We start from the raw sequence: 71,568 nt of genomic DNA, 5'->3' as shown, positions 1-71,568 counted from the left end.
ACCTGTCAACTGTCAGTTTAGCATCTTTGTTTTCTACCTGTCAACTGTCAGTTTAGCATCTTTGTTTTCTAACTGTCAACTGTCAGTTTAGCATCTTTGTTTTCTACCTGTCAACTGTCAGTTTAGCATCTTTGTTTTCTAACTGTCAACTGTCAGTTTAGCATCTTTGTTTTCTACCTGTCAACTGTCAGTTTAGCATCTTTGTTTTCTACCTGTCAACTGTCAGTTTAGCATCTCTGTTTTCTACCTGTCAACTGTCAGTTTAGCATCTTTGTTTTCCACCTGTCAACTGTCAGTTTAGCATCTCTGTTTTCTACCTGTCAACTGTCAGTTTAGCATCTTTGTTTTCCACCTGTCAACTGTCAGTTTAGCATCTTTGTTTTCCACCTGTCAACTGTCAGTTTAGCATCTCTGTTTTCTACCTGTCAACTGTCAGTTTAGCATCTCTGTTTTCTACCTGTCAACTGTCAGTTTAGCATCTTTGTTTTCCACCTGTCAACTGTCAGTTTAGCATCTCTGTTTTCTACCTGTCAACTGTCAGTTTAGCATCTCTGTTTTCTAACTGTCAACTGTCAGTTTAGCATCTTTGTTTTCCACCTGTCAACTGTCAGTTTAGCATCTTTGTTTTCTAACTGTCAACTGTCAGTTTAGCATCTTTGTTTTCTACCTGTCAACTGTCAGTTTAGCATCTTTGTTTTCTACCTGTCAACTGTCAGTTTAGCATCTTTGTTTTCCACCTGTCAGTTTAGCATCTTTGTTTTCCACCTGTCAACTGTCAGTTTAGCATCTCTGTTTTCTACCTGTCAACTGTCAGTTTAGCATCTCTGTTTTCTACCTGTCAACTGTCAGTTTAGCATCTTTGTTTTCTACCTGTCAACTGTCAGTTTAGCATCTTTGTTTTCCACCTGTCAACTGTCAGTTTAGCATCTTTGTTTTCCACCTGTCAACTGTCAGTTTAGCATCTTTGTTTTCTACCTGTCAACTGTCAGTTTAGCATCTTTGTTTTCTAACTGTCAACTGTCAGTTTAGCATCTTTGTTTTCTACCTGTCAACTGTCAGTTTAGCATCTTTGTTTTCTACCTGTCAACTGTCAGTTTAGCATCTTTGTTTTCCACCTGTCAACTGTCAGTTTAGCATCTTTGTTTTCCACCTGTCAACTGTCAGTTTAGCATCTCTGTTTTCTACCTGTCAACTGTCAGTTTAGCATCTCTGTTTTCTACCTGTCAACTGTCAGTTTAGCATCTTTGTTTTCTACCTGTCAACTGTCAGTTTAGCATCTTTGTTTTCTACCTGTCAACTGTCAGTTTAGCATCTTTGCTTTCTACTTGTCAACTGTCAGTTTAGCATCTCTGTTTTCTACCTGTCAACTGTCAGTTTAGCATCTTTGTTTTCTACCTGTCAACTGTCAGTTTAGCATCTTTGTTTTCTACCTGTCAACTGTCAGTTTAGCATCTTTGTTTTCTACCGGTCAACTGTCAGTTTAGCATCTTTGTTTTCTACCTGTCAACTGTCAGTTTAGCATCTTTGTTTTCTACCTGTCAACTGTCAGTTTAGCATCTCTGTTTTCTACCTGTCAACTGTCAGTTTAGCATTTTTGTTTTCTACCTGTCAACAGTCAGTTTAGCATTTTTGTTTTCTACCTGTCAACTGTCAGTTTAGCATCTTTGTTTTCTACCTGTCAACTGTCAGTTTAGCATCTCTGTTTTCTACCTGTCAACTGTCAGTTTAGCATCTTTGTTTTCTACCTGTCAACTGTCAGTTTAGCATCTTTGTTTTCTACCTGTCAACTGTCAGTTTAGCATCTTTGTTTTCTACCTGTCAACTGTCAGTTTAGCATCTTTGTTTTCTAACTGTCAACTGTCAGTTTAGCATCTTTGTTTTCTACCTGTCAACTGTCAGTTTAGCATCTTTGTTTTCTAACTGTCAACTGTCAGTTTAGCATCTTTGTTTTCTACCTGTCAACTGTCAGTTTAGCATCTTTGTTTTCTACCTGTCAACTGTCAGTTTAGCATCTCTGTTTTCTACCTGTCAACTGTCAGTTTAGCATCTTTGTTTTCCACCTGTCAACTGTCAGTTTAGCATCTCTGTTTTCTACCTGTCAACTGTCAGTTTAGCATCTTTGTTTTCCACCTGTCAACTGTCAGTTTAGCATCTTTGTTTTCCACCTGTCAACTGTCAGTTTAGCATCTCTGTTTTCTACCTGTCAACTGTCAGTTTAGCATCTCTGTTTTCTACCTGTCAACTGTCAGTTTAGCATCTTTGTTTTCCACCTGTCAACTGTCAGTTTAGCATCTCTGTTTTCTACCTGTCAACTGTCAGTTTAGCATCTCTGTTTTCTAACTGTCAACTGTCAGTTTAGCATCTTTGTTTTCCACCTGTCAACTGTCAGTTTAGCATCTTTGTTTTCTAACTGTCAACTGTCAGTTTAGCATCTTTGTTTTCTACCTGTCAACTGTCAGTTTAGCATCTTTGTTTTCTACCTGTCAACTGTCAGTTTAGCATCTTTGTTTTCCACCTGTCAGTTTAGCATCTTTGTTTTCCACCTGTCAACTGTCAGTTTAGCATCTCTGTTTTCTACCTGTCAACTGTCAGTTTAGCATCTCTGTTTTCTACCTGTCAACTGTCAGTTTAGCATCTTTGTTTTCTACCTGTCAACTGTCAGTTTAGCATCTTTGTTTTCTACCTGTCAACTGTCAGTTTAGCATCTCTGTTTTCTACCTGTCAACTGTCAGTTTAGCATTTTTGTTTTCTACCTGTCAACAGTCAGTTTAGCATTTTTGTTTTCTACCTGTCAACTGTCAGTTTAGCATCTTTGTTTTCTACCTGTCAACTGTCAGTTTAGCATCTCTGTTTTCTACCTGTCAACTGTCAGTTTAGCATCTTTGTTTTCTACCTGTCAACTGTCAGTTTAGCATCTTTGTTTTCTACCTGTCAACTGTCAGTTTAGGATCTCTGTTTTCTACCTGTCAACTGTCAGTTTAGGATCTCTGTTTTCTACCTGTCAACTGTCAGTTTAGCATCTTTGTTTTCTACCTGTCAACTGTCAGTTTAGCATCTTTGTTTTCTACCTGTCAACTGTCAGTTTAGCATCTTTGTTTTCTACCTGTCAACTGTCAGTTTAGCATCTTTGTTTTCCACCTGTCAACTGTCAGTTTAGCATCTTTGTTTTCTACCTGTCAATTGTCAGTTTAACATCTTTGTTTTCCACCTGTCAACTGTCAGTTTAGCATCTTTGTTTTCCACCTGTCAACTGTCAGTTTAGCATCTCTGTTTTCTACCTGTCAACTGTCAGTTTAGCATCTCTGTTTTCTACCTGTCAACTGTCAGTTTAGCATCTTTGTTTTCTACCTGTCAACTGTCAGTTTAGCATCTTTGTTTTCTACCTGTCAACTGTCAGTTTAGCATCTTTGTTTTCTACCTGTCAACTGTCAGTTTAGCATTTTTGTTTTCTACCTGTCAACTGTCAGTTTAGCATCTTTGTTTTCCACCTGTCAACTGTCAGTTTAGCATCTTTGTTTTCTAACTGTCAACTGTCAGTTTAGCATCTTTGTTTTCTACCTGTCAACTGTCAGTTTAGCATCTTTGTTTTCTACCTGTCAACTGTCAGTTTAGCATCTTTGTTTTCCACCTGTCAACTGTCAGTTTAGCATCTTTGTTTTCTACCTGTCAACTGTCAGTTTAGCATCTTTGTTTTCCACCTGTCAACTGTCAGTTTAGCATCTTTGTTTTCCACCTGTCAACTGTCAGTTTAGCATCTTTGTTTTCTACCTGTCAACTGTCAGTTTAGCATCTCTGTTTTCTACCTGTCAACTGTCAGTTTAGCATCTTTGTTTTCTACCTGTCAACTGTCAGTTTAGCATCTTTGTTTTCTACCTGTCAACTGTCAGTTTAGCATCTTTGCTTTCTACCTGTCAACTGTCAGTTTAGCATCTCTGTTTTCAACCTGTCAACTGTCAGTTTAGCATCTCTGTTTTCTACCTGTCAACTGTCAGTTTAGCATCTTTTTTTTCTACCTACTCCTCTCTCTGAGCTGCCACCTTACCGTGGTAGAGGAGTTTGCGTGTCCCAATGATCCTATGAGCTATGTTGTCCGGGGGCATAGCCCCCTGGTAGGGTCTCCCAAGACAAACTGGTCCTAGGTGAGGGATCAGACAAAGAGCAGCTCGAAGACCTCCATGACGAATACAAATAAAGGACCCAGATTTCCCTCGCCCGGACGCGGGTCACCGGGGCCCCCCTCTGGAGCCAGGCCCGGAGGTGGGGCACGATGGCGAGCGCCTGGTGGCCGGGCCTGACCCCATGGGGCCCGGCCGGGCACAGCCCGAAGAGGCAACGTGGGTCCCCCCTCCAATGGGCTCACCACCCATAGCAGGGGCCATAGAGGTCGGGTGCAGTGTGAGCTGGGCGGAAGCCGACGGCAGGGCACTTGGCGGTCCGATCCTCGGCTACAGAAGCTAGCTCTTGGGACGTGGAACGTCACCTCGCTGGGGGGGAAGGAGCCTGAGCTAGTGCGCGAGGTTGAGAAGTTCCGGCTAGATATAGTCGGACTCACTTCGACGCACAGCAAGGGCTCTGGAACCAGTTCTCTCGAGAGGGGCTGGACTCTCTTCCACTCTGGCGTTGCCGGCAATGAGAGGCGACGGGCTGGGGTGGCAATTCTTGTTGCCCCCCGGCTCAGAGCCTGCACGTTGGAGTTCAACCCGGTGGACGAGAGGGTAGCTTCCCCCCGCCTTCGGGTGGGGGGTCGGGTCCTGACTGTGGTTTGCGCTTACGCGCCAAACCGCAGCTCAGAGTACCCACCCTTTTTGGATTCGCTCGAGGGAGTACTTGAGAGTGCTCCCCCGGGTGATTCCCTCGTTCTACTGGGGGACTTCAATGCTCATGTTGGCAGCGACAGTGAAACCTGGAGAGGCGTGATTGGGAAGAATGGCCGCCCGGATCTGAACCCGAGTGGTGTTTTGTTATTGGACTTTTGTGCCCGTCACAGATTGTCCATAATGAACACCATGTTCGAACATAAGGGTGTCCATATGTGCACTTGGCACCAGGACACCCTAGGCCGCAGTTCCATGATCGACTTTGTAGTTGTGTCATCGGATTTGCGGCCTCATGTTTTGGACACTCGGGTGAAGAGAGGGGCGGAGCTTTCAACCGATCACCACCTGGTGGTGAGTTGGCTGCGATGGTGGGGGAGGATGCCGGACAGACCTGGCAGGCCCAAATGCATTGTGAGGGTTTGCTGGGAACGTCTGGCAGAATCTCCTGTCAGAGAGAGTTTCAATTCCCACCTCCGGAAGAACTTTGAACATGTCACGAGGGAGGTGCTGGACATTGAGTCCGAGTGGACCATGTTCCGCGCCTCTATTGTCGAGGCAGCTGATTGGAGCTGTGGCGGTAATCCTAGAACCCGTTGGTGGACACCGGCGGTGAGGGATGCCGTCAAGCTGAAGAAGGAGTCCTATCGGGTTCTTTTGGCTCATAGGACTCCTGAGGCAGCGGACAGGTACCGACAGGCCAAGCGGTGTGCGGCTTCAGCGGTTGCGGAGGCAAAAACTCGGACATGGGAGGAGTTCAGGGAAGCCATGGAAAACGACTTCCGGACGGCTTCGAAGCGATTCTGGACCACCATCTGCCGCTTCAGGAAGGGGAAGCAGTGCACTATCAACACCGTGTATGGTGAGGATGGTGTTCTGCTGACCTCGACTGCGGATGTTGTGGATCGGTGGAGGGAATACTTCGAAGACCTCCTCAATCCCACCAACACGTCTTCCTATGAGGAAGCAGTGCCTGGGGAATCTGTGGTGGGCTCTTCTATTTTTGGGGCTGAGGTTGTTGAGGTAGTTAAAAAGCTCCTCGGTGGCAAGGCCCCGGGGGTGGATGAGATCCGCCCGGAGTTCCTTAGGGCTCTGGATGCTGTGGGGCTGTCTTGGTTGACAAGACTCTGCAGCATCGCGTGGACATCGGGGGCGGTACCTCTGGATTGGCAGACCGGGGTGGTGGTTCCTCTCTTTAAGAAGGGGAACCGGAGGGTGTGCTCTAACTATCGTGGGATCACACTCCTCAGCCTTCCCGGTAAGGTCTATTCAGGTGTACTGGAGAGGAGGCTACGCCGGATAGTCGAACCTCGGATTCAGGAGGAACAGTGTGGTTTTCGTCCTGGTCGTGGAACTGTGGACCAGCTCTATACTCTCGGCAGGGTCCTTGAGGGTGCATGGGAGTTTGCCCAACCAGTCTACATGTGTTTTGTGGACTTGGAGAAGGCATTCGACCGTGTCCCTCGGGAAGTCCTGTGGGGAGTGCTCAGAGAGTATGGGGTATCGGACTGTCTGATTTTGGCGGTCCGCTCCCTGTATGATCAGTGTCAGAGCTTGGTCCGCATTGCCGGCAGTAAGTCGGACACGTTTCCAGTGAGGGTTGGACTCCGCCAAGGCTGCCCTTTGTCACCGATTCTGTTCATAACTTTTATGGACAGAATTTCCAGGCGCAGTCAAGGCGTTGAGGGGATCTGGTTTGGTGGCTGCAGGATTAGGTCTCTGCTTTTTGCAGATGATGTGGTCCTGATGGCTTCATCTGGCCAGGATCTTCAGCTCTCGCTGGATCGGTTCGCAGCCGAGTGTGAAGCGACTGGGATGAGAATCAGCACCTCCAAGTCCGAGTCCATGGTTCTCGCCCGGAAAAGGGTGGAATGCCATCTTCGGGTTGGGGAGGAGACCCTGCCCCAAGTGGAGGAGTTCAAGTACCTCGGAGTCTTGTTCACGAGTGAGGGAAGAGTGGATCGTGAGATCGACAGGCGGATCGGTGCGGAATCTTCAGTAATGCGGACGCTGTATCGATCCGTTGTGCATCTTTGTTTTCTACCGGTCAACTGTCAGTTTAGCATCTTTGTTTTCTACCTATCAACTGTCAGTTTAGCATCTCTGTTTTCTACCTGTCAACTGTCAGTTTAGCATCTTTGTTTTCTACCTGTCAACTGTCAGTTTGGCATCTTTGTTTTCTACCTGTCAACTGTCAGTTTAGCATATTTGTTTTCTATCTGTCAACTGTCAGTTTAGCATCTTTGTTTTCTACCTGTCAACTGTCAGTTTAGCATCTTTGTTTTCTACCTGTCAACTGTCAGTTTGGCATCTTTGTTTTCTACCTGTCAACTGTCAGTTTAGCATCTTTGTTTTCTACCTGTCAACTGTCAGTTTAGCATCTTTGTTTTCTACCTGTCAACTGTCAGTTTAGCATCTTTGTTTTCTACCTGTCAACTGTCAGTTTAGCATCTTTGTTTTCTACCTGTCAACTGACAGTCTAGGCTGCTCGCCGGCTCCTCATCACTTCAAGATGGCGGCCCAATTTCTGGGGTCACAGCAGCCAATGCTGCGTCTACTTATAACATGTCTATGACACTGCCCCCCCAGCGTATAACCGCTAGTATTCTTCTTCGTTGGTGGCAGTGACGTGTGAGTGCGACACTGCCCCCCAGCGTGTAGCAGGGCTATACTAGTCTTTGTAGAAAAAGGCAACAAAGGCAAGATAAAGCGTGCAGAATAAGAATGGACATAAACAGACAGTACCTGTACACCAGTGGTGTCCAAACTTTTACACTGAAAAATCACAACATGCGGGGGTCATTTTGATATTTTTAATTTCCTATACCTTTACAGTATACAGATAGTTTTTCAACCTTTAAGGTTCCCTTCAGGTTAGATCCTAGGTGTCAGTCATAATTCAGGTTTGATCCTAGGTGTCAGTCGTAATTCAGGTTTGATCCTAGGTGTCAGTCGTAAAAATATTAAAAATAAGTCATGTATATTTTTGTTCCCAACGCTTACATATCAAGAATCAACTTCAAGACTATCTGTCCAGTGTCCATATAAACTTCCAGACAATCTGTCCAGTGTCCATATAAAGGAAGGGGAAACGTCTGTTCTATGCCATTTTTTTTTTTTAGGAAAACCCTGTTTTTAATGGCAAAAACACTAAATATGCAACATTTTCCCTAAGAAAATATTTTAAAGTGGAATATTTGATGTGAAGTAATTGGAGCCTTGAATAAGGCAATCATTCATAACAACATAGATCTCCACCAGGACACTCAGACATGAGACAGATGTGGATCTCCACCAGGTCACACAGACATGACACACACACACACATACAGGTAAAAGCCAGTAAATTAGAATATTTTGAAAAACTTGATTTATTTCAGTAATTGCATTCAAAAGGTGTAACTTGTACATTATATTTATTCATTGCACACAGACTGATGCATTCAAATGTTTATTTCATTTAATTTTGATGATTTGAAGTGGCAACAAATGAAAATCCAAAATTCCGTGTGTCACAAAATTAGAATATTGTGTAAGGCTAATACAAAAAAGGGATTTTTAGAAATGTTGGCCAACTGAAAAGTATGAAAATGAAAAATATGAGCATGTACAAAACTCAATACTTGGTTGGAGCTCCTTTTGCCTCAATTACTGCGTTAATGCGGCGTGGCATGAAGTCGATGAGTTTCTGGCACTGCTCAGGTGTTATGAGAGCCCAGGTTGCTCTGATAGTGGCCTTAAACTCTTCTGCGTTTTTGGGTCTGGCATTCTGCATCTTCCTTTTCACAATACCCCACAGATTTTCTATGGGGCTAAGGTCAGGGGAGTTGGCGGCCAATTTAGAACAGAAATACCATGGTCCGTAAACCAGGCACGGGTAGATTTTGCGCTGTGTGCAGGCGCCAAGTCCTGTTGGAACTTGAAATCTCCATCTCCATAGAGCAGGTCAGCAGCAGGAAGCATGAAGTGCTCTAAAACTTGCTGGTAGACGGCTGCGTTGACCCTGGATCTCAGGAAACAGAGTGGACCGACACCAGCAGATGACATGGCACCCCAAACCATCACTGATGGTGGAAACTTTACACTAGACTTCAGGCAACGTGGATCCTGTGCCTCTCCTGTCTTCCTCCAGACTCTGGGACCTCGATTTCCAAAGGAAATTCAAAATTTGCATGGTTGGGTGATGGTTTGGGGTGCCATGTCATCTGCTGGTGTCGGTCCACTCTGTTTCCTGAGATCCAGGGTCAACGCAGCCGTCTACCAGCAAGTTTTAGAGCACTTCATGCTTCCTGCTGCTGACCTGCTCTATGGAGATGGAGATTTCAAGTTCCAACAGGACTTGGCGCCTGCACACAGCGCAAAATCTACCCGTGCATGGTTTACGGACCATGGTATTTCTGTTCTAAATTGGCCCGCCAACTCCCCTGACCTTAGCCCCATAGAAAATCTGTGGGGTATTGTGAAAAGGAAGATGCAGAATGCCAGACCCAAAAACGCAGAAGAGTTGAAGGCCACTATCAGAGCAACCTGGGCTCTCATAACACCTGAGCAGTGCCAGAAACTCATCGACTCCATGCCACGCCGCATTAACGCAGTAATTGAGGCAAAAGGAGCTCCAACCAAGTATTGAGTATTGTACATGCTCATATTTTTCATTTTCATACTTTTCAGTTGGCCAACATTTCTAAAAATCCCTTTTTTGTATTAGCCTTAAGTAATATTCTAATTTTGTGACACACGGAATTTTGGATTTTCATTTGTTGCCACTTCAAATCATCAAAATTAAATGAAATAAACATTTGAATGCATCAGTCTGTGTGCAATGAATAAATATAATGTACAAGTTACACCGTTTGAATGCAATTACTGAAATAAATCAAGTTTTTCAAAATATTCTAATTTACTGGCTTTTACCTGTATATATATATATATATATATATATATATATATATATATATTAGAGATGCGCGGTTTGCGGGCACAACCGCGGAGTCCGCGGATTATCCGCGGATCGGGCGGATGAAATTTTAAAAAATTAGATTTTATCCGCGGGTCGGGTCGGGTCGGGCGGTTGAAATAAAAACAATTAGATTTTAAATAGATTCAGGCGGGTGGCAGTTAAACCAATTCGGAAATATATATACATAGTTAAATGTTGTTACCCACATACGAAAAACGAGCAGGCACCTGCTGCATATGCCACAACAGAAGAAAAAAAAAAGAAAGAGATGGACACTTTTAGGAGCGGAGAAGGCCCCTGACGCCTCGCCGGGGTCCGGGACCGAGGCCCCTTCCCCCGAGAGGGCCCCACCGGGAGCCGTAGCTGAGGCGATCCGCGAGAAGGGCCCGACGCACGTCCAGGGTCACCACCGCGCCCACCGCACCGACACCCCGCCTCGTCCGCCTTCGCCGCGGCCGGCGTCACGCGCAGCAGGTAAGCAGCTTACCTGCCCGCCACCCCCGTGGCCGTGGGCGCGTAACAGGGGTCACTCCGCACGCAGTGCGCTCACGAAAGGGGTGGGGCTCACCCTGGTTGATATAGACAGCAGCTAGGACGGTGGCCATGGACGTCGGAACCCGCTAAGGAGTGTGTAAGAACCCACCTGCCGAATCAACTAGCCCTGAAAATGGATGGCGCTGGAGCGTTGGGCCCATACCCGGCCGTCGCCGGCAGCGAGACGCGCTTGGAGGTGCGCTCAGCGCGGCTCCCATGATTGCGCACTGGTGTGAGTCTGGGTCGTGACAGCGTGGCACGCGAATGTCTGTGCTGCATTGGATCAGTCTCCTTTCTTTAACAGGCAAAAGCTTTATAACCTCACTAATGCCTTGCATCGTCTATATTAGATATATAACAACGGGCGGGTGCGGGCGGATGGCGGGCGGATGCGGTTCTGATCAAATGTTAGATCGGGTGGATTGCGGATGGTTGACGACTTTCTGATGCGGTTTGCGGATGAAATAATTGCCTATCTGCGCATCTCTAATATATATATATATATATATATATATATATATATATACACACTTATACATATATTATTTGCATTGCATTTCAGCGATATAATGGCAGTTACTCATTTACGCTCATCAAAGCTCTGAGAATTAGGCTCATGATTTTCTGGCATCATCTGGTGGTTAATAGGTTCAACTACACTACAACAATATTTTCTTCTATTTCAATCAGTACGAATGTGATGCATTAGTTTGTATGTACAAATGTTAGTAATATAGCAGGATTGTGGAATAGCTAGCAGTTATAATCTGGCCCAAAGACTTGTTACGAGAAAGTGTGTATAGTTAGTGTGTATCAAATGCTGCAAAAATAGTTGTTAAGAGAAAGTGTATATAGTTAGTGTGTATCCAATGCTGCAAAACGAGTTGTTATGAGAAAGTGTGAATAGTTTGTGTGTATCCAATGCTGCAAAAAGAGTTGTTAAGAGAAAGTGTGTATAGTTAGTGTGTATCCAATGCTGCAAAAAGAGTTGTTAAGAGAAAGTGTATATTGTTTGTGTGTATCCAATGCTGCAAAAAGAGTTGTTAGGAGAAAGTGTGTATAGTTAGTGTGTATCCAATGCTGCAAAAAGAGTTGTTAAGAGAAAGTGTGTATAGTTAGTGTGTATCCAATGCTGCAAAAAGAGTTGTTAAGAGAAAGTGTGTATAGTTAGTGTGTATCCAATGCTGCAAAAAGAGTTGGTAAGAGAAAGTGTGTATAGTTAGTGTGTAACCAATGCTGCAAAAATAGTTAAGAGAAAGTGTGTATAGTTAGTGTGTATCCAATGCTGCAAAAAGAGTTGTTAAGAGAAAGTGTGTATAGTTAGTGTGTATCCAATGCTGCAAAAAGAGTTAAGAGAAAGTGTATATAGTTAGTGTGTATCCAATGCTGCAAAAAGAGTTGTTATGAGAAAGTGTGAATAGTTTGTGTGTATCCAATGCTGCAAAAAGAGTTGTTAAGAGAAAGTATGTATAGTTAGTGTGTAACCAATGCTGCAAAAATAGTTGTTAAGAGAAAGTGTATATTGTTTGTGTGTATCCAATGCTGCAAAAATAGTTGTTAAGAGAAAGTGTATATTGTTTGTGTGTATCCAATGCTGCAAAAAGAGTTGTTAAGAGAAAGTGTGTATAGTTAGTGTGTATCCAATGCTGCAATCAAAAACACAATGCAACTTCATAGAAAAATAAAAACTCTGACTCTGACAAACCTTCAGACCTTCAAACTGAACAATATCACATTTTAATTCCCACACAAGTGTTAATAAAATCCAGGCTAAATGACTGCTACACAAACATCATTGAAACAATGTTGACTTTATTCTCAGCGTCTGTAAACGGAACATCCTTCTAAGCATTTCCCCATAAAACTCTGCGTGCTACCACCATTTATTAGTCAATTTGCTCTATTGTTTTCACAGTTATGTTATCTGGCAATAAGTTATTTGTATATTTTGAGAGGAAAACAACTAAATAAATACCTGTACACCAAAACCCAGTTTCTTTTTAGAAATATATATGAACAAAGAAGTGAACCTACTTTTCCCCTCCTTGATGGCTTGAAAAACGAATGATATTTACATGTTAAAAGCCAACCATCTGAAAGACCCTGCATGATGTCTTTTCTAGACAACATGTATAAATGGTACATCCTTGTCCTTCCTCAGCAGACTTTGCTTGTTAATCCAGTGGCATTGTGCTCCATTTATACTTGGATCTATGGCATTGTAGTCCTTTTATACTTGGATCTATGGCATTGTGCTCCTTTTATACTTGGATCAATGTTTCCAGGGTGGTCCAACTGAAGCCATCAGCATTTCTACAAGTCAAATATGAAGTTTCATGCAGAGCCAAATGTGATAGGGAAGGTGTCAGCGTCTTTTAGATGAAGGCAACTTGCTATCATTGTCCTTGTTGTTGCTGAATGAAAGTAATAGCTTGATGTGGGAAAGGTCTACCCTTATAGACAGCCAGGAGGACCTACCTTTAGACCAGGTTGTGTACTCATAAATGTGGGAAAGGTCTACCCTTATAGACAGCCAGGAGGACCTACCATTAGACCAGGTTGTGTACTCATGAAGAGGTGAGGTCTGCTTGCAACACAAGCTTTCACTTAGTAGGGTCCCAGCTGGGCAGCCTCTCCAGGATGGCCTTATGATCAACACCCACACTGGCCACCAGCCCCCCTGTGGTGAGCGCTGTCTCCCTGTAGTCAATGTCTTCTCCCTTCAGAGATGTCATGTGTCCCCCTACAACCAGGGTGACATCTACACATTAGAATGACGTGTGTGTTCACAGTGTGTGGCAGAGAAATACAGCAAACGAGTGCATGAGACATGAATACATGAAAAAAGTCACCATAACATTGAATTAGTGGGAGCCCCTGCTCTTTTTTCCCTTTGCAAAAAAACTCTCTTTTGTTTTTGACTCATTTTTGCTAGTAGTAGGCTTTTTTTTTCTTTAGTGTGTGATGTGTTGTTGGTGATACATCACATTCAAGGACAAGAGCTAGAAATACTTCCTATTAGCTATAAAACATTTCTATTTCCATTGTAAAAGTCCTGTATTCATATGTTGTGCAATACATCATACATAGCTTTAGCTTGTTTTGCTGCAATGTTCCATGTGTAAATACTACATAACTACTCGTGTAATAGGACTATGTGCAATAATATACTCATGTAAATAAATACATGTGTGATTGCTAACTACGGTACTTGTGTAATAGGACTATGTGCAATAATATACTCATGTGTAAATACATGTGTGATTGCTAACTACTTGTGTAATAGGACTATGTGCAATAATATACTCATGTATAAATAAATACATGTGTAAATACTACATAACTACTTGTGTAATAGGACTATGTGCAATAATATACTCATGTGTAAATACATGTGTGATTGCTAACTACTTGTGTAATAGGACTATGTGCAATAATATACTCATGTGTCTTTTCTTCCTTCCCGCACAAATATTATATGCAACAATTGAGCACTTATGGTCACTTTGGTCCTGATCTTAGCTCACCAACCTGCTGCAGACTGCAGATGGAACCTACCGTTATATACAAACCCCGTTTCTACATGAGTTGGGAAATTGTGTTAGATGTAAATATAAACAGAATTCAATGATTTGCAAATCATTTTCAAGCCATATTCAGTTGAATATGCTACAAAGACAACATATTTGATGTTCAAACTGATCAACTTTTTTTTTTTTTGCAAATAATCATTAACTTTAGAATTTGATGCCAGCAACACGTGACAAAGAAGTTGGGAAAGGTGGCAATAAATACTGATAAAGTTATTTGGAACATCCCACAGGTGTGCAAACTAATTGGGAACAGGTGGGTGCCATGATTGGGTACAAAAGCAGCTTCCATGAAATGCTCAGTCATTCACAAACAAGGATGGGGCGAGGGTCACAACTTTGTCAACAAATGTGTGAGCAAATTGTTGAACAGTTTAAGAAAAACTTTTCTCAACTAGCTATTGCAAGGAATTTAGGGATTTCACCATCTACGCTCCGTAATATCATCAAAGGGTTCAGAGAGTCTGGAGAAATCACTGCACGTAAGCAGCTAAGCCCGTGACCTTCCATCCCTCAGGCTGTACTGCATCAACAAGCGACAAGTGTGTAAAGGATATCACCACAGGGGCTCAGGAACACTTCAGAAACCCACTGTCAGTAACTACAGTTGGTCGCTACATCTGTAAGTGCAAGTTAAAACTCTCCTATGCAAGACGAAAACCGTTTTTATCAACAACACCCAGAAACGCTGTCGGCTTCGCTGGGCCTGAGCTCATCTAAGATGGACTGATACAAAGTGGAAAAGTGTTCTGTGGTCTGACGAGTCCACATTTCAAATTGTTTTTGGAAACTGTGGACGTCGTGTCCTCCGGACCAAAGAGGAAAAGAACCATCCGGATTGTTATAGGCGCAAAGTGTAAAAGGCAGCATGTGTGATGGTATGGGAGTGTATTAGTGCCCAAGACATGGGTAACTTACACATCTGTGAAGGCACCATTAATGCTGAAAGGTACATACAGGTTTTGGAGCAACATATGTTGCCATCCAAGCAATGTTACCATGGACGCCCCTGCTTATTTCAGCAAGACAATGCCAATCCACGTGTTACATCAACGTGGCTTCATAGTAAAATAGTGCGGGTGTACTAGACTGGCCTGCCTGTAGTCTAGACCTGTCTCCCATTGAAAATGTGTGGTGCATTATGAAGCCTAAAATAGCACAACGGAGACCCCCAGACTGTTGAACAACTTAAGCTGTACATCAAGCAAGAATGGGAAAGAATTCCACCTGAGAAGGTTAAAAAATGTGTCTCCTCAGTTCCCAAACGTTTACTGAGTGTTGTTAAAAGGAAAGGCCATGTAACACAGTGGTGAACATGCACTTTACCAACTACTTTGGCACATGTTGCAGCCATGAAATTCTAAGTTAATTATTATTTGCAAAAAAAAATAAAGTTTATGAGTTTGAACATGAAATATCTTGTCTTTGTAGCATATTCAATTGAATATGGGTTGAAAAGGATTTGCAAATCATTGTATTCCGTTTATATTTACATCTAAAACAATTTCCCAACTCATATGGAAACGGGGTTTGTATTTATTCACGTGCATTGTCACAAAGATGTCACAAATGGTGACTTCCTATCAGGAGTTTTATGAACAAGCTGGTTCATAGGTGGGACTGTGGAGTAAATTATAAATGATTGATGTCTCTGTGCACCACTGCTTTAAAAGTCATACTATTTGAATTGAAGCCAAATATTCATCTAAAGCCTTTTAACCTCGGGGCCCACTCAAATATTAACACTGAATTAGTCATCCTACTCTTGATTTGAATCATATTCAAGAACCTACCGGTACATACAAAATAAACCTGGTCAAAAGATATGAAAGCATGTGTTAATCTTAAAGATAATTAGGTCAGGCTGATTACAAAAATAAATACTAATCAAATATACTGCAAATGAATGGAATACATTTACATACAATTATGCAGTGCTAAAGTAAATACATTTTAACTAAATGAATAATACATAATAATAATGTAAATAAATAAACTGTAAATAAAATTCCAGTGCAAATGAAAATACAGCTTCACCATTTTGAGTCATATTTTTTGCGCTTAAGAAACGTCATTGTAACTTTAGCTTCATACTTCTTCAGTTTGTTTGATGTCAGTGGTGGAAACGTGCATTACAACTGTACATTGTTTGATATCAGTGGTGGAAAAGTGCATTACAACTAGGGATGTCCGATAATGTTTTTTTGCCGATATCCGATATTCCGATATTGTCCAACTCTTTAATTACCGATACCGTTATACAGTTTGTACAGTGAGTGTATATGTACAGTATGTGTATGTTTGTACATTGAATGTGCGTGTGGGTGTACGAACTTTAAGTATGTAAATATGTACTGTATTTGTGTATGTATGTGGGAGCGTAGGTACCTATGTATGTATGTGAGCATATGTGAATTTGTATGTACAATATATTCGACTCCCAGAGTGCAAGGGAGCCAGAGCACGGCCCCATCACCCCCGAGAGCCCAACCCACAAACAGTAGGTGTGGTGCCCAGGGAACCAGGGACCACCGCCCCCACGCAGCCAAGCCGGCCAGCGGCAGGAGCCCCAGAGCCCGGCCCACCGCACCGCCCACAAGGGCCAGCAGCAGGCCGCAGACAGACGCACCCGGCAGAGGACAAGGCACGAGAAAAGCAGGGGACAGCCAGACCCCAAGCCAGCGAGAGACCACACCCCACACGGGCAGAAAGGCGAGACGCCCCGCCCGAGGGACCCAGAGACTCCCCGCAACTGGACGGGAAGACCGCCCCCGCCCCACCGGCAACCGGGCCCCCACGAGCCCACCCCTTACCCCCGGAGAGCGCGGCGAGGCTAGCCCCCGGCCACCCCCCGGCCACCCCACCCAAATCGTCCGCCGCAGGACCACCCGGCACAGGGCCACGGGAACCACCCACCCACCTGCAGGGACCCCAACGATGGAGATGGAACAACCAGCAGCCGCCCCGCCAAGCTCCCCCCCCCCCCCCGAGGGAGGGGAAAAATTCAAAAAGAATATTTATAAAATATATTAAAAAATAAATAAATTTAAAAAAAATGTAAAAAAATAATTAAAAGAAGATCACAGACATGCTGACACACAAGGTCACTACCCCAGCAACTGGCCTACTCACAGCACCTCGGAATACCTTGCAGCACCAAGCTACCACAATAGACGCAGGGACTAGACCCAGCAGGCCCCAACCAAGACGGGCACCTGGAAGGGATGGACGGTGGGACCCGGGAGCTCCAGACACGCAGTCCGGATGCAGTAGCCTGAGGCGCTGACCCCCGCCTTACAGGCAGGCCCAGAGCGTACCCCCAGAAATATACATACCGGTACATACACACATACATGTACACATACACACACATACCCATATATACATATACATACACATATGTACACATACACATTTATATACATACATACATATACACACACATATACATACATATACACAGTTCGTTAGCCCCGACAACCACCACGCGCGCTCGCTGCCACCAGTCACAACATCAGCCACCCCCCTGCACCAGACCCAGCAGCCACGGGTGCCCATACCACAAACAAACGGCAGCAGAAACAGCAGCCGCCATACCCCCAGACAGCCAGCACCACCCAATCAAATCAAAGCGATCAAAAAAACTGCAACCGGCAACCACACGCCAACAGGATCACGGAGACCAGGTGTTATGGTAGTTGAATTAACCATGGCAGTCAATGACTAATTAGAGATGTTATGGTAGTTGAATTACCCATGGCAGTCAATGACTAATTAGACGTGTTATGGTAGTTGAATTACCCGTGGCAGTCAATGACTAATTAGAGGTGTTATGGTAGTTGAATTACCCATGGCAGTCAATGACTAATTAGACATGTTATGGTAGTTGAATTACCCATGGCAGTCAATGACTAATTAGACATGTTATGGTAGTTGAATTACCCATGGCAGTCAATGACTAATTAGAGGTGTTATGGTAGTTGAATTACCCATGGCAGTCAAAGACTAATTAGACATGTTATGGTAGTTGAATTACCCATGGCAGTCAGAAGTGCTGCACCAGCACAGATGTCCCACTTCTTAATGAAAGTGATGTGGACGTAGACGTCGGCCTGGTCTACATCGCCCTTGTCACCTGAAGGCATCTGCAAGAGTGACAGCACCTTGTACCCTGAAAGGAGAGGAAAGATGTTGGACATATTCTGTTGATATGACACCATTAAATAGATGATATGACACCATTAAATAGATGATATGACACCATTAAATAGATGGCAAACTACAATTTCAATGTCTCTCTTCTCCAACTTCCCTCCTCATATTTATATTCCTCATTCAGAAAATGGTTTTAACATAACTATGTCACTGCTCCTTTAATATGTCCTAAATAATATGCACACCTAACTAGGATGAACAACAATATATGATTAACATAACATATATAACATAACATATATAATTAACATAACTTTGTCACTGCTCCTTTAATATGTCATAAATAATATGCAAAACTAATTAGGATGAACAACAATATATGATTAACATTATTTATCTACTTGTTCATTTACTGTTAATATATCTTTACTTTCTATCTACACTTCTGTTCAAATGTAATAATCACTTATTCTTCTCTACTTTGATACTTGACATTAGTTTTGGCTGATACTACACATTTGAATATAGTAGTTACAGGATCATACATTGGTCATAATTCAAGTTCTCCTGTGTCCAAGGAAATGTGTCTTGAGTTGATAAACAATAAAAAATGGCACAAGATAATAAAAAAATATGGATGTAATCATTGTAGTATCAACTATTTATGGCTCTTGTACTTGGTATTGTTAGAGCCGTTGCCTGTATGTAGACCCACCCATGCACTTTGTGTATGTAGACCCACCCATGCACTTTGTGTATGTAGATCCACCAATAGCCTTTGTTTACATTGAGGAGTGCTAGCTTGCTGTTAGCTATTGTATCCTTCTACGCTGTGTAGTGAAGCATGTTTAGCTATTCCTCGTCCTGCAGTGATAATGATACCTGTAAGAAACATACTTTAATTGTCGCCATGGAGGTGAGGATTAGTGATTTAGAAGTAGCTAAAGCTATGGATGTTAGTTGCTAGCTAGATATTCATGTTTAAAGTACCTCTTGTAGAGCGGCGATTCAGTGTTTATAGCTTCAACCTAAATCAGTTGTTTTGAAGGCAAAATGCGTCCATTCTGCATCTTATGTCTACACACTGTGTCTGCTTGTAAGTACTCTGTACGTGTGCGTTGCCGAACACGCGCCTCTGCTCGTATTACCAGCAATGTCACAATGGCGCGCTGTAATGTGCGTAAAAAATAAAAAATGCCGGTATTTTTCAGAGGCAGTATAGTACCGGTTTTAATTCCATAGTACCACAGTACTTGGTTAGTACTGGTAGACTGTGCTACCCTAGTTAGGAGTTATCAACTGGATAAATACTGAGCAAAGAGGTACTGTATAATCAAAATAAACAAAAATACACAAAAGTGCAATTAAATTAGCCCATTATGTTATTGATGTGATTTGATTGTGGCAGCAAGAAGATGCTAGTTTATTTACTACTACAAACTAACTCACCTGCTTCTACAATTATTGTGCCATTTATTTACTATTACAAACTAACTCACCTGCTCCTCCTGCTTCTACAATTGTTGTGCCATTTCCAAAAGCATTCTGAATGTAGCTCTTCACCTTCCCCGAGTGGGAACGGGACACGATGACTTTGGGAGAGCTAACACTGTAGGCCGAGCGAGGACTCATATTGGATCCATGATGCACCAGCGCCCAGGCTGTCACACACATCAACATCACATCATATAATACACCAATATAAACAACAGCATCACATATTTAAACAGTAATATAAACAAAAACATCTCATATTTAAACAGTAATATAAACAAGAACATCACATATTTAAACAGTAATATAAACAACATCACATATTTAAACAGTAATATAAACAACATCACATATTTAAACAGTAATATAAACAACATCACATCATATAATACAGTAATATGAACCACTGACATCAACACCACATATTTAAACAGTAATATAAACATCACATATTTAAACAGTAATATAAACAACATCACATATTCAAACAGTAATATAAACAACATCACATCATATAATACAGTAATATAAACAACCACTGACATCAACATCACATAATATAATACAGTAATATAAACCACTGACATCAACATCACATATTCAAACAGTAATATAAACAACAACATCACATAATATAATACAGTAATATAAACAACAACCACTGACATCAACATCATATATTTAAACAGTAATACAAACAACAACATCAACAGCTTCTTTTTTAGAGCTGGTCTCTGGCAACAGTGACTTAAAGGGTGGAAGAAGTTTCTAGTGACCTTATATTATTTGGTCTTTGAACATGGACTGTGTGGATGACATTATTTCAACAGTGTGTGTGTGGGACTTACCTGTGAAGCCGGTGAAGGGCTGGTGTATGACCCCAATTACAGGTTTACCATCCACAGCCACACACACCATAGTGGTCACGTACTTCACCAGGTTCTCTGGGGGGTGATGTCAGCATTTAGAAAGAACATCTCATTTCACAATCAAACATCCACCTGTATATTCCTGCGTGGCGTCCAAAGGGTCAATCCACACTGTCACACTCTCTGCAGGAACCTTCCCGCCTCCTTCTATCTTTTCCACAATGTCGGCTGGGATGTCCCGGCTCCAGACTGCGATCTGGTCCACCATGTTGTCATGCTCCTCACTGTTCACCTGGTGGACAACAGGAGTACTACAGTTCATAGAAACATCACCTAAGCAAAACAACAATGTTCCAGCTCCTATGAAATGAAGTATACTTTCAAATAAAAAGTATCAAATGTTGAATGAGTCCTCCTATTTTACATGACTTCCAGTCTTTATTATTCCTTTAAATAGGACTGGGCGATAAAACAATATCAATACATATCGCAATAGACACGTAATTGATATCAATTTAAAAAATGCATTTGATAAAACGCTCAATAAAGTTTTTTTCTTTCTTCCTGGGAAGAAAGCGGAAGTGGCTCTCTGGTTACCTAGCAACGCAGGAAGTGACACGCTAACAGCCAAACAGCCAATCAGGTAACAGTATCAACTATCATGTTTGGTTGATTCTTTGTTTGGAGTGAGAAGAGAAAGTCAAAATGAAGAAATTGTGGATAAAAGAGGAAAAGTCACCTGAACAGGATGACACTTTTTTTTTAAAGGACCGTAGTCAGACCAATATGGTCTGTAAATGATGCTAGTCCCCAACAAGACCACTAATACCACACCATCTTAGCTCACCATTTAGAGCACAGCTGTAACTTCCTGCCACTAAACCTGCAGAAAATACTTCTTGTCAGTTTTACATTTGTATTATTTATTATTAGCCTTTATTTAACCAGGTAAAATCCCATTGAGATCAAAGATCTCTTTTCCAAGGGAGACCTGGCCAAGAGGGCAGCAGCAATGTTACATTAAAAACAGTAAACAAATACATAAAACATCACATTTACAACATTAAAACTTGCTGACATGACACATGTGCATACAGACAAGGTAGACTGCAGTCCTTTCACAGAAGCTTTAAACTCATTCAACGTAACTAGGGTTTGAAGTTTAATGTTCGATTGTAGGTTATTCCAAGCCTTCGGTGCTGAAAACCTAAATTTCCACACTTTACACTATTTTATTACACTTTATGAAGCATTTCTTACATATTCTTCATTTTAAGAGATTATTGTTAAGTGTTCAATTTTGTTGACATTGAGTGTTTTCCATGCTTGTGTTGACATTTCTGACTTGATAGCGGAGGGATTATAATCACAGGAAGGTTACTTTTGAAATAAAAATGTTTACATTTAATACATTTTTTCCTGATCCTTCTTTTCGATAGGTCATAAAAAATATCAATAATCATCAATCGTGCAAAGGTTAGTTTACACCAACAATTACATTTACAAGGTGAAATTAACACATGAAATAGTTTCATCACATACAACTCAAGATATTTCAAGCCTTCTTTTGATATAATTTGTAAAATTATAAAATTACAGGTTATTAAAACCACCATATTGCAATTTTTTGGAGATGAACAATTTTTTAAAAATATAATCAATATTCCTTTTGTTCTAAATTAAGCATTTTCAAGCATAAAAATGACTACATAAACTAAAAATAGACATATTGGCCACTAGATGGCAATACATTAAAATACAGTAGCGTAGTAGGCCTAAATATTCATGAAAAACAAGGCAAAGGTTGTATTTAACTAGTATATTTAATATTTCTGGCCACTGTAACATTATAGTTTGAACAGTAACACTGTGTTTGAATATTTAATTAAGTGATTCATTAGCCTACCACTAGATGGAACCTGTGTACCAGTTTGAGAATCTGGCTATATTGGATAAAAAAAAAAGAGGTCAAAGAGTGTTATTTCATGTCTGAAGGGCTCTCAAAGTGTTAAAAAACGTATTCAAAATAAATGAAAATATAAGCCTAATAATGAAGCAATTAACAGCCATAAATGAGGGAGAGGACTGCAATGTTTAGGAAGTTTATTTTGGACCGTGACTGGGGAAAAAACCCAGTGGTGATGTTTGACTTGAAGATAAATATTTAAACAGTGTGCATTTCCAAAAGAAGCAGTTTTGGAGAAGGCGTGGAGGGTTGAAGTCCCAACCTGGGAACGCCTACGCAAACACACACAAAAGGGGTTCCAAAAGTGACCGAAGCATATCCAATAGTTATCATTTAGACGTGTGTTGAAGGTAGATTACAATCATCATAGGACCCTTGAAGCTATTTACATTTGACATGCATGAAGATTCTTCTGCATTATAATTTGAATTGGTGTGATTGACTGCTCTTGTTTACAATGTTTGGCAGGTTGCTGTGGTTCACTCTTACAAGACTGCAAGTCAAAGTATTCAGTAAGTACTTGAAATAGATCAATAAAACATATTGCATGTTTCATTTGACTAACAGTCTAGAAGAAATACAATTTTTAGGGCTTTCAAAATGAATGTGTGTGATTAATGACAACAAACCATAGCATTATTGGTCTACAGCGGGGGTGTCCAAACCCTTTGACCTGAGGGCTAAACAAATGCGCATGTAAAGTCACAATATATCTAATATTTATATAACGGATGTATAACTAATAGTTCATATAATTGGACATTTAGAGCTTGTTAAAGTTTGACTTCTACATTGTTTACTTCCGAGACGACCTGCTTAAAGTTTTGTAATCAATCAGACTGTGGAAGGGGCGTGGTCCACGCGTCTCCTGCGGGCAGGGCGTGTGCAGGAGCCGGTTGTGGAGCAACTGACAGGTGAGGACATACCTCAGCTGGAACCAGTTATCTAATCACCTGTCTCTTTATTTAGCAGCGTCGGAGACCATGAGGGGGGAGAGAGCGGTGACACACGGACGAGCCAGAGGAAGCACCAACACGACGACAATTGCACGAAAGAGCACAATAAAAAGAGACTTGTAAAACCTGGCAGCTCCGCAGCCTTTATATTGGTCCAAAAAGAACCCACAAGGGAAAGCCGTTTACACAGACATATCAAGCATCTAAAATACACCAAACATGGATAAGTGTTGCATTTTCCCATCATGCATTGTAATGGATTTAAATGGGTGTAATTGTGAAATGTGTGTGGATGTTTCCACAAAGTTCAGAGAGCAGGTTGTGTTATGTCTGACCATGTGTTTGGACTTTTTGTGGAGCTGCTGCTTTTTTGGCGCCATGATTAGGGAAGGTTGTTTGGATTGGGTCACAAGTAAATGCTGTGCTGCATACTCTTCAAGGCACACTTTAGACCTGATCTGCTCACGTTGTCCACAAATTACAGGCAAATTTGCAGAAATGAGATTGTCGGAGGTTTTAAATGAATTTTGACAGCCCGCAGGCCAGACTCCTTATTTAAACTCATGACTTGGCCTGCGGGGTGTAGTTTACACCTGGATTTAAAGTCGACACTTAGATTAATCAAGTAATTACAAAAGCCAAAAGCAATGAAGTTGTCACGTTGTGTAAATGGTAAATAAAAAGAGAATACAACAAATCCTTTTCAACTTATATTCAATTGAATAGACTGCAAAGACAAGATATTTCATGTTCACACTGAGAAACTTCCATTTATTTTTGCAAATAATCAAACTTTGAATTTAATGGCAGCAACACATTGCAAAAAAGGCATTTTTACCAGTGTGTTACATGGCCTATCCTTTTAACAACACTCAGTAAAGGTTTTGGAACTGAGGAGACACATTTTTGAAGTAGAATTATTTCCCATTCTTGCTTGATGTACAGCTTAAGTTGTTCAACAGTCTCCCTTCTCATATTCTAGCCTTCACACATTTTCAATGTCTGGACTACAGGCAGGCCAGTCTAGTACCTGCACTCTTTTACTATGAAGCCACACTGTTGTAACACCTGGCTTGGCATTGTCTTGCTGAAATAAGCAGGGGCGTCCATGATAACAACATATGTTGCTCCAAAAGCTGTATGTACCTTTCAGCATTAATGGTGCCTTCACAGATGTGTAAGTTACCCATGTCTTGGCCACTAATACACCCCCATACCATCACACATGATGCCTTTTACACTATCACCCTAGAACAGTCCGGATTGTTCTTTTCCTCTTTGGTCCACAGTTTCCAAAAACAATTTGAAATGTGGACTCGTCAGACCACAGAACACTTTTCCACTTTGCATCAGTCCATCTTAAATGAGCTCGGGCCCAGCAAAGCGTTTTTGGGTGTTGTTGATAAATGGCTTTGGCTTTGCATAGTAGAGTTTTAACTTGCACTTACAGATGTAGCGACCAACTGTAGTTACTGACAGTGGTTTTCTGAAGCGTTCCTGAGCCCATGTGGTGATATCCTTTACACACTGATGTGGCTTTTTGATGCAATACCGCCTGAGGGATCCAAGGTGCATAATATCATGGCTTACGTGCAGTGATTTCTCCAGATTCTTTCTACCTTTTGATGATATTACTGAGCGTAGATGGTGAAATCCCTAAATTCCTTGCAATAGCTGTTTGAGAAATGTTGTTCTTAAACAATTTGCTCAGGCATTTGTTGACAAAGTGGTGACCCTCGCCCCGTCCTTGTTTGTGAATGACTGAGCATTTCATGGAAGCTGCTTTTATACCCAATCATGGCACCCACCTGTTCCCAATTAGCCTGTTCACCTGTGGGATGTTCCAAATAAGTCTTTGATGAGCATTCCTCAACTTTCTCACTCTTTTTTGCCACTTGTGCCAGCTTTTTTGAAACATGTTGCAGGCATCAAATTCCAAATGAGCTAATATTTGCAAAAAAATAAAGTTTCTCAGTGTGAACATGAAATATCTTGTCTTTGCAGTCTATTCAAATTAATATAAGTTGAAAAGGATTTGCAAATCATTGTATTCTCTTTTTATTTAGCATTTACACAAGGTGACAACTTCACTGTAAATGATTCAAATAATTGAGGAGACTCTGACTGCTGGCAAAGTTCACTGTCACCAAGTTTTGTCCAAATGAATGACATGCATTCATTCAAGTCAAATGTGTAAAAAAGGTCCTAGATCACATTATGACAATCAAATTGAATTTGCGTACACATATTGGGGTCTTTTTTAAGGTCATTTCAATTATGTGATTAATCATAATTAATTAATTCAAATTCCAAAATGTAATGAATCTGATTAAAAAAATAATTTAGTTTAACTACTCTAGTATTGTATATCACAGATTGATTGATTGCTTGCTTGTGTTTGTTCAGAAATACATGAAAATAGGACGTTGAAAAAAATAATTACATATTAAATTGCTACTTTTAATATTTTTATATTTTGTGCGTGTACATTGTGAATATTGCCCTGAAGAAAACCCTGAATGGAATAGAAATGGCAATATCTGCCAACAAAAGGATTGTGTGCACTTACCGTGACTTCAGGGAAGGTGTTCCTAATAAGGTTGTACATCTTTCTATGTGAGAGCAGGTCACCCATGGTCAGAAGCTCATTCTCCCCCTCCTTTGTCTTGCCCTTTGACCTCTCCTTTAGACTGTTTTCCTCACGCACCTTTTTCACCTAGGAAGAAAAAGCAGTATACACTAGGGTACAGAAAAAGCAGTATACACTAAAGTACAGAAAAAGCAGTATACACTAGAGTGCAGAAAAAGCAGTATACACTAGGGTACAGAAAAAGCAGTATACACTAGAGTAGAGAAAAAGCAGTATACACTAGAGTACAGAAAAAGCAGTATACACTAGGGTACAGAAAAAGCAGTATACACTAGAGTAGAGAAAAAGCAGTATACACTAGAGTACAGAAAAAGCAGTATACACTAGGGTACAGAAAAAGCAGTATACACTAGAGTACAGAAAAAGCAGTATACACTAGGGTACAGAAAAAGCAGTATACACTAGAGTACAGAAAAAGCAGTATACACTAGAGTACAGAAAAAGCAGTATACACTAGAGTACAGAAAAAGCAGTATACACTTGGGTACGAGTGATTGGAAGTAGTAGTGATTGTAGTTTGCGCGCGCACACACAATATGGTTGTTAATAGTTTTAAAAAAACGTTTTATTTCTGATTGTTTGTGAGGGCACCAAAGGGTCTTTGGTGTATGTGTGAGTGTTGGCAAATCAGCGCATACAGGACAGTTCAGGTTGTTGTTTTGGCTGGTTAATAAAGAGGCATTGATTCATTACATCCTTGTTATGTAGTACTATATAGCACTTGATATTGTGTGTACAAACCTTAGCTAAAATATGGACTTTTGTCGAGGCCTGAACCCATTATACATATTTACCAGACTATAGAGCGCACCGGTATATAAGCCACACCCACTAAAATTTAGAAGAAAAAATATTTTCCATATATTAGCCGCACCAGACTATAAGCCGCAGACATATATGTTGTGAAATGACTTATTTACACAGAAATATTCTGTATATGTTTATTTACATACTTTAATTGTTTCCAAACGGTGGCTGTAACACGGCAGTTAAACGGCTGATTAAACAAAACAGAAGTCATGGTCATGGACCCACTAGCTGTACAAGCTAGCTCTCCAATCAGCTAAACAGACTCAATAACTCCACCTTGACGTTTTGGTGAATTTAAAAAACTGAAACAATACAAAAAGAATGCCATTGTAAGTTGATAATACTAACAGACACTTGTAAGTGTGTTAGCATATTAGCTAATGCTAACGACGCTAGCTTCATTACATTACAACAGCATGTACAAATATGCATGAAAACACTCCTACAGACATCACACATGGGACGGTTTAGTAAGTAAGAATTGTTTTAGTTATATTGTAAAACTTACAAACGTTGTTTAGAGTGATGAATGAAGAATCCATACGAGTAGAAACGCTATGGACGACTTATTAACTATTAGCTATTAGACTTATTAGATTGTACTACCAGTTTAAATAGAAGAGCACTGCAGTATCTGCAGTGAGCGAACTCGTCCAAAAGATGGCATCATAGCACAAACAATAACACACATTTTCGGCAAATGTGCTGGGTTTTTTTTAAACTATTTGTATTATGACCGTCAGCAAAGAATAAATCAAAATATTACCTGCACCGTTTTATAAGCCGCGGAATTCAAAGCGTAGGAAAGAAGTAGCGTCTTATAGTCTGGATGTTTATATGGAGAAATTTCCTTTACGAACCCTGTTCAAAATTTTAGGAGCCACTGTGTGTGTGTATATATATATATATATATATATATATATATATATATATAGTAATTTTCTTAACCTCTTTGCCTCCAAGAACTGCAGCCTCCACTGATGCAGCCAGAAGTTCTCTCAGATCCACGTCCTTTTTTCTGCAGATATAAAAGGAAAAGAAAGAACAATTCAATTCTTTGCCTGTGCATCGTAAGATAATGAAATGAGTTTTGAGAAAAAACGTCATAAAACTAACTGGGAAGCAGTTTGTGTGCGTGCAGTATTGACAGAGTTGCCACATAAGCTGCCTGCACAAGTACAGTTCAGACAAGGGTTGTACGCTATACCGGTACTAACAAAGTACCGCAGTACTAATAAGTACTATACTGCCTTTGAAACATGATGGTACTTTTTCTTTCATCCTCAGGCTGCTTTTTCCACATTTTGTTATCTCACAGCCTTATTCCAAAATGGAATAAATTCATGTATGTCCTCCTTCTACACACAATACCCAATAATGATAATGTATTTTTGTAATTTTGCAAATTTACTAAAAAACTAAAAAAAGAGAACCATCTGTGCAGCAATCAGGCCTGTCCGTCGGAGTGACCAGACGTTTACCATTTCTTAGTCAAGTTTGCCAACATGCACCTGAAAGACTCTCAGACAATGAGAAAGTAAATTCTCTGGTCTGATGAGACAAAGACTGAAGTGTCATGTTTGGAGGAAACCAAGTACCACTCATCACCAGGACAATACCATCCCTTCAGTGAAGCATGGTGGTGGCAGCATCATGCTGTGGGGATGGTTTCCAGCGGCAGGAAATGGGAGACTAGTTAGGATAGAGGGAAAGATGAATGCAGCAATGTACAGAGACTTCCTGGATGAAAAGAGGTGTATAATGTAGCCCGGTAGGGTTAGGGCTGCATGGGATTCTGGGTATTTGTTTTGTTGTGTTTATGTTGTGTTATGGTGCAGATGTTCTCCCGAAATGTGTTTGTCATTCTTGTTTGGTGTGGGTTCACAGTGTGGCGCATTATTAGTGAGAGTGTTAAAGTTTTTTTATACCGCCACCGTCAGTGTAACCTGTGTGGTTGTTGACCAAGTATGCCTTGCTGTCACCTACGTGTGCAAGCAGAAGCCCCAAGCAACGTGAGGCTGGGCTGGCACGGTGGTTGTAGTATGCGCTAAATGCTGTACCATCACGGCACGTTCGAGAAAAATAGTTGCCCTGAATTTCGTAGTATGCCGGGAAAATCGGCAGACTACGGCTTGTCAAGTATGACGCTGTCAAGCGTCATTCATATAAAACCCTCGGGCCGCACTAACATTAAATTTTCATATTAAGGTGTGGGCCGTGTGTCTGAGACCCTAGGTTTATACATAGCACAAAGCAAAAAAAAAACTTTGGGAACAGTGTTATTTCATGTTAAATTTCAAAAGATTTTTGTGGCTCCCATTGTTTACTTTAATTTGTGAAACTGGTCAAAATGGCTCTTTGACTGGTAAAGGTTGCCGACCCCTGGCCTAAGCCAATGAGATTCATCAAATATGTGAGAGTATTACCTGAACGCAACACTGTTGACGTGTAAGAATATTACCTGAACGCAACACTGTTGACGTGTACGAATATTACCTGAACGCAACACTGTTGACGTGTACGAATATTACCTGAACGCAACACTGTTGACGTGTACGAATATTACCTGAACGCAACACTGTTGACGTATAAGAATCTCACCTGAACGCAACACTGTTGACGTGTAAGAATATTACCTGAACGCAACACTATTGACGTGTAAGAAAGCAACACTATTGACGTGAAAGAAAGCAACACTATTGACGTGTAAGAAAGCAACACTATGACGTGTAAGAAAGCAACACTTAAGAGTATTAGCTGATTTGAGGTGTAAGAATCTCACCTGAAAGCCGCCAGTCTGCTGGAGAGGACGCCGGCGTACAGGTGGTACAAGACGATGGCCACCCCGAAGAGGCAGAAGACGGCCACACCAAAGGGAGACATTCGGATGCCCATGGGAGACATGGTCGTAGAAAGATCTTTTACTGGCCGGATGGCAGCAATAAAAGGCGCCAAGAGAATGGCACTGGCTGGCACGCTGCGTGACGTGGCTACTTCGCCCACGTGGATTCAAGTGTAGTAAAAGGAGCAAGATGTGGATTCAAGTGTGTAGAAAAGAGACAAGATGTCAGCTGTACATTGAAATGTTGTCTTCTTTAGCGGAAGGCGAGTTTACGGAATGAGCGCGACTGCCTAACGCGACTTTACATTTCCTTGTATAATTTGCTGGCTGCCTAACGAGACATTATATTTCCTTGCACAATTTTGTGGCTGCCTAACGAGACATTACATCTCCTTGTATAATTTTGTGGATGCCTAACGAGACATTATTTCCAGCGACGTCGAAGACAGACGAGAAGAATTCTGTCTTGTGTTCACATATCTCCTTCTTTTCCGGTGGGTGCCGGGACGTCATCACTGTGCGACAATGATCACAAAATATTATTTATTTTATTTTATTTTTTTAAACCTTCATTTATAGCATTCAACATCAACATATCAGCAAATAAATAATAATAATGAAAACAAGTACAGAAACAGCGCCAGCGGGTTGTAAAGTATAAATATGTAAGTCATATTGGAGCACAGAATCATAGTTTGGTGCTTGTTAGAGGTAGAAAGCGTTTTAAAATAAAGTTCTGATTATTTTTTAAAGGCACAAAAAACAGGTCGGGTATTGACAGATGTACATTTATGAATATAAAATGTAGCCAATAGTATAATGAGGTTGCGCAGGTAAAACTCCGACTACTAAATAGTTGGACGGCAGAGAGATGATAATCGATCTTATCTTGCAAGCCAATTTTTTATACACAAAAGTCGATTTCATAAAGTGAAACCCACATTTTCACATTGGATTAAAGGTTTCCAATACTAGAAATATCTTGGAAAATTGTTAAAAATAAAATCCATATTGAAGAAATGTAGTCGTATTTTTTATTTTATTACATTTTGTCTTGTCTATTTGTATTAACCTTACTTCCTTCACCTTTTTTGTTTCTATTTATATATTGATGCTCAACCTTGTGAATGTTTGTGTGTTCTTTTGTTCAATTAGAAACAAGAAAATACAAATAAAAAATAAATAGGCAATCGGATAGTTTTCATATTCTTTCTAAACTGAAAAATACAATTTCAAATTATTAATAGAATATACCCAACTAATATTTTATTTAGAAATTCTGGTTGACAACTGTAACAGCTGTAATGCGATACTGTACCTTTATTTCGGGAGATCAGAGGTTAAGTTATGGAGATGTCTCCATTCACTATAGAAGACATTTTAAAAATGGCATTTTTATGAAAGATAGCAACCTAGAAATTATTGATATTATATTGCGAGCATAATTTTTCATACATAACAGTCGATTTCTTGATGTGAAACCCAAAATCTCCCATTGGATTAATGAGTTTAAATTATTAATAAAACCTTAGAAAATGGTTAAAAAAAAAAAAGGAAAATCCCTTACCTAAGTACAAGTTTTGTACTTAGGTAAGAGTAAGTAAAAAAAGTCGTACAAATTTCACCCAAAGAAAAGCAGAATATTTACAATTGCTGCAGTGATCCTCTTAGTCTTCTGAAAAAGCACAAGAATCCTGCATGAACTTTAACTTAACTTTAACTTTAACACTTGTTTAAATTAAGTCTTTATTGGAAGAATTTTTGTTGTTTTAGATGAGCCCAGTTTTTAATATATATATATAATTTTATTTTTATTTTTTTATCTATTTGTATTGTTTCTTACTTTACTTCAAAAAAATGTGTTTGTAAATGGACTAGGGGCGATCATCATTGATAAGGAGTCGATCCCATTCCGATTCCTGGGATGACGATTTGATTCAGAATCGATTCTTGATTCGATTCAGAATCGATTCTTGATTCAACACGATTCTCAATTCAAACTCTTATATTTAAACTTTTTGAAAACAGGTTACAAGTTATCCATCCATCCATCCATTTTCTACCGCTTATTTCCCTTCGGGGTCGCGGGGGGGCGCTGGAGCCTATCTCAGCTACAATCGGGCGGAAGGCGGAGTACACCCTGGACAAGTCGCCACCTCATCGCAGGGCCAACACAGATAGACAGACAACATTCACACTCACATTCACACACTAGGGACCATTTAGTGTTGCCAATGAACCTATCCCCAGGTGCATGTCTTTGGAGGTGGGAGGGGCCTATCCCCAGGTGCATGTCTTTGGAGGTGGGAAGAAGCCGGAGTAGAACCCACGCAGTCACAGGGAGAACATGCAAACTCCACACAGAAAGATCCCGAGGCCGGGATTGAACTCACGACTACTCAGGACCTTCGTATTGTGAGGCAGACGCACTAACCCCTCCTCCACCGTGCTGGTTACAGGTTAGACAAACTAATTTTGGCTGCATGGAGATGGCCTAAAAACATATTTTTTAAATAAGTATTATTTAAAACAAATAAAGGTATGAAGAGAAAATATAGATTATTGTTATATTTGTGCTGGATATTAATAAATTGATGACACTATCTTAAAATGAATCCGATCAAATTACAGTACATGCCATGTGAAGTCTCATTGGAATGCTCTCATAGCATAACCAAAATTTACTTATTTACAGTGTTGGGTTAGTTACTGAAAACCAGTAACTAGTTACAGTTACTAGTTACTTTATTTCAAAAGTAACTCAGTTACTAACTCAGTTACTTACACCAAAAAGTAATGTGTTACTGTGAAAAGTAACTATTTAGTTACTTCTTTTTTTTCTCCTTTTTTTTTAAGGCTCTCATTGATGCCCTTTTAGCCTTCATTTCAGTACTGTTATTGCACTGGAGAATAATACAATATGTTGATCAACTTGACATGCATTTGCATCACTGAACTCTGCTAAGCAATGTGGTCTACATACAACACACAAAGACAAAGATATGTTTCAACTGATATGTTTCAACTGATATGTTTCAACTGATATGTTTCAAAGATATGTTTCAACTCTGCTAAGCCATGTGGTCTACATACAACACACAAAGACAAAGATATGTTTCAAAGGGCCAGTTTATTTCAGGCCAAAACAAATTGACAAAACTATTTGAAATAGCTGCAACATAACATACATAAGTAACAAACAGCATAATGACAACATAGCTGTAAAGCTGGCTTCACCCAAGGAAGGCACACATGACATACACAAAGCCTAACCAGGCATTTTTTTTCTCAAGGAATTGTGAAATAAAATCATGTATTCAGGAGATCAACACTGTAGTGAAGCCCAGAACACTCTACACATTTCCCAAGTTTTAGTTTAGAGATAAGGAAAGATTGGCCTGGCCCACTAGCATCCCTCTTTATGTTTGTGAACTTTATAGTCTATACATTTAGAGTGATGTGATAATCAAACACTCTAGAAGTCTAGAATGAAAGAGTATATAAGAGAATTGACAGTGTGTACCTTCAATGATGAGCAGAGGCAGAGTTTGGAGTGTTTTCTTTAGCTCGCTTTCCATGCTTATGTGCTCACTGTCCAGGTACTTGGAAAATGTTTTCCGTGCCATTTGTTGTTTGACGCCGGTATCATGCTAATTAGCTGCCTGAAAACGTGTGACTCCACTGTAGAAATAGCCTGCATGTCTTCTAGCACATACGCTGCAATGGCTCTATCAATGTTGTCCTGGCTAGCAGTGGCCGTGCCAGCAATCTGAGGGTTACTGGTTCAATCCCCACCTTCTACCATCCTAGTCACGTCCGTTGTGTCCTTTAGCAAGACACTTCACCCTTGCTCCTGATGGGTGGTCGTTAGCGCCTTGCATGGCAGCTCCCTCCATCAGTGTGTGAATGTGTGTGTGAATGGGTGAATGTGGAAATAGTGTCAAAGCGCTTTGAGTTCCTTAAAAAGGTAGAAAAGCTATACAAGTATAACACATTTACCATTTATGTAGCTGTTTCAGCAGATTGGAATTGCTGTTTTGGGCAGTATTCCCGGGCGCGGTCACTGCTGCTGCTCACTGCTGCTGCTCACTGCTTCTGCTCACTGCTCCCCTCACCTCCCAGGGGGTGATCAAGGGTGATGGGTCAAATGCAGAGAATAATTTCACCACATCTAGTGTGTGTGTGACAATCATTGGCACTTTAACTTTAAGTAGATGGGATCTTTGATCCAAGACACAACTTACATTTAACTAAACTGTTATTTTCTTTGTGCTCGACAAAAGAAAAGTAGTGACAATGTCTCCATGTTAACTTGTTAAGAAACTCGACTTCTGACTTCACCATGATGTCTTGTTAGTTGTTATGAGAGTAGCGTATGTGTGTGTGCGTGTGGCCCTTTAAGATATCACAGCATGTGAGGTGAGTGACGTCAGTGGGTGAGTGGGCGAGAGAGGTGAGGGAGCGCAACAGTTAGTGCGTGCAGGTGCTCTAGCTTGGTGGATGGCTGCGTGTAAAACACCAATAAAGTCGCAAAGTTGCAACAAACCGCCGGCCTCATCATTCACCCTCGAGTCCGGAGCTGTAAAGACCCACTGCCGGGTAAAGTGAAAGTTGTTAGCCCCGAAATACATAGGCCCTGGAGGAACGTCTCCCCTGCGCTCCGCTCCTCGGTCGAGGAAAGCACGCCTTTTCTTTTCCTTGTGAGACAGAAGGACGACACTTCTTCTGTTTCTAGCCGATACTACATTAAAAAATAACGTAAAATAACGCAGTAACGCATCATGTAGTAACGGTAATTGAGTTACTGAATATAAAAAATAACGCGTTAGATTACTAGTTACCTCCGAAACTAACGGCGTTACAGTAACGCGTTACTTTGTAACGCGTTAGTCCCAACACTGCTTATTTATCAGTGCTGTCAAACCATTATTTTAAAATCACACTTCTGCATTTTGATTGGTCACAGTAAACTACTTGTGTGCATCAATGAAATGAACTTTAAAAAAAGACCTTCAATGTTGTGACACAACTGCAATTGTATTGCCGTAGCTAGGATAGGATAGACTTGATTTCATTCATTGTTATCCCATTGGGTTGAGTTTTTCCTTGCCCTGATGTGGGATCTGAGCTGAGGATGTCGTTGTGGCTTGTGCAGCCTTTTGAGACACTCGTGATTTAGGGCTATATAAGTAAACATTTATTGATTGATTGATTATTTATCCCACAATGGAGGTCCACAAGAAATAAGGTAAACAAAGGCAGCTACAAAAATCAAACAAAAAAAATGATGTGATTGCAGAAAAAGACCATTTCAACAGCCACATACTCTAAACTGCGGTGACCTCCGCACATTTGCCAGCGAGCACAGCAAAGTCACCTCACTCCTCTTTGTGTTGTCAGCTCTTTCCTAAAAGCAGTTAGCTCATGATTACTTCTGTTCATCTGCTCTACTTTCCTTTATGAAAGGTGAACAAGACCACTTGGTTTGTGTTGTTCACACAGCAACTGCATCAAGACCAGACCAGGATTTATGATTATTGTTTTTGTAACTCCCTTGGTGGGATTAAAATCTTCCTTCCAAATCTCCACATTGGTCATCTTGTCCTCCTTGGCTGTCTGCGGGCCAGTTGACTGATATGTGGTATGACTTCAGCTCCTCCTCTGACACTAAATGTGGGGCGCCGCTCATGAGGTCGCGACCTCGGAAGGACTTGGGGAAGGCTATGACATCACGTATGCTGAAGGCACCTACCAGGATGGACACCAGCCGGTCCAAACCTACAAAATAAAAGATCTTTGGATTTGTAGCGCAGCTCTACTTTTGGTGTCTATTTCTCTTGTTTAACCACAGCCCTGATGAGGATAAGCTCATGATAGTTCATCTTACCAAGGGCGATGCCACCATGGGGTGGTGCTCCTGAGTCCAGAGCCTCCAGCAGGTGAGAAAGAAGAGTGGGATCCTCCTGGGCAGGTAAAGGTCAGTCAGTTACCATCAGTCAGTCATCACAATATCCCATATTGTCCAGCACATCATTTCTACTGATAAGGATATTAGGCAGCAGCCTTTATCAGTATCGTGCTTCTTCACACCCACTTTGACTTCCTCATTTTCAATGAAAAACAACCATCAGCTATTATCTATTTTTCTTCTCCTGAATTGATGTTGCTGATCATATTTCATTTATTATTATTCATTGACTTTTTTCTTCAGCCCGATTGTAGCTGAGATAGGCTCCAGCGCCCCCCGCAACCCCAAAGGGAATAAGCGGTAGAAAATGGATGGATGGACTATCAAATGGTTCGAATAATTTTGATAGTAGGCTAATATAGCTAATATAGACACTTACATCATGTGTTGCCTTCATTACAACACTTATATAATACTTTTAAAGTCATTTTGATAGTAGGCTAATATAGACACTTACATCATGTGTTGTCTTCATTATCCATCCATCCATCCATCCATCCATTTTCTACCGCTTATTCCCTTTGGGGTCGCGGGGGGCGCTGGAGCCTATCTCAGCTACAATCGGGCGGAAGGCGGGTTACACTCTGGACAAGTCGCCACCTCATAACACTTATATAAGACTTTTAAAGTCATTTTGATAGTAGGCTAATATAGACACTTACATCATGTGTTGCCTTCATTATAACACTTATATAAGACTTTTAAAGTCATTTTGATAGTAGGCTAATATAGACACTTACATCATGTGTTGCCTTCATTATAACACTTATATAAGACTTTTAAAGTCATTTTGATAGTAGGCTAATATAGACACTTACATCATGTGTTGCCTTCATTATAACACTTATATAAGACTTTTAAAGTAATTTTGATAGTAGGCTAATATAGACACTTACATCATGTGTTGTCTTCATTATAACACTTATACAAGACTTTCAAAGTCATTTTGATAGTAGGCTAATATAGACACTTGTCTTTATTTTAAAACTCATATAAGGCTTTACATTTTTGTGGCTCCAGACAGATTAGTTTTTTGTATTTTTGCTCCAATATGGCTCTTTCAACATTTTGGGCTGCCGACCCCTGACCTTAAAGTGTAAAGCACACGTTGGCAGATCTTTTACCTTGAGAATATTCTTCAAGACGTGAAGCTGCTCAGAAGCGTTATGAATACGGATGGATCCTCCTCCGATCTCACAGCCGTTCAACACCAGGTCGTAGTGCTGACCACGGACCTGGTGTGGCAAAAAGACAAGATGGTCAAGAAGTAAGTTGCTAGAAGATAGGTGAGGTACAACACCTACTTGCTGTGGGTGTGTGTACAGTAGTGCTGTGTCCTCTGGCACTGGAGCAGTAAATGGATGATGGGCAGACTCAAACTGCTCAGGATCATCCTCTTTAGGCAGGAAGAGAGGGAAATCCACAACCCACAGAAAGTGGAAGCTTGAAGGGTCACGGACTGAAGAGCCGTGAGACTCCAGGAGATCTGCACACTTCAAACGAAGACTACCCAGCAGTGGTCGCTGCCATACCAGCAGTCATATTTAGTCCAAAGCCTCACTTTCTAGGATTGTACAGAGTCTCTTACCACAATGTCAGTAGGACCAGCAGCTATCAGGAGGAGGTCTCCAGCTTGGGCTCTGGTCTTCTTCAACAAGGCATCAGTGATGGAGTCCGCCAGCAGCTTCTTCAGAGGAGACTTCAGTGTTCCGTCAGCTCGGACCAGCACCACACTCACCTCCTTGGGACCAAAGAAACCACTTCGGTTTTATTGTGCACCAAGTATAACTTGAGCCAAGTGGGTGTCCAGGAAGTAAGATCAACAAACTGTTTAAGTACCCTTGAGCAACATATTCAACATTGTGCCATCATTGTGTGAATGATAGTAAAACGGAAATCCATTTACATATACCGGTACATACCAGTGACGTGCGGTGAGGTTGATGGCTGGTGAGGCACTGACTTCATCACAGTCAGATTTACAAACATATGAACCCTAAAGTGTATCTTATTCACCATTTGATTGGCAGCAGTTAACGGGTTATGTTTAAAAGCTTATACCAGCATTCTTCCCTGCTTGGTACTCAGCATCAAGGCTTGGAATTGGGGGTTAAATCACCAAAAATGATTCCCGGGCGCGGCGCCGCTGCTGCCCACTGCTCCCCTCACCTCCCAGGCGGTGAACAAGGGGATGGGTCAAATGCAGAGGACACATTTTACCACACCTAGTGTGTGTGTGACAATCATTGGTACTTTAACTTAACTTTAACTTTACACATACAAACTGTAGCACACAAAAAAGCACATTTAATAAAAAAACGTTATTATGGTCTTACCTTTACTTATAAATGCGCCGCTGTTGTGCTGGATTAATGAACCCCCTGACGGGAGTGTTATATCAACTAAAGCCCTCACTTAAACTTTCCACGTGCAAGATTGAATCTATTTAAAAAAGTGTAACCAAGGGTTTATAAATGTCGCCTATACTGTATGAAACTACAAAATAACAAACAAGGAGGCTCCAGTTTACACGAGGACCACTTTATTTACCTTCTTTCAAAAACTTCCGCTCCACTCCGTGTCAAAATTCCGCTCTTAGCGCCTTCAAAATAAGAGCTCAAGGCATATACTGTATAACAGCGCATAACAGGAATTTAACATCACAAAGAGGAAAGCCCATAAAAATAGGTTACAAAAGTTATTTAATAAGAAGCCAAAAAGTGCAAAAACAATAATGTTCGTGTTGGAGGAGTTGTGAATTAGGTACACCTGCAGTCTGCAGGTGTACCTAATGTTGTGGCCCTGCAGTCATTCACAACTCCTCCAACACGAACATTATTGTTTTTGCACTTTTTGGCTTCTAATGAAATAACTTTTTTAAATAGATTCAATCTTGCACGTGGAAAGTTTAAGTGTGGGCTTTAGTTGATATAACACTCCCGTCAGGGGTTGCCGTGCATTAGTGATGGGATCGGCAGTTCCTTTGACTGTACTGAATCACTAGAATCAGTTCCTTAAATTGATTCGTTCAATAAATTTGTTCACCGAATCACCGAATCACTTCTGCAGCAGCAGTTCTGTGGGCAGGTCGGCGAATCATGAGTCAGTCAGTAACAGCTTCCCCAGCGGCAGATCTCGGTGTGTGTCAGTTCGCGAACGACACAAGCCCTCAGCACCCAATGAACGACACGCACAGTGACTGAACGAGAGCCTCAATGTGACGTCATCCTCCGCGACACAGTCAGTTCTCTGTGTCAGTAGGTTCGCGAGTCCTGTTGTTAAATATGTTTTATTGCACTGAAATGAAAATAAGAAATAAATAAAAGTGGGAAATAAAAAAATAGTTATAGCCTACTAAAATGCTTGCAATCAACAGTTAAATAAATAGGCCTTGTTTGTTTAGTGCAAAAACAAATATTAAATTAAGAAACCCTTAACAAATGCCAACATAAAAACTAAATGTTCTGTAGCAAAGAAAATGTAAACTTAAATATGCAAACAAAAAGAAAATAAATACCTTCAAAATAAAACAAATAAATTAAGAGCCAGAAATGCCAACATAAAAACTAAATGTTCTGTAGCCTACATTTAAAAATATAACAAAGAAAATATTAACTTAAATGTGCAAACAAAAAGAAAATAAATAGGCTACCTTAAATAAAACAAAACAAATATTAAACCAAGTGCCAGAAAAGCCAACATTAAAACTAAAATTTCTGTAGCTTACATTTAAAAATATAAAAATGGAAATATCAACTTAAATATGCAATAAAAAATAAAATAAATAGCTTAAATAATATAAAAATCAAGATAAATAATAGCCCATGTATATGTACATACATTAGTTATTATTTTTATTTTAAATCTTCTCAAACAGCCTGCCCTACACTTTACCCCCCGCCCCTCCCCCTCGCGTCGCTGCTGCTCAGCCTTGCCCTGCCTGCACTGACTTTCTTTCTGTCTCCTCTACCCTCATAACTTTATGTGTTGAGATAATGGGGACGGGGCGCGTGTGTGTGTTTGTTTTCATGTGGCTTGAGTCAACATTAGCCGTTAGCTTGGAGAATGAATGGAGAACGGATGCAAATGGCATGAAACATATCCCCGCGACGGGAGGGGAATCACTCGCGGCATTGGGGCAAGCAGAGCAGAGAGCGAGAGCGTTGTCGTTCACTGAGTGATTCATGACCTTAATCCGCGGTGAACGAATCCTTCGCTCAGTAACTCCCCCCGCCCCCATGATGAGTAGCTGGCTGCGTCGTTCGCCGACGTCACAGAATGCGCCAGTTCCACTCATACCGAAATGGTCGCGGCGGAGCTCAACTGAACTGAGAAAGGAACGAATCAGTTCATGAAGTGATTCGGTTCAGTACGTTCACTCAAAAGATTCGTTCGTTCGAACGAATCGTTCGCGAACGACACAACATTACCGTGCATTCTACAGCGGGGGTGCAGGAGGCGAGCCTCAGCCAGTGCGTCTTTTGCAGCCGTTTTATGATCGCTCAGCACAAGAAATACGTTTCACACATACAGTTGTTGACAAAATACACTGTACATTATATACCTCAGCTAACTAAACTATGGAAATGTATAATATAGTTCATATAGCAATACAGTCTCACTGCACAGCAGGCCAGCAGTTAGCCGAGTCCGCAATCCATGTTGAGGCACTGAGTGACGCGCCTCGACTGGCTGCTGATCACCGCACCGTCTCTTCTCAGTATTTGAACGGCAAATGTGAAAATTCAGCGATTTTGAATAAAAATAATCTAAAACTGGTGAAGTTAAATGTAAAATAACTTTATAGTATAATCACTTGATACATTTAACAATTTAATATATATTTTTTTCTTTTTACATTTTTTTTCTTTCCATGATTGCAGGTGAGGCCCCGCCTCCCCTGCCTCTAGTGACTGCACGTCACTGGTACATACACACATATATATATATATATATATATATATATATATATATATATATATATATATACACACACACACATATATATACATATACATTTATACATATACATATATACACACAAATATATATATAAATATATATATATACACACACATATATATATAGACACACACACCTATCTCTCTATCTAACATATGCTATGTACAACATACGCTATTTATATCTATATCTATATCTATATATATATATATATATATATATATATATATATATATATATTAGAGATGCGCGGATAGGCAATTATTTCATCCGCAACCGCATCACAAAAGTCGTCAACCATCCGCCATCCACCCGAACCAACATTTTATCAAAACCACAACCGCCCGCACCCGCCCGTTGTTATATATCTAATATAGATGATGCAAGGCATTAGTGAGGTTATAAAGCTTTTGCCTGTTAAAGAAAGGAGACTGATCCAAAGAAGCAGAGACATTCAATGCATGCCACGCATTAGTGGCTAAGAGATATTAATGCGTGATAATATTATTTATCATTATTATAATATTATTGTCATTTCCATTAAGAAAGTGTTGACTATTGTTGCCAATGCCCTCAGATCAGGAGTGCGTTCCTCACACTTTGTGTGCGCAGTTGCAGCAAGCATAACGATGCTTTTAAGAAGTTAAAAAAATGTTTTAGAAAGACTAGGCCTATATTTTCGTTAGGTAAAAAAAAATTTCTGAATTTATTTCAATGAATATTAACTTGTTAACGTTATAATGCTCAAATAGGGACGAGGGCGGGGTGCACAGTGAAGCAGTGAACAATTTTGCGACAAAGATGAACCTTTATTGATTGATCTGCAGCCATGACAAAATATCAGACAATCTCCATTGTCAACGACAGGCAGGAAAATAAAGATAAACACATAGCCTAGCCACATAGGCATAGGCTCATACGTTTTTAAGTTGAAATAAAAAAATAAGGAATGTGCCTCATAAGCCTTAGGCTGTCAATCACGCGCACAAACTTAAATTATACAATAACATATGTATGTCATCTCTATTTAAACAAAAATAAATAAAATAAATAATAATAATAAATTACCTGCAACTTATTGGCCAAGGCAAAAAGCTGAAGGGGGGAAATCAAACCCATCAGACTGCACTTTATCATCAAACTTGAATTATAATGAAAATAGACGGTCGCGACAAACAAAGCAGGCTAAATATCCTTACATTGTCGCCAATCGGAGATGCGCTTCACTTGAAAGCGAGGCCAAATAATTATTCACACATAGTAGTATATCTCGAATAGAAAAAAACCACAATAAACAACGCAATTGCCTTAATTCCTTTGCATTGTAGTGCGCCCAAACAACACGTAACCATCAAATTTATTTAGCTGACCGAACTCAATATAGGTTAGACATGGGCTTATTTGGTATAGCCTATAGGTAACGTAGACTAATTCGTTTAACATATCCAACCGTATGTCTACTTACTTTTTTTTTTTGTTAGCACTATGCAGGAATAAAATGGCATCTACAGTGCCAGGATTCATGCGAGAGCACCTGGACTCTAAAATGCGCCCTGCTGCGCTGAAGGAGCGCTCACTTGCGCCACTTGTTGCTGGGACGTGGTGCCTGATGAATAATTGACTGTTTCAAAGAGTGCTGCTCGTTTTTCGTATGTGGGTAACAACATTTAACTATGGATATATATTTCTGAATTGGTTCAACCGCCAACTGCCCGCATCTATTTAAAATCTATTTTTACCCGCCCGACCCGCGGTTTATCCGCGGACTCCGCGGTTGTGTCCGCAAACCGCGCATCTCTAATATATATATATATATATATATATATATATATATATATATATATAAATAATCAATGTGTCTGGACACCCCTGGCCTATAGAGTACTACCATCTAATATCTTGGAAGTACAACTGCATTGCAAATGATACTGAAAAGTGTAATAAAAGAAGATATAAAAACTGGACAGTACAGTTATCATAATCAGCTCATTTTTAAATGTTACATTAAAAAATAAAATGTTATCATCAAAAACAATTACTGTTTATTAACATACACAAAAGTACCAATATCGACTCTCAGGTACCATGAATCGGTACTGTATCGGCTCAAAGGTGAATGGTAGCCATCCCTACATACGGCAAGCAAACAAGTCTTACCTGGTGAAACTGAGTCTTTGACACCTGTTTCAGTCCCTCCAAATCTTTAGCAGTAAACACTTTCTGAAGGCCAATACAAAGAAGCACGTTAGAAAAGTGGACAGCGGTGGTACCAAAAGGAATGTGTTGGTTCTTACTGCTCCACTGGGGACACACATGGCCAAAATGGAGCTTCCTGGTTGGCTGACGGCTGATGTGAAGAAGCTGATGTCTGCAGACAGGAAAAGGTCTGTGATGTCCATCAGCTGGACACAACAGCAAGACAAATATTGCTTGGTTAAGTCAAATGATCAGCAGTAGATGTATGTGTCTATTTTATTTCACACAAAGTCAGGCCAAAGTATTCACAGCGCTTCACATTTTCTTTTCTTACAGTCTTATTCAGAAATTAAATGAATTGTGGTTGTTTGATGAGCCATTTGTGTATTTCTGCAGCATGTTGAGGCCATTGGGAAGTGCAGTTGTGTGTTGGTTGATGAGCCTTTTGTGTATTTCTGCAGCATGCTGAGGCCATTGGGAAGTGCAGTTGTGTGTTGGTTGATGAGCCTTTTGTGTATTTCTGCAGCATGTTGAGGCCATTGGGAAGTGCAGTTGTGTGTTGGTTGATGAGCCTTTTGTGTATTTCTGCAGCATGTTGAGGCCATTGGGAAGTGCAGTTGTGTGTTGGTTGATGAGCCTTTTGTGTATTTCTGCAGCATGTTGAGGCCATTGGGAAGTGTAGTTGTGTGTTGGTTGATGAGCCTTTTGTGTATTTCTGCAGCATGTTGAGGCCATTGGGAAGTGCAGTTGTGTGTTGGTTGATGAGCCTTTTGTGTATTTCTGCAGCATGTTGAGGCCATTGGGAAGTGTAGTTGTGTGTTGGTTGATGAGCCTTTTGTGTATTTCTGCAGCATGTTGAGGACATTGGGAAGTGCATTTTACAGCAATAGTTGCTTGTACTTATTTGAACATTTGATTTGTACTGCATTGTATTTATGTTTTGTCCAAAATATTCAATAAACAAATGTAAAATTAAAAACATTTCTAATTCATTTTTGTTCTCCAAATTCTACACACAATACCCCATAATGCCAATATTTAAAAAAGACTTGTTTGCAAATTGATTAAAAATCAAAAAATAAGAATTGACCTTCATGCCAAATCTGGTATCGGGTTTGTCCACACCATAGTCCCTCATGGCTTCTTGGTACGTCATGGTTTGGAAGGGAACCGTGATGCCACCTTTCTCCGCAGGCCAGGAGTACTGCAGCAAACCCTCCACCAGAGATGTGATTCCCGCCTGCTCCACAAAAGACATTTCTATGTCCAGCTGAGAGAGATAAAAAGCAGGTGTGTGTTGGTGCATCAATAAATGAGTAAAACTATTGTGGTTGTTGGTTCTTTCTCCCTACTTGGGTGAACTCAGGCTGGCGGTCTGGTTTGGAGCCTTCGTCACGATAGCACCGCGCGACCTGGAAGTACCTGAAACAATGACAGTACCCATTTTAATGAGCTACAAATAAAATGCCTTTTATTGTTTTCATTACATGACAACATATACAACCGGGACATTTTTCCCATCATGCATTGTAATGGATGGGGGTTATTTTTTATTTTCTATGGCGTGTCGACATTTCTTTAAATGATATCCACAAAGTTGAGTGAGCAGGTTGTGTAATGTGTGACCATGTCTGTTGACCTTGTGTGTTGGTTGCTTTTTCTTAATGTGCCATGACTAGGGAAGGTTGTTTGGATTTGATCGTACAAATAAACACTGTGCTGTACTACTTTTACTAACGTTGTCCACAGGATGGCGGCACAGTCGCAGCAATAAGATGGTCAGACATTAAAAGTTAATTTGAAAACACCAGATTGGTATTCATCTCAAATGAAAGATGCTGTAGTTTGGACACCCCGGCTCTAGAGCGTCACCAAGAAATGCAGTTGTAATGCACTTTTCCACCACTTGTGGCAGTAATGAGAATGTCAAACAAGTTTGGAGCTAAAGTCATGTAGCGCAAAAATGATGACTAAATGGGTGAATCTGTATTTTCATTTACGCTTTAGTTTTATTGACAGTTTTTTTAAGAAACATATATTATGATTATTATTAGTATTAACTTTGTTAGAATTCATTTATTTTAGCACAAAATAGTTTGCAAGTTGTAAAACCATGGTCATAAAATTAAATAAACGTGTATATTTATTTTTCATCATTTTGTATGAGTCTATATGATGACTTTTATTTAAGAAACATATATTATTAATTTAGTTCAAATGTATTTATTGTAGCACTGCGTAATTGTATGTAAATGTATTTTTCATCAGAGTTCCTTCTTTTGCAGTATTTTTGATTAGTATTTACTGGTGCAATCAGGCTGACCTAAGCCTTGATAATAATATTTGTGATGAAAACATGCTTTCATATCATTTCAGACAGAGATTCCTCAGACTGGAAGTCTCTCCAGAGAGTGGTGAGGACGGCGGAAAAGATCATCAGGACTCCTCTTCCTCCTATCCAGGAGATGGCAAAAAGCCGCTGCCTGACCAGGGCTCAGAAAATCTGCAAAGACTCCTCCCACCCCCACCAAGGACTGTTTTCACTGCTGGACTCTAGAAAGAGGTTCCGCAGCCTCCGAAGCAGAACCTCCAGGTTCTGTAACAGCTTCTTCCCTCATGCCGTAAGACTCTTGAACGCATCATAATTAAATTAAATTATCCCCTCAACTGCCCCCAAAATGGATTAACTCGCTGGAATAAAAAAGACAATATAACATACATCCATAAACGTGGACGCATGTGAAAAAGTGCAATATATTTATCTGTACAGTGATCTATTTATTTATTTATATATATGTATTTATTTTATATATTATTTATTTACATATATTTATTATTTATATATGCATCTTATTGCTTTATTATCCTGCACTACCATGAGCTTATGTAATGACATTTTGTTCTTATCTGTGCTGTAAAGTTCAAATTTGAATGACAATAAAAAGGAAGTCTAAGTCTAAGTCTATTTGACAAGGTTGAAAACTGTAAGTAGGTCAGATATAATTACTGAATACAATTAAAATCAAGAGTAAGATTATTAATCCCGTGTTATTATTTCAGTGAGCTTTAGAACCCCTGCTCTAAGGTTTAGGGTCCTTAATGAAAATGAAATAGTGGGGGGAAACAATGAAGAAGTAGTGAGTTCCCACCTGTCAATTCCTGCCACCATTAAAAGCTGTTTGAACTGCTGAGGACTCTGAGGGAGCGAGTAAAAACGTGCTGGCTCTCTGGAGGGAACCACAAACTCTTTAGCTCCCTGCAAAAGACAGAGAAAAATAATGAATAATAAATGGTTGTAATGTCAAGCCACAGACTGACATCATTGGGGTAGCAATTACAATACAAGCATATATCAAATATATCAATCCATAATAGGTGATTTTACCGAGCCCTAAAGACTATATGTACGGAGAATGCATTTGCCATTTTACCTCAATTGTGTGCAGTTTAAATTGTATTCGTTAAATGTTTCAAACAATCTCCATGCTAATTCTCCTTAGCCTGTCAATGGGGTTGTCCATTGTATCGTAGCATTAAGCTAGCAGCGAAAGAGCCAACCTAATTTCAAAAGACTTTTGACATATTTGGCAAAATAGATGAATGTGTTAAATTGTAGTTTCAAAATAACAAATAAAATCATAGTCAAATATGCTAATTACACGAATGGATGACTATTGTGGTGCAGGTACATCTAGTGTGATACTTGTAGTTGTGTATAAGACATTAAATACAAGATGGTTACCCCAGGTGTTCTTTTAAACAGAGTCGGAGTTTCTACGTCAACAAAACCTGCAGGGAGAAGAGAAGAGGACGTCAATCCAGGATGGTGGAAAGAAGCTGAGCAAGTAGAAGAAGTGCAATGACCGTGCATATAGCAGAGATATTCTCTCATCTTCATCACCAGCTGGGACCTCAGTCGCAGGTTCTTCTGCAAGTTGGACGAGCGCAGGTCCAGGTAGCGAAACCGCAGGCGCAACGACTCGGATTTCTGGACAACAGAAACAGAATTTATGATCATGGCCAGGGGGCGGTGCGGCACATTCTGGGCCACCCTAAACCTGAGTCTTTAAAAACTAGTGATGACTGTGTGTCAAACTTGTGTCAAGGGTCCTTGAATGCACCACAGTGACACGGTCTATGAAATGAAAAAGTAGAACCTGTACATAACTTTCTTATTATTATATTCCATCTCCTGGGGGTTAAACCTTCCTTGTGTCTAGAAACTGTTACAAACTTTTTTTATATCAAGAGTCCTTGAATGCACCACAGTTGCGTGTTATGAGATGAAAAAGTGAAACTTATGAGAACTTAAAAGTGACCTCAAATACCTAATTGTATTATTATTGATCTTAATGTTCATTGAAACATGAACATTTGTCATGTTTCAATGGCAGGAAAACAATATTCCAACTACAATGCACTTACTTTGACAAAGTCCTTTAATTCAAAGGGCAACTTGCGGCAGGTGTTATAGACGTCCACGTCCTCGGCGAGGACTTCGATGTCTCCTGTTGGCATCCCCTGTGACAAACACGCACACTCAGCACTTCTCAGACTGCTGTTTCTCTCACTGCTTGTTATCTAACACATTTTGAAGGCACCTTGTTCTCCTGTCCTGGTGGCCGTTGCCTAACGGTCCCTGCAACTTTGACCACGGACTCAGCAGTGAGACTGCACAGGACTCCTTTAAGGCGGTGGGCAGACTTGGAACAGCAGAAAACAAAACCTTGTCACAGCTAATTCCAAACATGTTAAGTCAGCATCCAATCTTTACACTTACTTCCTCCTGAGGTATGAGAACTTGGGTGGAACCGCTGAAATCTCGAAGAATGACGAACAGGTCTTGTCTGTTTAAGACGGGTAAAAGGTTATTTTCCAAGCTCCCGTCCGAAGAAAAGAAGGACACACCTCACCTGAGGTACTGGACCCAACCACAGAGCGTGACCTTCTCTCCCACATGCTGGCGTCTCAGTTGTCCACAGGTGTGACTTCGAAAAGACAGAGAGCTGCTACCTGCGCAGATCAAAGCCACCTCCTTAGTTCTGAACAGAGAACCAACAGCTTTCAAATATAGTGTGCTTTTTCTAGCAACTACTGTATCATGTTGTCATGTCAAATGATTTCAATCCAATCATAAACCAAAAACAAATGAAAAAAATGACATATTAAGTCAACATTTCATTTGTTTCCTAACATACATCTTACATCTGGATCTGATGCACATCTTCTAATCATTTCTAAGATCGTCTCAATGACAGCAAGAATCTGCTGCAGAAATGTCTTGAAATGTGTTTTCAACTCAACTGGCCAGCAGCTAAAGCGCCCAAATGAAGATTAAGAGAGGACCTAAGATGGAACCTTGAGGAACGCCACCAATACAAGTGAAGAAGTTGATCAAATGACTGCATCTGATGTGAACCAGCTACAGGAACACCTTCATTAACCACATTAGGGCTGGGCGATATGGACGAAAAAGTATATCGCCATATATTTTTACTCAAACTTGATATTGGATATATATCTCAATATATTTTCCGGTGAAAGTATACAGTACATATAAAGATATTCATTTTTGAGCCAGATTCACTAAAATGGAAGTGAATGACAACTGTACTGTAAACACTTTTATTAACCAGTTAGTCAAGATGGGTATTAACAGTACTTTTATTAACCCAGTTAGTCAAGATGGGTATTAACAGTACTTTTATTAACCAGTTAGTCAAGATGGGTATTAACAGTACTTTTATTAACCAGTTAGTCAAGATGGGTATTAACAGTACTTTTATTAACCAGTTAGTTTAAGATGGGTATTAACAGTCCTTTTATTAACCAGTTAGTTAAGATGGGTATTAACAGTACTTTTTTTAACCAGACAGGTCGGCCGGGCCTGCTGTTAAGGGCGGCTATAGCTGCAGGGATAAGGCTTTTCCTGAGGCGGGCCCTCCGGAATTTGATAGTTCTGTACCTGCGCCTTGATGGTAGTGGGATGATGTATTGGTGTAGTGGGTGAGTGATATCCTGGACTATTGTTTTTGCCAGTCGGGTGATGGATCTGTGGTTTAAGTCTGAAATGTTGGGTGTGGGTAGGCCGATGATTTTAGCTGCTATGTTTGTAATGCGTGTGAGTTTGGTCCGGTTGGTTACAGAAAGCATGGTGAAAAAACATGTGGAACAGTACAGAAGGATGGCTTGAACAATGCTTTGGTAAAGTAATAACAGGAGATGAGGTGCAACGTATATATTAACAGTAATTTTACAAACCAGTTAGTCAAGATGGGTATTGACAGTACTGTTATTAACCAGTTAGTTTAAGATGGGTATTAACAGTACTTTTATTAACCAGTTAGTTAAGATGGGTATCAACAGTACTTTTTTTAACCAGTTAGTAAAATGGGTATTAACATTACTTTTACTAACCAGTTAGTCAAGATGGGTATTAACAGCACAGAAAATAAACTGTTTAAGTAGCACAGAATTACATAACATAAACAAAATAGAAAAATATTATTTCTATGTAAGATAAATAGCCTAGCTGTGCAAATAATACAACATAAATAATACAACATGTATCAAAGTCAGATAAAAAAGACATGAGTTAATTCCCAGTGGAGGATGTCATGGACGGTCACACACACACGCTTCTGCTCAGCGCCAAGTAAGTGACTTAACTTCATCTTTATTTTAGCATGAACAATGTTATTTTATTCTAGTTTAAAATTTAGAAAAATAAACTCTTTAAATAAGATATTTTGGTATTCCCCCACATACAAAATCTAATTTTAAGATTCTGCAACATCTGGAGGATGCCTTAATTAAGAATTGCAAGTTGAATAATCCTTGTTTGCAAAATAAAATACTCATTTTTAACTTGAAAGTCCTGCTAATTTCTAGATTTAGGGGATCTTATCAAGTAAGATTATCTTTCCAAGCAGCGAGTTAATTTCACTTTTTTTTTCTTTTCCTAAAATCTTTTTTGTCTTATATTTTGACAGCTCTGTTTTGCAGCGCACCCTTGTTGTGTTTGTCAGCTGTGGTCCGTATGGGCTGCAGCGGTACTCACTTGTAATACACTTTTACACCACTTGTGGCAGTAACCACCAATTCAAACAGATGAAGTGTGCAGCTAAAGCGCAAAAATGATGACTAAAGCGGTGAAGCTGTATTTACATTTGCACTTTGACAGTTTATTTAAGAAACATACATATTATTATTATTATTATTTATTTTTCAAGTCCCTTCTTCGGCAGTATATTTGATTCATATTTATTTTTGTAATCAGCCTGACCTAAGCCTTCATAATAACCTTTGTGATTAACACCTGCTTTCATATCATTTGACAAGTTTATCTTATTAAATTGTAAGAAAATTAGGATGCAAGGATTTGCAACTAAATATCAGGTCTTATTCACTTTATTAACATTTAGTTTTTAGTATTTAGTCTTTCTGCTCTAATATGTATGCTTATTTCAAATACCTTTGTGTTTGGTTACAAACAATAAGTTGTGCAGCAGGTACAGAAGTAAATTAAACTGAAAATGTTAATATTTGGTCGGCTGGCCAAAAAGAGGCCTATGAATGGTAGAGTTGTGCAAATGAAATCAAGATATCGTGTGAAGTACCTGTGATAGTAGGCTATAGTGTGAAGTACCTGTGATAGTAGACTATCATGTGAAGTACCTGTGATAGTAGGCTATCCTGTGATAGTAGGCTATAGTGTGAAGTACCTGTGATAGTAGGCTATCGTGTGAAGTACCTGTGATAGTAGGCTATCGTGTGAAGTACCTGTGATAGTAGGCTATAGTGTGAAGTACCTGGGATAGTAGGCTATAGTGTGAAGTACCTGTGATAGTAGGCTATCGTGTGAAGTACATGTGATAGTAGACTATCATGTAAAGTACCTGTGATAGTAGGCTATCATATGAAGTACCTGTGATAGTAGGCTATCCTGTGATAGTAGGCTATAGTGTGAAGTACCTGTGATAGTAGGCTATCGTGTGAAGTACCTGTGATAGTAGGCTATAGTGTGAAGTACCTGTGTAGTAGGCTATAGTGTGAAGTACCTGTGATAGTAGACTATCATGTAAAGTACCTGTGATAGTAGGCTATCATGTGAAGTACCTGTGGTAGTAGGCTATCCTGTGATAGTAGGCTGTAGTGTGAAGTACCTGTGATAGTAGGCTGGGACAGGTGCACGTTGTCAGAGCAGCTCATGTGTCTGACATTCCAAAGTTGACTTGCAACTCTATGAGCTCTTAAGGTTCTCTGTAGCACAAATCTGCACGTTGTAGCCATGATGATGCAGCAATTATTCCATAACAAATCTGCACGTTGTAGCCATGATGTTGCAGCAATTATTCCATAACAAATCTACATGTTGTAGCCATGATGATGCAGCAATTATTCCATAACAATTGTGCACGTTGTAGCCATGATGACGCAGCAATTATTCCATAACAAGCGACGAGTGACTGGACCAGATGGGTCTTGGTAAAAAAAAAAAAGTTAGAAAAAAATTGATGTGTTGCGTCAAGACATGTTAAAAACATTTATCGCACGCATAATAACCAAGTTGTGACTCAATGATTGCAATTGTTGAACAATTGAATTATTGTTGTTTAAAGGTCGACAATGAAGGCAGCGAACATTTCCGGCATCAACTATTTACTTCCGGTTTCTTTCTGTAGTTGGTGTCAGTTTAATGACTTGTTTAACAGTAACACGAGTTCAAAATATGACCGGTATTTGCTTTTTAACATTTTTAGGTACATATTTATGTTAAAATAGTTCCAGCTCAATGATATAATTTAAAAGCCAACAACCCGATGTTCAACGGCGCCCCCTCTGACGAATGTGGATTCCTCCATTTTCTTCTTCTTTGGTTATATTCGCAAATACAACCGCCAGCGGCCCTTACCGGATGTGAGTGTTATAGCATATGATTATTTACATTTAAATACTGTCGCCAGAGTGTAAATAGAAAAGTGTGTGAGCCAGGGAGTGTTGCACAAAATATCATGTATTCTATATTCTGTATCATGTACATTTCAATTCACCCTGTGACCAAGAGAGGGACAAGCGGAAGAAAATGTCGAGCTCGGATCTTCCTGGATAAGTCCACCAATTTTACGAATTTACTTTAGGTAGCAAGACTTTGGAATAGTTACATGTTTTCCCTTTTGTACGATCCACTTTCAAACAGTTTGTTGTGGTGGAATTTCATTTTAAAATCCATCCACCCATCCATTTTCTACCCATTGTCCCTTCCGGAGTCGCGGGGGTGCTAGTGGAAGGCGGCGTACATCCTGGACAAGGAAGGAGGCGTACACCCTGGACAAGGAAGGTGGTGTACACCCTGGACAAGCAAGGCGGTGTACACCCTGGACAAGGAAGGAGGAGTACACCCTGGACAAGGAAGGCGGCGTACACCTTGGACATGGAAGGAGGGGTACACCCTGGACAAGGAAGGCGGTGTACACCCTGGACAAGGAAGGCGGTGTACACCCTGGACAAGGAAGGAGGGGTACACCCTGGACAAGGAACGTGGGGTACACCCTGGACAAGGAAGGCGGGGTACACTCTGGACAAGGAAGGAGGGGTACACCCTGGACAAGGAAGGCGGGTACACCCTGGACAAGGAAGGCGGCGTACACCTTGGACAAGGAAGGAGTCGTACACCCTGGACAAGGAAGGAGGGGTTCATCCTGGACAAGGAAGCCGGCGTACACCCTGGACAAGGAACGCGGGGTACACCCTGGACAAGGAAGGAGGTGTACACCCTGGACAAGGAAGGCGGCGTACACCCTGGACAAGGAAGGAGGGGTACACCCTGGACAAGGAAGGCGGCGTACACCCTGGACAAGGAAGGAGGGGTTCATCCTGGACAAGGAAGGCGGCGTACATACTGGACAAGGAAGGTGGCGTACACCCTGGACAAGGAAGGTGGTGTACATCCTGGACAAGGAAGGAAGGGTACATCCTGGAAAAGGAAGGCGGTGTACACCCTGGACAAGGAAGGAGGCGTATACCTTGGACAAGGAAGGCAGGGTACATCCTGGAAAAGGAAGGCGGTGTACACCCTGGACAAGGAAGGAGGGGTACATCCTGGACAAGGAAGGAGGCGTACACCCTGGACAAGATATGGCGGGATACACCCTGGACGCGGAAGGCGGCGTACACCCTGGACGCGGAAGGCGGCGTACACCCTGGACAAGGAAGGCGGGGTACATCCTGGACAAGGAAGGCGGTGTACACCCTGGACAAGGAAGGCGGCGTACACCCTGGACAAGGAAGGCGGCGTACACCCTGGACAAGGAAGGAGGGGTACACCCTGGACAAGGAAGGAGGGGTTCATCCTGGACAAGGAAGGCGGTGTACACCCTGGACAAGGAAGGCGGCGTACATACTGGACAAGGAAGGTGGCGTACACCCTGGACAAGGAAGGTGGGGTATATCCTGGACAAGGAAGGTGGTGTACATCCTGGACAAGGAAGGAGGGGTACATCCTGGAAAAGGAAGGCGGGGTACACCCTGGACAAGGAAGGAGGCGTATACCTTGGACAAGGAAGGCAGGGTACATCCTGGACGCGGAAGGCGGCGTACACCCTGGACGCGGAAGGCGGCATACACCCTGGACAAGGAAGGTGGGGTACATCCTGGACAAGGAACACGGGGTACACCCTGGACAAGGAAGGCGGTGTACACCCTGGACAAGGAAGGAGGGGTACACCCTGGACAAGGAAGGTGGGGTACACCCTGGACAAGGAAGGAGGGGTACACCCTGGACAAGGAAGGCGGCGTACACCCTGGACAAGGAAGGAGGGGTACACCCTGGACAAGGAAGGAGGGGTTCATCCTGGACAAGGAAGGCGGCGTACACCCTGGACAAGGAAGGCGGCGTACATACTGGACAAGGAAGGTGGGGTACACCCTGGACAAGGAAGGTGGGGTACATCCTGGACAAGGAAGGAGGGGTACATCCTGGAAAAGGAAGGCGGGGTACACCCTGGACAAGGAAGGAGGCGTATACCTTGGACAAGGAAGGCAGAGTACATCCTGGAAAAGGAAGGCGGTGTACACCCTGGCCATCATTTTAAAATGTAAAAAGTAAAATGATTCGTTAATGGTGTTGAGGAGCAATAACTGCAACTAAAATACGGTTGGATTTTCATTTTATATTTCATATAACAACAATTAAGATCCCACGTAAACAGAAACAACAACAAAAAGAGACCAAAACGGATGTTTTGTTATTTGTAGACACCGGAAGTTAGTATTTTTAAAGTAAAAGCGTAGATAATTACTACAGCACCCGTATGGAGCATCACACATTAGTTATTTTAAACATGGCTCAACAACGACTGACACCTACAGAAATCTTAACGCACATTTATACAAAAAACAGAAAAACTTATAGAAACTGATGTTTTTTCATGTTCCTACACCAAAACCGGAAGTAGCAAGTTCAAGTTAGCCTCCACTTTTGTGTAATATGTGGATAGAGATTCCTGTAGATATCAGTCCTCGTGCAATGTTGTCTAAAATAATTTCTGTCAAGAGCTACGAATACATTTTACCCAGACACACTGGAACCGTGGTATCCTCGCTTTTACTTTGAAAATCTATCCTTCCGGTGTCAAAATATGAACAAAACAAAGGTTGTTTGTTCACGTTATCGGTTTTCGACCCCAAAACGATAAAAACACTTTGTTTTTTAATTGTCAAAAAAATAAATAGTGTTTTTTTGTTTTTCCATTTCCATTCATGAAACAAACATTTTATGACTAAAACAAACACTGACCGCCATGTAAACAAAAGCAGTTTAGGCGACCAGGGCCCCACAATGCATTGCGAGATCACGTGACCTTTCAAGTTAAAGAATATCTTGTCCAGAGGGCGGTGCTGCGGACTTCTGAGATACACATTGATTGATTGATTGATTGAAACGTTTATTAGTAGATTGCACAGTGAAGTACATATTCCCTACAATTGACCACTAAATGGTAACACCCCAATAAGTTTTTACACTTGTTTAAGTCGGGGTCCACTTAAATTGAATCATGATACAGATATATACTATCATCATAATACAGTCATCACACAAGTTCATCATCAGAGTATATACATTGAATTATTTACATTATTTACAATCCGGGGAGGTGGGCTGTGGAGGGGGGAGGGTGTTAGTCTAGGGTTAAAGTTGCCTGGAGGTGTTCTTTTAGTGCTCTTTTGAAGGAGGATATAGATGCACTTTCTTTTACACCTGTTGGGAGTGCATTCCATATTGATGTGGCATAGAAGGAGAATGAGTTAAGACCTTTGTTAGATGGGAATCTGGGTTTAACGTGGTTAGTGGAGCTCCCCCTGGTGTTGTAGTTTGACATGTACTTCGGTATCAGGGAGGTGTAACGGATTTTATAGACTAGCACAGTGGTTCTTAACCTGGGTTGGATGGAACCCTAGGGGTTCGGTGAGTCGGGCTCAGGGGTTCGGCGGAGGTCAAAACACACCCAACTCATCGTGTAAATAAAAACTTCTCCCTATCGGCGTATTACGGATACGACAACAGCTGACTGGTTTGCAGGTGTGTAATTTGTTGTGAGTTTTTGCACTGTGTTGCTTTTGTTCTTTGAACAAGGTGATGTTCATGCACGCTTCATTTTCTGCACCAGTACAAAAACATGGTCACACTTTATTATGGGGAACATATTCACCAATAATTAGTTGCTTATTAACATGCAAATGAGTAACATATAGGCTCTTAACTAGTCACTTTTTAATGCCTTATTCGGCATGGCCTTATTGTAACCTTAACCTTCTAACCCTGCCCCTAACCCTCTAACCCTAACCCTAACCAAATAACTCTAAATGAAGTCTTTGTTACTTAGAATATGTTCCCCATACTAAAGTGTTACCAAAAACATATAACTTTGTCTTGAATTTGAAAAGAAAACAACATTTTATTTTTCACCAAAGAAGGGTTGGGTGAATGCGCATATGAAATTGCTGGGGTTCGGTACCTCCAACAAGGTTAAGAACCACTGGACTAGGCTCAGTGCAAGTTGTTTTACTCTGTCCTCCACCCTGAGCCAGCCCACTTTGGAGAAGTGGGTGAGGTGTGATCTGGGGTGGAGCTCTAGAAGTAACCTGACTAGCTTGTTCTGGAATGTTTGGAGTCTAGATTGGAGGGTTTTGGAGCGTACAGTGTCCAGTAAAGCGAGAGACGGTGTAAACAATACAACATTTGCACTGTGAGTATGGCAGGCAGCAGGGTGATGAAGGCTATCCGTGTGAGCGAGTTCGGGGATCCGTCCGTCCTCAAACTGTGCGCCGACGTCAAGGTTCCGCAACCCGGGAAAAGTCAGGTGAGGAAATAGTTGCGTTCTAGTGAGTACACTAACTTTTACAAACCTTCCAAGATCCGCTCTTTAAAGTGTACTTCAATATTTGGACACACTTGTAAATGATTGATGTACCAAGCAGTACCGAGCTGAAAAGACTTTTAGCACAAGTCATGGTTGTTGTGTTGGGAATAATAGCAGCAAGCAGGGAGTGGATGTGTGTGTTCTGGAACAAGGACAGAGGTCAAATGGAATAAATCTATCTGTGGCAGCAAAGGAGACATTTAGTTGGCTTTGCATCCCCATTGAACACAACTGTGGTGCGTTCAAGGACCCTTGCAGAAGGAGCGGTGTCACTAGGTTCTAAAGAGACCCCAGGAGATGCACTTTTAATAACACAATCATAATAATAATTCATATTTGGATTGGTATTATCCACTGATGACAATATGTTCTTATGTATCACAAGCAAATAATACAAAAATCTCTACATTCTGGATATTAGGGGCACCCAGAAAAATAATTTTACATCCGAATCGCGATTCTTATTTATCCTCATTCTAAATCAATCCAAAATCCATCCAAAAATGGAAAAAATAATTTTTTAGCTATTTTTATCCTCTGCACCTAAAATTCATGCATTTTGAGACATGTCTCCATCTTGCAAACATGCTAACTGTTCTTATTATAACAAGCTAATGTTAGCATGCTAACGTTTTATGCAAGCATTTTTTTTCACAAATTGTATCCATCTTGAGCAAAAATATCATGACTGTTGATACTTGGCGCCCTCATAGAAGTATGTTAACTTTTCTTATGTCATCATGCTAGTGTTAGCATGCTAACATTTTTAGATAAATCTGACCGTTGAAACCTAAGATTCATGGGTTTTGACTGAGACATGTCTCTATCTTGCAAGTATGCTAACTGTTGCCATTATACCAAACCAACGTTAGCATGCTAACATTTTGACTCATTTTATTTGTGTGAACCTAAATAGCATGGATCCTGATACTTGGCGACATCTTAGAAGTATGTTAACTTTTCCAATGTCATCATGCTTATATATATATATATATATATATATACATATATACATATATATGTATATATATATATATTTATCATGTGTGTTCCATGTGGTGTGCTGCAGGTGTTAATTCGAGTCCATGCGTGTGGGGTGAATCCAGTGGAGACGTACATCCGAGCTGGGGCGTCCAGCCGCAAGCCCCCTCTGCCATACACACCTGGCACTGACGTAGCTGGAGTGGTGGACAGTGTGGGAGATGGTGTCACAGCAGTGAAGGTTAGTCTTCTCCTCACTTCCAATCATCAGTCTTTTTCTACCGTAGGGCTGCGTACCAATAGACATGTGTTTGTCAGCTGTGTAATACACTTGTCCACCACTTGTGGCAGTAATGACAATATCAAACACACAGAAGGAGCTAAAGTCATAGAGAAGTTCCTTAAGCGCCAAAATGATGACTAAAGTGCATTTTCATTTGCACTTTAATTGTATTGGCAGTTCATTCAGGAAACATATTTATATATAATAATGATTTATCATTCAGGAAACATATTTATATATAATAATGATTCATCATTCAGGAAACATATTTATATATAATAATGATTCATCATTAAGGAAACATATTTTTATATAATAATGATTTATCATTCAGGAAACATATTTATATATAATAATGATTTATCATTCAGGAAATATATTGTTGTCGTGCACTATCACCATAGTATCAACACCTCTATCGTGCATTATCACCGTAGTATCATCACCTCTATCGTGCATTATCACCATAGTATCAACACTTCTATCGTGCATTATCACCATAGTATCATCACCTCTATCGTGCATTATCACCATAGTATCAACACCTCTATCGTGCATTGTCACCATAGTATCAACACTTCTATCGTGCATTATCACCATAGTATCAACACCTCTATTGTGCATTATCACTGTAGTATCATCACCTCTATCGTGCATTATCACCGTAGTATCAACACTTCTATCGTGCATTATCAACATAGTATCATCACCTCTATCGTGCTTTATCACCATAGTATCATCACCTCTATCGTGCATTATCACCATAGTATCAACACCTCTATCGTGCATTATCACCATAGTATCAACACTTCTATCGTGCATTATCACCATAGTATCATCACCTCTATCGTGCTTTATCACCATAGTATCATCATCTCTATCGTGCATTATCATCATAGTATCAACACCTCTATCATGCATTATCACCATAGTATCATCACCTCTATCGTGCATTATCACCATAGTATCAACACCTCTATCGCGCATTATCACCATAGTATCAACACCTCTATTGTGCATTATCACCAAAGTATCAACACCTCTATTGTCAGCCAAATTTATATTGTACATCCAATTAAGTGGGTATCGTTCCCATTTGAAGCGATAGTTCCAATCACTGCTACCTTGGAATTGATACGGTATTCCAGGTTTGGTACTTTGGTATCAATTGTTTGATAATACAAAGATGTAACATTTTTTTAATGAAAAAGTCTTGTTTTATTACACATGTGAGTGTTAATTGAAGACATTAGATGTCAGTCCTGTAAAGGACATCTACGTATGTTGCCTAACCAGGAAGTAGCTTTTTCCATCAAGCCCAACGTGCTATGTTGCGCCCTACAAAGTGTTTATACTGTAAGTGGTGTGCTTATTACACACCGGCTGATTGATTGTAACAATCATCTTCGTTGTAGTTTCCATTACCGCATTTGGAGGGGTTAAAATCGCCATGTAAAATTGCTAATGCTAATAGTAGCATGTCTATGGCAAATCCAATGTAAATTAGCATCAAGTTGGCACATTTTGGAGGAGTGAATTCCTACTTTGGAAAATTGCAACATTACTTAGTTTATGCTTGACTGTTGACGTGAGTCGGTGTTTAGTTTGCAACCGGACATGACCTACTTTTTCTGAGATAAAGAGAAAGCAGAGCGTTGGGAGTAAGAAGGTGCTGTGATGGAACACTCTGATGTACCTTTGTACACAATCAAACTATCTGGCCTGTGTGAGAAAGTAACACTTTCCCACTCTAGTTAACAGGGCCCCATTGTCTCATGCTGTGATGGAACACTCTGATGTACCTTTGTACACAATCAAACTATCTGGCCTGTGTGAGAAAGTAACACTTTCCCACTCTAGTTAACAGGGCCCCATTATCTCATGCTGTGATGGAACACTCTGATGTACCTTTGTACACAATCAAACTATCTGGTCTGTGTGAGAAAGTAACACTTTCCCACTCTAGTTAACAGGGCCCCATTGTCTCGTGCTGTGATGGAACACTCTGATGTACCTTTGTACACAATCAAACTATCTGGCCTGTGTGAGAAAGTAACACTTTCCCACTCTCGTTAACAGGGCCCTATTATCTCATGCTGTGATGGAACACTCTGATGTACCTTTGTACACAATCAAACTATCTGGTCTGTGTGAGGAAGTAACACTTTCCCACTAGTTAACAGGGCCCCATTGTCTCATGCTCTGATGGAACACTCTGATGTACCTTTGTACACAATCAAACTATCTGGTCTGTGTGAGAAAGTAACATGTTCCCACTCTAGTTAACAGGGCCCCATTGTCTCATGCTGTGATGGAACACTCTGATGTACCTTTGTACACAATCAAACTATCTGGTCTGTGTGAGAAAGTAACACTTTCCCACTCTAGTTAACAGGGCCCCATTGTCTCATGGTCGGTGCTTCCCAGACTTGTGCTCTCTCCGCAGTGCATGAAGGAACATGTGATGCTCCAGTCTTCAATAAAATTGAGAAAGACAATTTAGTTTGAATGACTCAAACAAGAACATTTCCAACAAAGTGCAATGAGTTTGATGTTTTGATCTGTGAATGGGAATTGTTGCTCTACAGGCCGGGGACCGTGTTTTTACCACAGCCTGCAAGTCTGGAGGGTATGCAGAATTGGCTCTAGCCACAGAGGAGAGTGTCCACAAACTGCCGGACACTTTAGACTTCAGACAGGGGGCAGCCATCGGCATCCCGTACTTCACTGCCTACAGAGCGCTGGTTCAAAAGTAAGTCAACCTCCTCTGAAGACTTTAGCATCCCGTACTTCACCGCCTACAGAGCGCTGGTTCACAAATAAGTCAACCTCCTGTGAAGACTTTAGCATCCCGTACTTCACCGCCTACAAAACGCTGGTTCACAAGTAGGTCAACCTCCTCTGAAGACTTTGGTATCCTGTACTTCACCGCCTACAGAGCGCTGGTTCACAAGTAAGTCAACCTCCTCTGAAGACTTTGGCATCCCGTACTTCACCGCCTACAGAGTGCTGGTTCACAAGTAAGTCAACCTCCTCTGAAGACTTTAGCATCCCGTACTTCACCGCCTACAGAGCGCTGGTTCACAAGTAAGTCAACCTCCTCTGAAGACTTTAGCATCCCATACTTCACCGCCTACAGAGCGCTGGTTCACAAGTAGGTCAACCTCCTCTGAAGACTTTTGTATCCCGTACTTCACCGCCTACAGAGTGCTGGTCCACAAGTAAGTCAGCCTCCTCTAAAGACTTTGGTATCCCGTACTTCACCGCCTACAGAGCGCTGGTTCACAAGTAAGTCAACCTCCTCTGAAGACTTTTGTATCCCGTACTTCACCGCCTACAGAGTGCTGGTTCACAAGTAAGTCAACCTCCTCTGAAGACTTTAGCATCCCATACCTCACCCCTTACAGAGCGCTGGTTCACAAGTAAGTCAACCTCCTCTGAACACTTTAGCATCCCGTACTTCACCGCCTACAGAGCGCTGGTTTCACAGGTAGGTCAACCTTCTCTGAAGACTTTTGTATCCCGAACTTCACTGCCTACAGAGTGCTGTTTCACAAATCAACCTCCTCTGAAGACTTTGGTATCCCGTACTTCACCGCCTACAGAGTGCTGGTTCACAAGTAAGTCAACCTCCTCTGAAGACTTTAGCATCCCGTACTTCACCGCCTACAGAGTGCTGGTTCACAAGTAGGTCAACCTCCTCTGAAGACTTTTGTATCCCGTACTTCACCACCTACATAGTGCTGGTTTACAAGTCAACCTCCTCTGAAGACTTTGGTATCCCGTACTTCACCGCCTACAGAGTGCTGGTTCACAAGTAAGTCAACCTCCTCTGAAGACTTTAGCATCCCGTACTTCACCGCCTACAGAGCGCTGGTTCACAAGTAAGTCAACCTCTTTTGAAGACTTTAGCATCCCGTACTTCACCGCCTACAGAGTGCTGGTTTACAAGTAAGTCAACCTCCTCTGAAGTCTTTAGCATCCCATACTTCACCGCCTACAGAGCGCTGGTTCACAAGTAAGTCAACCTCCTCTGAAGACTTCAGGAGGACAGTTTTGAACATCGACCTGTCCCCGCGTGTCAGAAAACATTTATACATCACCACATGTTTCACAATTCTTATTATAAATTAGGGGTGCACAGCAAATTTATTTACACCCGAATCGCGATTCTTATTAATCCTCATTCCAAAGCAGTTTATAATTTTCAAAAATCAATCAAAAACATAAAAAAAATAAGAATTTTAACTAATTCTGATCATTTAAACCTATAATTCATGGGTTTTGAGACATATCTCCGTCTGCCTGTTCCTATTATACCAAGCTAACGTTAGCATGCTAACATTTTATGCAAGCATTAACACTCCAGTGAACTGTATCTCGTCCTCCTTCTCTCTACTCCCTAAAAACTATCAACTCCCTAAGCAGCCAGGTGCCTTCCACCTGCTCCCTTTCCCCTCCGAACTGAGCCTACTCCACCCCTCCAAGACTATATTCAGTGTATAAAGAACGACATCTCTCTCCCTCTGCCCCTTTTTCCTTTCATACTTGCTACGAATCTAAACTGCTTTTTGAGATGCCCGCGCTTCTTAAATAAATGAAGAAAAGACAATTTTGTTTGAGTACTGTACTAGAAAAACCGAAGAGAAACGGCGGTAGAAAAAGAGCGAGTGCATATTGGCTTGAATCCTGTAAATGTGTTGCAGGGCCCACGTGAAGGCTGGAGAGACTGTCCTCATCCACGGAGCCAGTGGAGGGGTGAGAGCCTCCTCCCTTCATCACTATATGTCACACCCGACCACGCCAAACACTTCTTCTTAGAGCCTCCTCCCTTCACCACTATACGTCACACCCGACCACGCCAAACACTTCTTCTTAGAGCCTCCTCCCTTCACCACTATACGTCACACCCGACCACGCCAAACACTTCTTCTTAGAGCCTCCTCCCTTCACCACTATACGTCACACCCGACCACGCCAAACACTTCTTCTTAGAGCCTCCTCCCTTCACCACTATACGTCACACCCGACCACGCCAAACACTTCTTCTTAGAGCCTCCTTCCTTCACCACTATACGTCACACCCGACCACGCCAAACACTTCTTCTTAGAGCCTCCTCCCTTCACCACTATACGTCACACCCGACCACGCCAAACACTTCTTCTTAGAGCCTCCTCCCTTCACCACTATACGTCACACCTGACCACACCAAACACTTCTTGTTAGAGCCTCCTCCCTTCACCACTATACGTCACACCTGACCACGCCAAACACTTCTTCTTAGAGCCTCCTCCCTTCACCACTATACGTCACACCTGACCACGCCAAACACTTCTTTTGCGGGCGCAGGTGGGCGTGGCGGCGTGCCAGCTGTCGCGTGTGCTGGGCCTCAGGGTGTTGGGCACCGCAGGGACCAAAGAGGGAATGGAGCTGGTCGCCAGAAATGGAGCTCACCTGACGTTTAATCACAGAGAGAAGGACTATACCGGCCAAATCATGGTACTGCACACTCCCAGAAATGCTAGAAGCTTCTAGAGCGGACAGTAAAATACTTGTTTGTAATATTCTGACTCTATGGCCAAATCAAAATAATATTAGTTATATTTATAATGCAGACGACCACCATAATATTCAATATATGGTTCAATAAATACCCTATTTTCTGGACTATAAAGTGCACCGGTATATAAGCCACACCCACTAAATTTTAGAAGAAAAAATATGTTTCCATATATTAGCTGCAGATATATACGTTGTGAAAGGAGTTGTTTACACATAAATATTCTGTAAATGTTTGTTTACACCTTCATTGTTTCCACACGGTGAGCCTTTTTTTAAATCCCTTTTTAGTTGGCATTGAGATTTGCAACATTACCTAGACCTAATGGACCTCACACACCTGTGTCGGACTCATGTGGACCTCATACACCTGTGTGTGACTCATGTGGACCTCACACACCTCTGTCTGACTCATGTGAACCTCACACACCTGTGTTTGACTCATGTGGACCTCACACACCTGTGTGTGTGATTCATGTGGACCTCACACACCTGTGTGTGTGACTCATGTGGACCTCACACACCTGTGTGTGTGACTCATGTGGGCTTCACACACCTGTGTCTGACTCATGTGGACCTCACACACCTCTGTCTGACTCATGTGGACCTCACACACCTGTGTGTGATTCATGTGGGCCTCACACACATGTGTGTGACTCATGTGGACCTCACACACCTGTGTGTGTGACTCATGTGGACCTCACACACCTGTGTGTGACTCATGTGGACCTCACACACCTGTGTGTGACTCATGTGGACCTCACACACCTGTGTGTGTGACTCATGTGGACCTCACACACCTGTGTCTGACTCATGTGGACCTCACACACCTGTGTGTGACTCATGTGGACCTCACACACCTGTGTGTGTGACTCATGTGGACCTCAAACACTTGTGTGTGACTCATGTGGGCCTCACACACCTGTGTCTGACTCATGTGGACCTCACACACCTGTGTGTGACTATGGTGTGTGACTCATGTGGGCCTCACACACTTGTGTGGGACTCATGTTGACCTCACACACCTGTGTGTGACTCATGTGGTCCTCACACACCTTTTTGTGTGCCTCATGTGGACCTCACACACCTGTGTGTGTGACTCATGTGGACCTCACACACCTGTGTGTGACTCATGTGGACCTCACACACCTGTGTCTGACTCATGTGGGGTGGGGGTGTCCACAGGCTGAATGGTAGAATACGAAGAAGACAAAGGTGTGTAACACTAAGGGGAGAATGGAGCCCTAGGTAAGTGTGTGTTCTGTGAGTGTGTTGTGTGTGTGTTCTCTGATTGTGTGTGTGTGTGTGTGTGTGTGTGTGTGTGTGTGTGTGTGTGTGTGTGTGTGTGTGTGTGTGTGTGTGTGTGTGTGTGTGTGTGTGTGTGTGTGTGTGTGCGCGTGCGTGCGCTCGCGCGTGTGCGTGTGTGTGTGTTGCAGGAAGCCACAGGAGGAAAGGGAGTGGACGTGATCATAGAAATGTTGTGTAATGTCAACCTCAACAAAGATCTCCAGATGTTGGCCTTGGCAGGACGTGTGGCGGTCAGTATCACACAGCAGCCTTTTGTTCATAGGTGACACATACTGTACATATATACATATTTGTTCATAGGTGACACATACTGTACATATACACATCTTTGTTCATAGGTGACACATACTGTACATGTATACATATTTGTTCATAGGTGACACATAATGTACATATATACATATTTGTTCATAGGTGACATACTGTACATATATACATATTTGTTCATAGGTGACACATACTGTACATATATACATATTTGTTCATAGGTGACACATACTGTACATATATACATATTTGTTCATAGGTGACACATACTGTACATGTATACAAACCCCAAAAGCAGTGAAGTTGTTATGTTGTGTAAATGGTAAATAAAAAGAGAATACAATGATTTACAAATCCTTTTCAACTTATATTCAATTGAATAGACTGCAAAGACAAGATATTTCATGTTCACATTGAGAAACTTTGTTATTATTTGCAAATATTAGCTCATTTGGAATTTGATGCCTGCAACGCGTTTCAATTTTTTGAAACGCGTTTGAATTAAATGGGTATGAAATGTTTTGCACCAACCGTAAAAATAAGAGAGGAGGAGGTGTGGCTCTGTATGTGGACAAAAATATCAGCTGTAGTATTGTAAATGATATGTGTTTAACTGTTGAGGAACTCTTCGAATGCGTCACTGTGGAATTATCATTTTCAAATTGGAAACACATTATTGTAAGCTGCTTTTATAGAACACCAGGATCCGACTTAAAAATATTTAATGAATGGATGGAAAAATTATTTAAGAGAAACAAAAAATATATAGTATGTGGTGACTTTAATATCAACCTTTTGAATCCTAATAAACACAAACACACACCAAAATGTATTGACACCATGTTCTCCATGGGCTTATTCCCACTGATCACACGACCCACAAGAATCACAACACACAGCACCACACTTATTGACAACATATTTTGTAACATTGTAGATCAGACTGTAACTGGAGGCTTGTTAGTGAGTGACGTCAGTGATCATTTACCCGTGTTCATGGTGTACAATATTAACTGCAAAACATCCAAACCTGTAAATAGTGAATATTATCGTAGAGCCACAACAGAAAGATCATTAACAGCACTAAAGAATGATTTAGCGAAACACAACTGGGATTCTGTTTTTCAAACGTCAGATATAAATGCAGCTTATAATTTATTTCATGACATTTTTTTCTCACTTTATGATACACACTGCCCCATCAAAAAATGCACTATAACTAACTCCACAAAAACTCCATGGATAACTAAAGGGCTTGCGAACGCTTGCAAAAAGAAAAATTATTTATATAGGACTTTTTTTAGGCATCAAACCATAGAAACAGAACAAAAGTACAAAACATATACAAATAAATTAACCAGCACATTAAGAGCATGCAGAAAAGAATACACCACCAAACTATTAATCCAAAAGAAAAATGATATAAAGGGAATTTGGAAGGTATTAAATACAATTATTGGGCATGGTTCAAACAGTCCTTGTTATCCGGAGTTTTTTGTTGAGAACGACCAAATCATAAGTGACAAGAAGATGATTGCGGACAGCTTCAATGTGTTTTTTGTTAAAGTTGGGCCTGAGCTGGCAAAAAAAATCCCAATTAATGATGAACAGCCCATGGAACTTATTGGAAAAAATCCTTACTCGATGTTCCTAACTCCGACTGTCAAAAAGGAAGTCTTAGAGATTATTCAGAAAAGCAAGAACAAGACATCACGTGACATTTATGACCTCGATATGAGGACGGTCCGGAATGTAGCGGAAGAAATCATCAAACCATTCACATACATCTGCAATTTATCTTTTCAACTTGGACTATTTCCTTCACAAATGAAACTCTCAAAAGTCATCCCCATCTTCAAATCTGGAGACAAACACCACTTCACAAATTACCGGCCCGTCTCCCTTCTGCCACAGTTGTCAAAAATATTGGAAAAATTATTTGATAATAGACTTCGTGGCTTCATTGAAAAGCACACATTATTATCTGATTGTCAATATGGGTTCCGACAAAATAGGTCAACTTCATTAGCTTTAAGTGATCTAATAGAGAACATTACTAATGGTATCGAGAAAAACAAATTTGTTTTAGGAATTTTTATTGACCTGCGAAAGGCTTTCGATACCATTGATCACCAGATTTTGGTAAATAAACTGGAAAACTATGGCATAAGGGGAGTGGCAGGGAAATGGCTGAAGAGCTACTTGAATGAGAGACAGCAGATTGTTCAGATCGACCAACATCAATCTACATTCATGTACATAACCTGTGGAGTCCCCCAGGGGTCGATACTGGGACCCACACTATTTATAATGTATATCAATGAAATATGTAAAGTATCAACACTGCTGAAGTTCATCCTCTTTGCTGACGATACAACCATTACATGTGGAGGTGACGACCTGAAGCAACTTCTGGCCTCTGTAACTGAGGAGATGATCAAGTTAAAAACTTGGTTTAATACCAACAAATTGTCTCTGAATTTAAAGAAGACCAAAATCATGCTCTTTAGCAATCGCAAAAGTGAAATACCCATCAGGATTGTTATTGATGATACACCAATAGAATATGTTCAACAAAATTCATTCTTAGGAGTGGTAATAGATGAAAATATATCATGGAAGCCTCATATAAGTTACCTAAGGACAAAAGTTGCTAAATGTGTTGGAATGATGAGGAGATCATGTCATTTATTGAACATCAATGCTCTGCTTTTATTGTATCATTCATTTTATGATGTCATATCTAAACTATTGTGTTGAAGTCTGGGGAAATTGTTATAAATCCCATCTACAGCCTTTAGTCACTCTGCAGAAAAAGGCCATTAGAATTGTGTCCAATGTACACTACTTACATCATTCAAATCCACTATTCATGGAGTTAAAACAACTTAAACTGCACGATGTGATCAATTTTAAAACTGCTCAAATTATGTTTAGGGCATCCCAAAACTCTCTACCATCCAATATACAAAACCTATTCCAGGATAGAGATGCTCACCATAGTTACAGTCTAAGAGGAAACAACAAATTATATTTTCCTAAATTTAGAACAACTTTAAAATCAATGTGCATTTCAGTGTGTGGAGTCAGTCTGTGGAACAACTTAGGGGACGAGTTAAAAACCTGTTCTAACATGATTCAATTTAAAAGACTGTTTAAAAAAGAAGTACGAGGAGGAAAAAGAGTGATGCCCTCAGCACAGAGCGATGGGAGAGAGGTGTATGGTCAGAGAGTGTTTGGGCCTGTGTGTGTGTGTGTGTGTGTGTATGTATATGTGTGTGCATGTGTGTGTGTGTGTGTGTGTGTGTGTGTGTGTGTGTGTGTGTGTGTGTTTTGTCTCGTCTTGTCTTGTCTCATAGTAACAGTGGTACTATTGTATTGTTAGTGTACAGGAGCTTTTCTTGTTTTTGTTTGTATAGTATTGTTCTTGTATTATATTGTTTATGTTAAATGTGGAATGAGTGAGAGGGGTTGGGATATTATAAGCATCTGCTTCATCCAACCCCTTTTCAAGCCTTGCATAAATGTCCCTGCCAAAATGTTAAAAAAAAAAAAGTGTGTTGTTGTACTGTGCAGGTTTGAAATAAATAATTCAATTCAATTCAATTCAAAAAAGCTGGCACAAGTGGCAAAAAAGAGTGAGAAAGTTTAGGAATGCTCATCAAAGACTTATTTGGAACATCCCACAGGTGAACAGGCTAATTGGGAACAGGTGGGTGCCATGATTGGGTATAAAAGCAGCTTCCATGAAATGCTCACTCATTCACAAACAAGGATGGGGTGAGGGTCACCACTTTGTCAACAAATGCCTGAGCAAATTGTTTAAGAACAACATTTCTCAAGCAGCTATTGCAAGGAATTTAGGGATTTCCCCATCTACGCTCCGTAATATCATCAAAGGGTTCAGAGGATCTGGAGAAATCACTACACGTAAGCCATGATATTACACACCTTGGATCCCTCAGGCGGTACTGTATCAAAAAGCCACATCAGTGTGTAAAGGATATCACCACATGGGTTCAGGAACACTTCAGAAAACCACTGTCAGTAACTACAGTTGGTCGCTACATCTGTAAGTGCAAGTTAAAACTCTACTATGCCATCCAAGCAACGTTATCATGGACGCCCCTGCTTATTTCAGCAAGACAATGCCAAGCCAGGTGTTACAACAGCATGGCTTCATAGTAAAAGAGTGCGGGTACTAGACTGGCCTGCCTGTAGTCCAGACATTGAAAACGTGTGAAGGCAAAATAATGAGAAGGGAGACTGTTGAACAAATTAAGCTGTACATCAAGCAAGAATGGGAAAGAATTCCACTTCAAAAATGTGTCTCCTCAGTTCCCAAACCTTTACTGAGGGTTGTTAAAAGGAAAGGCCATGTAACACACTGGTAAAAATGCCTTTTTTGCAATGTGTTGCTGCCATTAAATTCTAAGTTCATGATTATTTGCAAAAATAGCAAAGTTTCTCAGTGTGAACATGAAATATAGTAGTACTATAGTTGTCATGTTGTCTAACATGTGTTTAGGTGGTGGGCTCCAGAGGCCCCATTGAAGTGTAGTACTATAGTACTCATGTTGTCTAACATGTGTTTAGGTGGTGGGCTCCAGAGGCCCCATTGAAGTGTAGTACTATAGTTGTCATGTTGTCTAACATGTGTTTAGGTGGTGGGCTCCAGGGGCCCCATTGAAGTGTAGTACTATAGTTGTCATGTTGTCTAACATGTGTTTAGGTGGTGGGCTCCAGGGGCCCCATTGAAGTGTAGTACTATAGTTGTCATGTTGTCTAACATGTGTTTAGGTGGTGGGCTCCAGGGGCCCCATTGAAGTGTAGTACTATAGTTGTCATGTTGTCTAACATGTGTTTAGGTGGTGGGCTCCAGGGGCCCCATTGAAGTGTAGTACTATCGTACTCATGTTGTCTAACATGTGTTTAGGTGGTGGGCTCCAGAGGCCCCATTGAAGTGTAGTACTATAGTACTCATGTTGTCTAACATGTGTTTAGGTGGTGGGCTCCACAGGCCCCATTGAAGTGTAGTACTATAGTACTCATGCTGTCTAACATGTGTTTAGGTGGTGGGCTCCAGAGCCCCATTGAAGTGTAGTACTATAGTTGTCATGTTGTCTAACATGTGTTTAGGTGGTAGGCTCCAGAGGCCCCATTGAAGTGTAGTACTATAGTACTCATGTTGTCTAACATGTGTTTAGGTGGTGGGCTCCAGAGGCCCCATTGAAGTGGACCCCAGGGACACCATACGCAAAGAGAGCAGCATCATCGGAGTCTCTCTCTACTTCTCTACAGCGGTAAACCTTTCTGTACTCACTACTACTGTAAGTGATGAAGTAGTACACACCCTCAGTACTTCACATGATTTAGTTGAAGCCACACAAGGGCTGGGTGATACGGCTGAAAACTGTATCGTGATATAAGTCATTTGATTTAAATTTAACATTTAATATTCCATTCCTTCAATCGCGGGCTCGGGTGTTTCTGTGGGGAGTTTGCATGTGACTGTGTGGGTTCTACTCCAGCTTCCTCCCACCTCCAACGACATGCACCTGGGGATAGGCCCCTCCCACCTCCAAAGACATGCACCTGGGGATAGGCCCCTCCCACCTCCAAAGACATGCACCTTTAACGTTTAACATTTACATTTAGTATTTAAGATCATTTGTTGGTCATTTGGTCTTTTCACCAGGGTTTAAGTTCAGTTCAAAACTCTTGAGAGAGTACATAATGTGTACATGCAGTAGTACTTGACATGAAGGTGTGTCCACAGGCAGAGAGGCAGGAGTACATTATGTGTACATGCAGTACTTCAGAGTACATAATGTGTACATGCAGTAGTACTTGACATGAAAGTGTGTCCACAGGCAGAGAGGCAGGAGTACATTATGTGTACATGCAGTACTTCAGAGTACATTATGTGTACATGCAGTACATAATGTGTAGATGCAGTAGTACTTGACATGAAGGTGTGTCCACAGGCAGAGAGGCAGGAGTGTGCATCACTGGTGTACGCGGGCATGGAAGCTGGGTGGTTGAGTCCAGTGGTGGGTGCCCAGTACCCTCTGGACCAGGCCGCCCAGGCACACCTGGACATCATCCAGTCTGCTGGGGCCGTTGGGAAGATGATCCTGACCATGTGATCAAGAGGGTCCTGACCATGTGATCAAGAGGGTCCTGACCATGTGATCAAGAGGGTCCTGACCATGTGATCAAGATGATCCTGACAATGTGATCAAGAGGGTCCTGACCATGTGATCAAGAGGGTCCTGACCATGTGATCTCATATTTAGCAAAGAAGGTTGAAAGATGATTGATGTGATGTTGTACACATGTAGTCAGTCATGATAATCATCTTTTTCTAATCATCTTTCTTACTAAATGTCTTTATTCTTCCTATTGTGACAAGATGACTTGAATATTTTCAATATGATGTGATTATGTAACAATAAACATGTCAACATGATGTGATGATGTAACAATAAACATGTCAACATGATGTGATTATGTAACAATAAACATGTCAACATGATGTGATGATGTAACAATAAACATGTCAACATGATGTGATGATGTAACAATAAACATGTCAATATGATGTGATGATGTAACAATAAACATGTCAATATGATGTGATGATGTAACAATAAACATGTCAATATGATGTGATTATGTAACAATAAACATGTCAACATGATGTGATGATGTAACAATAAACATGTCAATATGATGTGATGATGTAACAATAAACATGTCAACATGATGTGATGATGTAACAATAAACATGTCAACATGATGTGATGATGTAACAATAAACATGTCAATATGATGTGATTATGTAACAATAAACATGTCAATATGATGTGATGATGTAACAATAAACATGTCAATATGATGTGATGATGTAACAATAAACATGTCAACATGATGTGATGATGTAACAATCAACATGTCAACATGATGTGATGATGTAACA

The 71,568-nt window shown here is 40.9% G+C and overlaps 3 protein-coding genes across 6 annotated transcripts; 1 reads left to right on the top strand and 2 right to left on the bottom strand.

The window, feature by feature from the left end:
- Positions 1 to 12,103: 12,103 nt before the first annotated feature.
- On the bottom strand, positions 12,104 to 30,150 carry bpnt2 (3'(2'), 5'-bisphosphate nucleotidase 2). Its single transcript, XM_061936733.1, has 8 exons — positions 29,581 to 30,150; positions 27,747 to 27,816; positions 25,908 to 26,054; positions 20,549 to 20,708; positions 20,396 to 20,491; positions 19,553 to 19,714; positions 17,935 to 18,069; positions 12,104 to 13,051 (listed from the first exon to the last, which is right to left on the bottom strand). Exons 1-8 carry the CDS (start codon positions 29,700 to 29,702, stop codon positions 12,912 to 12,914), a joined length of 1,032 nt encoding a protein of 343 aa, XP_061792717.1. The 5' UTR covers positions 29,703 to 30,150; the 3' UTR covers positions 12,104 to 12,911.
- A 2,603-nt stretch (positions 30,151 to 32,753) lies between these two features.
- dars2 (aspartyl-tRNA synthetase 2, mitochondrial) lies at positions 32,754 to 51,657 on the bottom strand. The gene is made up of 17 exons (XM_061936722.1): positions 50,932 to 51,657; positions 47,680 to 47,779; positions 47,547 to 47,613; positions 47,368 to 47,469; positions 47,192 to 47,287; positions 46,631 to 46,754; positions 46,509 to 46,555; positions 45,916 to 46,022; positions 44,119 to 44,188; positions 43,857 to 44,036; positions 42,865 to 42,972; positions 42,728 to 42,790; positions 37,197 to 37,349; positions 36,913 to 37,131; positions 36,733 to 36,843; positions 35,528 to 35,603; positions 32,754 to 35,418 (listed from the first exon to the last, which is right to left on the bottom strand). Exons 1-17 carry the CDS (start codon positions 51,056 to 51,058, stop codon positions 35,204 to 35,206), a joined length of 1,965 nt encoding a protein of 654 aa, XP_061792706.1. The 5' UTR covers positions 51,059 to 51,657; the 3' UTR covers positions 32,754 to 35,203.
- Positions 51,658 to 55,902: 4,245 nt separating this feature from the next.
- Positions 55,903 to 71,190, top strand: cryz (crystallin, zeta (quinone reductase)). 4 transcript variants are annotated; one of them, XM_061936692.1, is made up of 8 exons: positions 55,903 to 56,127; positions 57,257 to 57,409; positions 60,040 to 60,203; positions 62,158 to 62,209; positions 62,802 to 62,951; positions 64,448 to 64,549; positions 69,794 to 69,889; positions 70,574 to 71,190. In XM_061936692.1, the coding sequence occupies exons 1-8, from the start codon at positions 56,020 to 56,022 to the stop codon at positions 70,733 to 70,735; spliced, it is 987 nt and encodes a 328-aa protein (XP_061792676.1). In that variant the 5' UTR covers positions 55,903 to 56,019; the 3' UTR covers positions 70,736 to 71,190. The 4 variants fall into 4 exon arrangements, with proteins under 4 accessions (XP_061792676.1, XP_061792667.1, XP_061792684.1 ...); XM_061936683.1 differs by having other exon boundaries at positions 69,794 to 69,916; XM_061936700.1 differs by lacking the exon at positions 70,574 to 71,190 and adding an exon at positions 70,366 to 70,455.
- The last annotated feature ends 378 nt before the right edge of the window (positions 71,191 to 71,568 follow it).

The sequence above is a fragment of the Nerophis lumbriciformis genome, linkage group LG03 (genome assembly GCF_033978685.3).
Source record: "Nerophis lumbriciformis linkage group LG03, RoL_Nlum_v2.1, whole genome shotgun sequence".
In the NCBI taxonomy this organism is placed as follows: domain Eukaryota; kingdom Metazoa; phylum Chordata; class Actinopteri; order Syngnathiformes; family Syngnathidae; genus Nerophis; species Nerophis lumbriciformis.
This window is presented reverse-complemented; position numbering and strand designations above follow the sequence as displayed.

What these genes read in the sequence shown, in the direction of transcription:
- bpnt2 (XM_061936733.1), bottom strand. Translation starts at nt 29,702, where the DNA reads ATGTCTCCCATGGGCATCCGAATGTCTCCCTTTGGTGTGGCCGTCTTC. An exon ending in CAGTTCTTGGAGGCAAAGAG is followed by an intron (nt 26,055 to 27,746) that starts GTTAAGAAAATT and finishes TTTTCTTCCTAG; the next exon opens with GTGAAAAAGGTGCGTGAGGA. An exon ending in CGCCACGCAGGAATATACAG is followed by an intron (nt 20,492 to 20,548) that starts GTGGATGTTTGA and finishes ATCACCCCCCAG; the next exon opens with AGAACCTGGTGAAGTACGTG.
- dars2 (XM_061936722.1), bottom strand. Translation starts at nt 51,058, where the DNA reads ATGGCTACAACGTGCAGATTTGTGCTACAGAGAACCTTAAGAGCTCAT. An exon ending in CACCAGGACAGGAGAACAAG is followed by an intron (nt 47,288 to 47,367) that starts GTGCCTTCAAAA and finishes TGTTTGTCACAG; the next exon opens with GGGATGCCAACAGGAGACAT. An exon ending in CAAAGACTCAGTTTCACCAG is followed by an intron (nt 37,350 to 42,727) that starts GTAAGACTTGTT and finishes TTTGGTCCCAAG; the next exon opens with GAGGTGAGTGTGGTGCTGGT.
- cryz (XM_061936683.1), top strand. Translation starts at nt 56,020, where the DNA reads ATGGCAGGCAGCAGGGTGATGAAGGCTATCCGTGTGAGCGAGTTCGGG. An exon ending in ACTATACCGGCCAAATCATG is followed by an intron (nt 62,952 to 64,447) that starts GTACTGCACACT and finishes TGTGTGTTGCAG; the next exon opens with GAAGCCACAGGAGGAAAGGG. An exon ending in CCTTGGCAGGACGTGTGGCG is followed by an intron (nt 64,550 to 69,793) that starts GTCAGTATCACA and finishes ACATGTGTTTAG; the next exon opens with GTGGTGGGCTCCAGAGGCCC.